Genomic DNA, 71077 nt, shown 5'->3' with positions numbered 1-71077 from the left:
GAACCTTTGTTGGCAAAGTAATGTCTCTGCTTTTGAACATGCTATCTAGGTTGGTCATAACTTTCCTTCCAAGGAGTAAGCATCTTTTAATTTCATGGCTGCAGTCACCATCCGCAGTGATTTTGGAGCCTAGAAAAATAAAGTCTGACACTGTTTTCCCATCTATTTGCCGTGAAGTGATGGGGCCAGATGCCATGATCTTTGTTTTCTGAATGTTGAACTTTAAGCCAACTTTTTCACTCTCGTCTTTCACTTTCATCAAGAGGCTTTTGAGTTCCTCTTCAGTTTCTGCCATAAGGGTGGTGTCATCTGCATATCTGAGGTGATTGATATTTCTCCCGGCAATCTTGATTCCAGTTTGTGTTTCTTCCAGTCTAGCGTTTCTCATGATGTACTCTGCATATAAGTTAAATAAACAGGGTGACAATATACAGCCTTGGCGTACTCCTTTTCCTATGTGGAACCAGTCTGTTGTTCCATGTCCAGTTCTAACTGTTGCTTCCTGACCTGCATACAGATTTCTCAAGAGGCAGATCAGGTGGTTTGGTATTCCCATCTCTTTCAGAATTTTCCACAGTTTATTGTGATCCACACAGTCAAATCAACTATACACCAATATAAAATAAAATTTTAATTAAATTTCAAAAGTATGAAGACATAATTTGCCTTTTTCCTGACCTAATTTGGCTGGTACAAAAACAATGATGGGTAAAACTGCTGCTCTTAGCATGAGTCAAAGTGGGGGCATTATATTCTACTGAAAGTGAAAGTTGCTCAGTTGTGTCCAACTGTTTGCGACCCCATGGACTACACAGTCCATGGAATTCTCCAGGCCAGGATACTGGAGTGGGTAGCTGTTCCCTTCTCCAGGGGATCTTCCCAACCCAGGGATCGAACCCAGGTCTCTCACATGGCAGGCGGATTCTTTACCAAATGAATCACCGGGGAAGCCCTATACTCAACTAGTAGCCATTGAACGCTTCACTTCCATGCACCCAGAGTAAAAAATACTCAAAAATTGCTAGCTTTACTTAAGAATGTTCTTAAGGAAGCTCCGGGAGTTGGTGATGGACAGGGAAGCCTGGCGTGCTGCAATCCATGGGGTTGCAAAGAGCTGGACACGACTGAGCGACTAAACTGAACTGAAGGAAGCAATAAGCATCACTAATATTATTTATTTGGCTGCATCAGGTCTTATTTGTAGCACACAGGCTCTTTCACTGCCGTGCATGGGCTTTCCTGTTGCAGTGCAAGGGGTCACGTTTCTCCTGGGCATGTGGAATCTTAGTTACCTGATTAGGGATTGAACCCATACTCCCTAAAATTATGAATATCATTAAATCAATTCTTAGGTACACAAATTTTTAATATTCTATGTGACAAGATGAGGAGTATGTACAGAACACTTCAGCTGAATATTGCAGCACAGTGGTTGCCTCCAGGAAGAGCAACTGTGCCATTGTTTGATTTGCCAGATGAACTTGTTGAGTCTTCTATTATTTTTTCCACAGAACACCATCTTTACTTGAAACTATGGTTATTCAGACTTAAGGATTTGGCAGACAATTTTTTGAAAATCAGTGATGTGAGTTTGTCACTTCAAAGAAAACAGCTGACAGTATTTGTTGCCAATGATAAGATTGGAGCTTTTAAGTGAAAAATTGGAATTTTAGAAAACTTGTATTTGCCACCGTCATCTTGACAGATTCCCTATACTTAGTTTCCTGATGGGATCAGAGACGACATTAATGAGTGTGATTTTTTTTTAACATCGTATGATGAAATATATGAAATTGGAAGATCTACCATAACTCTGTGAACCAACATGTTCCAGAATGACTGATACATGTTATTTCAAAATCACATGCAGATTAAAGATCCATTAGAAGTGCGAGATAAACCAATGGATTTTAACAGTGCAATAAAGTTCATTGATCTGATTCCAGATTCCAAATTGCAACTAACCTTTAGAAATTATCACTTGTTAAGTTTTGTAGTAGTATCAGAGAAGACTATCTAAAATTACCTAAAAAGGTGATTAAAATATTCCTTCTTTTTCCAACTGCATATCACAAGGCCAGATTTTTCCCATATTCAACTAAAATAACATATCTCAGCAGGTTGAATGAAGAAGCAGATATGAGAATCCAAGTGTCTTCTACAAAGCCAGACATTAGAAAGACTGGTAAACATTCAATATAATGCTACTCTCCCCAATAACTTTTTTTGGTTTGGGATATATATTAATTTTTCATAAAAAGTGTTACTTATGTTAGTGTGTAACAAGTTTATTTTTGCTATGTATTTATTTCTTGAGGTATAGTTAATTTACAGTATTGTGTTAATTGCAAGTGTACAGCTAAGTGATTTAATTATACATATATATTCTTTTTCAGTATTGTTATTTTTTAATAAATTACATATTTTAAATTTCTCAGTTTAATTTCTCATATGGTATGTATGAATAGGTATAATCTACATAAACAAAGTTCTCTGAAGTCCTTGATAGTGTTTAAGACTATCAGGAGCTTTTGAGACCAGAGAAGTTGAGAGTTGATATTTGTGCTGAACGGTAGGAGATAACCACATGAAGATTTAGGTGGCTGCCAAACTAAGGAAGATTCAGGGGATCCAGAGGTCTGGGGCATGCTGGGGCATTACCTCTAAGGTGAAGAGCAATCTTTTGCACCTTATATCTACTCCCTGTAAGAATGGGGCAGTACATGGTAAGCCTCTTTGGATTTTGGTACATATATCACATTTGAGGATTCTGTTCTGACTACTTATCATGTGACTTGGGGGGCTGCTTATTCTGAGTGGGGCTCAGAGAAGAGAAGTTTTGTTTTTTGTTCTTCATTATGGATATTTTTTGTATTAACTTTTTTTTTTTACTTTGCCTAGAGATTCTCTTTCTTTGTATCAACTTTTATTTTTATTTATTTTTTTGCCACACCTTGAGGCCTGCAGGATCTTAGTTCCCTTACCAGGGGTTGAAACCATGCCTCCTACAGTGAAAGCACAGAGTCTCAACCACAGGACCACCAGGGAAGTCCCCCAAGAGAAGATTCTTGCAGCAGGTCCAGGCAGTGGTACCAGCCACCATGCCATCCTGGCCATAAGACCCAGTGGATAAGGATGCTGTGTGAAGTCTCTGGAGACTTCTAGTGGAGGAGAATTCGCAGCCTGAAACTTTAGGGTCCTGGGATAAAACCATGATTCCTGCCACAGAGAATCACTTGTCATTTGAAAATCATCTAATATGTTTCTGGGCCCTTGTAGTGACTGTACTTTGATGATGAGTTGCCAATGACTCATTGGAAAAGATCCTGATGCTGGGGAAGATTGAGGGCAGGAGGAGAAGCAGGGATGGAGGATGAGATGGTTGGATGGCATCACCAACTTGATGGATGTGAATTTGAGTAAACTCCAGAAGATGGTGAAGGACAAGTAAGCCTGGCGTGCTGCAGTCCGTGGGGCTGCAAAGAACTGAACATGACCTAGTGACTAAATAACACCACGTCAATGACTAAGCAACCTGAGCACCCAGCGTGGTCTGGGTATTATCATACACACTGGGTTGTGAGACCTGGAGGAAGGGTAGCAGTGATTCACTGGACAACAGCTTTGGGCCCAAACAGGCCCAGAAGATGTAAGTAAGTTAGATGAACAGAAGGTCTTCACCTCTGTGGTCTCCACGTTTCTCTTTTAACTCAAACTTCTGGCCTCAAGGGGGCTGCCCTTCTTAAAGGTGGCAAACCTTACGACTGTTTCACAAATGGGAGAGCACAATGATTGTAATGAACTAGAAATGGACAGAAACAGCCTCACTTAGAGGTAATTCTAAAGGAAATACTCTTGGTGGAGGAGATGTGAGAGTACCATTGGTCATCCACTTCCCGTGGAAGGAAAAGTGGCTGGGGCTGTGGATATACATGGACTCCTGGGCAGCAACCTGGAAGGAGCCAGCCTGGAAAATCAAAGACAAGGATGCTTGGGGTAGAAGCATAGGGATGAGTCTGTGGGAGTGGGCACAAGCATGCAGTTCTTTTCTTTTTTTTAAAAAAAAGTATTTATTTGGCTGTGCTTGGTCTTGGTTGTGGCACATGATATCTTTAGCTGTGGCATATGGGATCTAGTTCCCTCACCAGGCACTGAACCCTGACCCCTGCATGGGGAGCTTAGTGTCTTAACCACTGGACCACCAGGGAAGTCCCAAGCAAGCAAATCTTTTTTTCTTATGTTAATGGCCAGCAGAGAAAGGCTACACAGAGAGAGATCTAACAAGCAAGGGGGCATGCTGGCTTTTCCTGAGGGTCTTTCCTGCATCTCCTTCGGCCACACTGGTGCTGGTGCAGTGGGTGGCAGGAATGGAGCCTACACATGGGTTAAATATTTCCGAGAACCACCTCGTAAGTCTGAGATGGAGCACCAGTGGCACACAGTGGGACCAACTCAACAGCGCGTCCTTTTACTGACTTTCCTTCTTTTCCTGTTTCACTGCTTTTTGTCCCTTTCTCTGCTCCCTGAGATCCCACTTCCAAATAACCTACCTGCAGGCAAAGCTCTATTTGGGGGAGGGGTAGGCTAAGATACTACCTAATTAAAATTGTAACCCCCTCTGGCAACTTCTGCCTCCCCACTCCGACCCCCAGCGAGGCTGAGTTGCATGTGGTTAAGAGCTCAGGGTTTGGGGTCAGACAGACCTGAGTTCAGAGCCTAACCCTACTACTTCTTAACTGTGGGAACTTGAGCAAACCACTTCTTTAACTTCAGTTTCCCTGTCTTCAAGGATGTGTTAAGGATGGTACCTATTTAGTTGAGTTGTTGTGAGAATTGAGGAGGGAATCCCATGTCAAGTGTTTAGTACAATAGGAAGTGCTCACTAAGAATGAGCAGGCATTGAACTTTCCCCTATGCCACTTAGCAGGGGGTGCAGCCCCAAGGCCTCCCTTCCTTCCAGTCAGAGTCAGATTTCCCTCAATAACGTGGCTTGTTCCTCTCTGCTGGGCCAAGGTCAAGAGAGAGATGCAGTCTGGGTGAAAAATGTCTGGACTGTCCACAGGATGCAGAAACGTGAGGTGTTCTTGCAAATTGGTGTTCTGGCTTGAAGAAAGACGTGGAAGCAACCCAAATGTCCCCCAGAGGAATGGGTAGAGAAGGTATGATACGTATATACAGTGAAATATTACTCAGCCATAAAAAGGAATGAAATTGGGTCATTTGTGGAGACGTGGATGGACCTAAAGACTGTCCTATTGAGTGAAGTAAGTTAGAAAAGCAAATATCATATAATAATGCATATATATGGAATCTACAAAAACGGTATAGATGATCTTATTTGCAAAGCAGAAATAGAGACACAGACATAGGTATCAAACATATGGATATCAAGAGGGAAACGGGGGAAGTGGGGTGAATGGGAGATTGGGATTGACATATATAATACACTATTGATATTATGTATAAAATAGATAATGTTAGTTGCTCAGTTGTGTCTGACTCTTTGTGACACCAAAGAGTGTGACTGTAGCCCGTCAGGCTCTTCTGTCCATGAATTTCTCCAGGCAAGAATACTGGAGTGGGTAGCCGTTCCTTTCTCCAGGGGATCTTCCTGACCCAGGGGTTGAACCCGGGTCTTCTGCATTGTAGGTGAATTCTTTACCATTTAAGCCACCAAGGAAGCCCACTGAGAACCTATTGTATAGCACAGGGAACTCTGCTCAGTGCTCAGTGGTGACCTAAATGAGAAGGAAATTCAAAAAAGGGGGGGATGTATACTTCCCTGGAGGCTCAGACGGTAAAGCGTCTGTATACAATGCGGGAGACCCAGGTTCGATCCGTGGGTTGGGCAGATCCCCTAGAGAAGGAAATGGCAATCCACTCCAGGACTATTGCCTGGAAAATCCCATGGACAGAGGAGCCTGGTAGGCTACAGTCCATGGGGTTGCAAAGAGTCGGACACAACTGAACGACTTCACTATATATGTAAACATAGAGCTGTATTCGTTCTGCCATACAGGAGAAACTAACACAACATTGTAAGGCAACTGCACTTCAATCAAACCAATATTATAAAGCAATTATCCTTCAATTAAAAATAATTTTTTTTAGAAAGGAAAAGATTAATTTAAAAAAGTCCTGGCTCCCAGAGTTATAAAAATGAGCACTTGGCTTTGGGCCCCGAGCTTGTGTACCTTCCAGCTTCCTGGAATTTTGTGTCCACAGAACACAGGCGTATCTGGTGTATCATATCAGTTCCCAGTGATGCTCCCGCCATCTGGTCCTGCCTCTTCTTACACTGTGCCTTCTGCCAGGAGCGCCCTACACCTGTTTCTGTCTGCTAAAACCTACCCATCCTGTGTGTCCTGCCTTTCTTATTTGACTTCTTTTTCTTTCCTTTCTTGGTTTTATATAAGGCTTTCCCCACTAATCGTTCCACTAATTTAGCATGCACATTTACTTTAACAAAGATAAAAGCCAGTCAAAATTTTTGTGCTCTTGCAAATGACAGGCCTTTTTAAACTCTGATGGCTCCTTACTGATTCCTTTGTTATTATTTCCTGCTTCTTTTTTATCTTGTTTTTTTTTGCTAATCCAACAAATTAGACATTCTTATAATTATTTTATATCATTGATGCTTATTTAATTTATGTCCATGTTCACGTATTCCTTTGATCACAATTCCTACTTGAATCTTATTCTTTCCTTCCAAGATTATTTTCCTTGTCCATAATTCTAAAAGAACATCTTTTAGAATTTCCTTATGTGAGCATCAGTTACAAATGCTCTCAATTTTTAATCTGAAAATGTATCTGAAACGTATTCAATCTGGACAGTTATTTTCTCTCAGCCTTTTGAGATGTTATTCCACTGTCCTCTGGCTTCAATTATTGATATTAAGAGGTTAGCTGACTGCTTTATAGATCGTCTTCTCTCCAGTGATTAGCTGTTTTGCTACCATAGGTGTTTGTTGTAGATTTCTTTTTATTTATCATTCATGGGTTAGGGAGCTTCCAGGATCTGAGGACTGTGTCTTTCATGAATTCTGAAAATTTTCCGCTTAGACCTATTCAAGCCCTTGTTCCATCTTCTATATCTCTTAACCTCTGTTTCATATTTTCCATTGTTTGTCTCTCTGTGCTGTGTTTTTAATAAGTTCTTCAGATATATATCCAGCTCATGAGTACTCTCTGGAGCTATCTTATTCTGATGTTTAATCTGTCCTTTGTTTACTAGTTCTGAAGATCATATTTATCCAATATAGAGGTATTATCTTAGTTGTTTTGTAAATCTCCCTAGTCATTTGAAATAGTCTCATTATGCTTTTCAGGATAAAGTGTGAGGTTGAAATGTTCCTTCTCACAGGTTCCATGTGGCACTGTCTGGGGAGGAACTGGGCACTGAGTGGCCCAGACCTACACACCAGCCTAGCCCTGGGTCCAGCCTCAGCCTGAGCTCCATCTTGGTCTGAAGCATTCTGCAAGTTTCTGCCCCTTCTCCCCTAGTTCTGTTGGGAAAGTCCAAACCTCCAGATCTATTTCTCCCTACAAGACCATCAGTGACATGGCCAGAGACCCTGACTGTATCAGTCCAGAGGCCTGGTGGTAAGGTGGGGTCCCTGTCTATCTAAAGTGCTTAGCAATAAAGCAGAGGTGGAAAGTTAAAAAAACAACAACAACAACAACAAAAATAAAATAGTCTCATTCCTCATCTATACCATTGATTACTAACTTTTATTTCTTTAAGCATATGAAATATCTTTATTTTATATTATGTATACCATAATTCCAATATCCAAAGCTTTTGAAAGTTTAAGTCTATTATTTATTGCTATGTGTAATTCTCACTTAAAATGCCTTGTGGTGGTTAGTTTTATGTGTCTGCTGGACTGGGCCATATGTCCAGATATTTGGTTAAAAATTATTCTGGGTGTGTCTGTGAGGGTGTTTCTGGATGAGATTCACATTTGCATCAGTGGAGTGAGTGAAGCATGTTGCTGTCCCCCGTGAGTGGGAGCCTCATCCAAGCCACTGAAAGTCTGAATGGAAGAGAAGGGCCGAGTAAGAGAGTGTGTCTCTCTCTGCCTTTCTTTGAGCTGGGACACTGATCTCATCCTGCCTTTGGACTTGGACTCAGACTGGACCTTACACCAACAGCTCTGTTGGTTCTCAGGTCTGCAGACTTAGACTAGATGTTCATCACCAGCTCTCCTGAATCTCCAGTTGCCAACTGAGATCTTGGGACTTCTTAGCTTCCAAAATCATATGAGGCAATCCTTATAATAAATCATATTCTACTCGTTCTGTTTCTCTAAAGAATCCTGATCAATACCCTTGTGTTTTGAATTTTATGTGTTTTTTTTTTTGCCTATGTACTCCTGTTCCTGTGAACGTTTTCTATGGGGATTCTTTGAGGCCTGAGTTTAAGCTGAGTTACTCCAGAGAGTATTTTCCCATTTGTTTCTCCCAAGTACCTAGGGAGCAACTATCTACTTTCTTTAAATTCTCCTGTTGTTTTTAAATTCAGGGTTGATGTTCCTTTTTCTCTCACTCAGAGTCAAGGCTGAGCTGAGCGAATTCTGACCAGCTCCCTTTCAAGGTTTTTCTCTCCAGGGTCATCCACTGTGGGTGTTGTTCACTGTTCTGCTTTGAATGGGAGGTTCCTGATTCTCTTTTACTCTTTGCTCAAGCTCTAGGTTTTGTCCCTTCAAACTGAAGTTCTTGGCCTCTTGGGATCAGCAGGTACCTCAGGTAACCTCTGCTTCTGCTCTCAGCGATCTCTTTGGATTTGTGCTTTTTGTCACTTCTGAACTCCAACAATTAACCTTAATTTCGTGCCACCTCTGCTAGACTTTTCTAAAGATGCTTTATACAGCGATCCCCCAAACTCTTTTCTTCCCAGTGGCTCAGCAGTAAAGCGTCCACCTGCAATGCAGGGGATGAGAGTTTGATCCCTGGGTCTGGAAGATCCCTGGAGGAGGATATGGCAACCTACTCTAGTATTCTTGCTTGGGAAACCCCATGAACAGAGGAGCCTGGCGGGCTACAGTCCATGGGATCCCAGAGTCGGATACGACTGAGCATGCATGCATGCACGCATCACTAAACCTTTTTGGCACCAGGGACTGTTTTCGTAGAAGACAATTTTTTCATTGACCAGGCAGAGGGAATGGTTTCAGGATACTTTGAGCATATTGCATTTTTTTAATGCACTTTATTTCTAATCCAAGGCTGCCACTGATCTGACAGGAGGTTGCCCAGAGGCTGGGGACTCCTGCTTTATAATATTTTAATCCAGCTTTTGTGTGTGTTTGGTTTCAGGAGAACTTTCCAGCACATACCATCTCCTATATTGCCAGAGAGGGAAGCATAACCATCTTTCCTGCCCAACCAAACGTGTCCCTTAGGATGCTGCTTCTCAGCAGGAGACCTCCCACTGTGCTCATCCTACCCTGGTCCACCGTTGGTCACCTGAATTTGTGAACTACCTGCTCTTTGAGGGCAGGGTTGTGGTTTCATCTCTTCCTCCAAAAGGGGTCTCACTAAGTATTCCTTATTGGAGTTGAAAATGGAAGTGGGAGGCAGTTATCTGCTGTATGCGCTTCCATAACCGTCCACAGGAGGGCAGTCTCAGCTGGTGCCAGAACTTTTCCACCCGGTGGGGCTGGACAGTTTACTGGTTCCTTGTGGTTCAACAACCTGCAACTTCAGATGTCCCCTCCCCATTCCACAGGTAGGGAAATGAAAACAAGTGAGGATGAGGGAAGTGTCAGGCCAGGCTTAGTGAATTTGAGATGGAGTCATATCAGGGAAGGGTCAGGAGAGAACCAGACTCCCCTGGACTTGGACTCAACTTCTTCATGGATTCTGTTTGGACGACCAGATTAAGTGAGCAGTTCCTTCGTTGACTCAACTTCATTTATTTGGCATTAGCTGTAGGTCCCCTGGGCTTCCCGGGTGACACTAGTGGTAAAGAACCTGCCTGAAAATGCAGGAGACATAAGAGAAGCAGGTTCAGTCTCTGGGTGGAGAAGACCCCCTAGAGGAGGTCATGGCAACCCACTCCAGTACTCTTGTTTGAAGAATCCCATGGACAGAGGAGCCTGGTGGGCTAAAGTCCATAGATCGCATAGAGTCGAACCCGACTGAAGTGACTTAAAGTGCATGTAGACCCCCCATGGAGCACAATGGTGAATTAATTATGCTTGGGCTTCGTCCCTGCCTCCTTTGGAACTTTCTTTGCAGCCCAACCAGACAACTCAGCACTTCCCAAAGAGCCCTGGGGGGCCGCCTCAGCTCCTGCAAAGCCCCCTGCCCTTCCGCTCCTCAAGGCCCAGCAGCTTTCACGCATTACTGCCTGTTGAAAACCTGCTCATCCTTCTGGGCCCAGCTCCCGCGCCTGCCTCCCACAGAGCAATAAACGGGACCCAGTGGTATAGGGGGAACTGGAGCCTTCTGTGCCATCTCTGGGGGTGGCTCCAGCCTGCAGAAGGAGGTGGGGGAAAACCATCTCTTAGGACTGTTCTGATTTACGATGCTCACGCGGAGGCGGAGTCTCTCCCTCTTGAAAGTGCAAAGCTACACTCTCCTCCTTCCCATTCATCATGGCACCTGAGAACAAGGGAAAGTATGGGATTCAATCCCATGAGAGCCAGAGCTCACGGACTAGAATGGAACTGGGTCGCTCCTTCACTGTTCCAACATGTATTGATGGAGCATCTACTTACTATGTACCAGATCTCCAGAAGTGAGGCTTTCCCCGCTCTGCTCCTCTCTTCCTCAGGAGACCCTTGGGCCCCTGTGTGTATGTGTGTCTTACTCTGAGACTCTTAGGGTTTAGCCAGGCTTGCTGGCCTCGCAGTAGAGGCAGCTGGGCTCTCCTCACCTATATTACCAGCCTGGCTTCCTGGAGACCGAAACCACAAGTAGAGCACAGAGGCGTGAGAGACATTCGCAGGCTGGGCTTGGCCGCATGCGTGCAAAGGGTGCCGTCTCCTGCAGAGAGTTACAGACAGGAGCAGCCAGGGGCAGAGCAGCTGAGAGGGGCCCTCAGCGGCCTGTCCACCTCCTGGCCCTGGGATGGTGCTTCCCACCGCCGGGCACGCATAGCAGTCAGAGATGGCGGCAGACATGGCGCTCTTCTTCGTGGTTGCTGGATTGCTGACGGCAGCTCTCTCAGGTAGCCCCCTCCTCACCTCCTGCCATTCCTGTGGGAGGGCCTGGGACCTGCCCTCCAGGCCTCCTTTCTGGCTGTTTTCTCATGCTCATGTTTCTGGAGCCTTCTAGCTAAGACTACAGTCTGGTACCAGGTCCCCAGCTGTGCCAACAGCATTTGGGGCCCAGGGAGGGTACAGGCACCCCCGTGAAGGGCTGGGGCTGTGCCTGGACAGTCCTAAGAGGACCCCTGAGGGTCAAATAATGTGGGCAGCATGCAAGCTTCTTATCAATGGGCTCCCAGTGTCTGAGGAAGGAGACACCTCCTATCCATAGGCTAAGGATTTCTTGCCAACTTTCAGGAAGGAACCGTTTTCCTTCCAGAGAAGCAGGCTCACTGATGATTGCGTTTTCAACCCCAAAGCAGAGGCTCTGGGTTCACCAGGCTTGTACCACGGATGGTAGAGTCATCCTGTAACAGAATTTGGGGAAGCCAAGCAGACTAGGGGACAGGTGGCCACTGGTGACTCCATTGGGGGTAGTTTAGGGCAGTGTTCCCCAACCTGTTGGGTACGAGGGACCAGTTTTGTGGAAGACATTTTTTTTCCACCAACCAAGGTGGGGGTGGGATGGTTTCAGAATGATTCAAACGCATTCTATTTACTGTGCACTTTATTTCTATTGTTATTACATCAATTCCACCTCGGATCATCAGGCATTAGATCCCAGAGGTTGGGGACCCCTGGTTTAGGGCACATATGAGCAGAGAGTCTCTTGAGAGCCAGCTCCTTTCTGATCTTGAGGCCCTCATGGGGACCAAGGTACCGCCTGGAGTGACCTGGGCCAGGCATGAGATGGCGGAAAGGTTTTGCTCATCGGATGCTTGTTGGTCCCCCGCGGAGGGTGGGGTTCAAGGTGACAGAGGTCCTGCTGCTCTGGGCCCTCATGTCTGGAGGGTAAGGAGATGGGGATGGAAACAGAATTCTGGGCCCAGAAGTCTGGGTCCACTTGGCAGTAGAGATGCTAAGTGCTTTCAGTTTGATGTGAGGGAGACCCTGGAAGGCGCCATCGGGAAACCTGGAGCATTTGGGGAGCTGTGGAGGGCTCTTCTCTCTGCCTCCATCTGTCTAGAGGCATGTGCTTCCAGCCTCCTGACTTCACACTGCTTCAGGAAAAACTGATTAGCTCTAGGAGTGGGTATGGGTAGGACTTTGGCACCGTATGAGTGTCCGGAAGAGAGGCCTTGCCTGTTCTCACTCTACCAGGAGCTTCCGGAGCTCGGCCACTTTCTGCCCCCAAGCTGGACAGACAGATGGTCTGAGAGTGGGCCCCTCACTCTGCATCTCTATCCTCTGTTATTCATGAGCGGCTGGCTTCAGCTCTGGGTCTGAAAGGCCTGCAGGCTTTGGGATCTGGCCTCGCACGGTGTCTGAATGGAGGTGGGAACCCGGGCTGGGCAGAGCCGAGGAAGGTGGAGCAGAGGGCACCTGGGGCCCGTTCTCTACACTTCATCATGGCTCTGCCCGGCCCACTCCACTCTCAGGATAGTTACTTCGTGTTTTCAAAACTGCATTTATACTCAATTGACTCACTTGTTACTAATACAAGTTCAGTTTTGAAAGGAAACTTTATGTCACAATTTACACATGGAAAACTGACATCATTTGCCACAAATAAAAGGAAAAGATAAGCATAAAAATATATGGCAGTGAAAACCAGTTCTTACGACTTGTTAGCAGACAGTTAAAAGAATGTAACGGCCCTTGAGCCCAAAGCCAGCTCTCTTTGTTAAAGGGGAGATGAGGAGGTGATAAAGACATCCTGCCTCCAAACTGTGATTTTTGTCTTGACTGTTCAGGGGGACTGAGAGTCCTTTTGTTTGTACTGCTCAGTCTTTGTGACCCCTTGGACTGTAGCCCACCAGGTTTCCCTGTCCAGGGGATTTCCCAGGCAAGAATACTGGAGTGGGTTGCCATTTCCTACTCCAGGAGAAAGCCCTTTAGGCAGGAATAGTTTCCTTGCTCTGTGATTAAATGGCATTAAATGCTGCTCCCTTCAACCCTCCTAAGGGTGCCCAGAGGTATAGATTCTAGTTCTTGGAAATGTGGCCTGACATAGGGGCAGTCGGGCAGAAGGGAACTGGAGAAAAGCAAAGAAAGAAAAGCAGCGGAGAAGAGGGAGGGAGGAAGGGGAGCTGGGAGGATGAGGTCCATGAGGAAGTTCCAGGGCTTTGCCCCCATGGCTGCATGTGGCCTGGGGGGCTTACTAGGCATGTGGCACGTGGAGTCTGGCTCTCTGGTGTCGTGGTGGACCTGGTCATTGCTCTCTGGAGTTGGGTTGGCCTCCCCTGTCCTTCTTCCCTTTGCAGTCCCAGCTCCAGGTTCCATCCTGGGCCTTGCAGAGCAGTTTCTCTGGCCAGGCTGGCCTGGATTCTGGGCAGGCTTCTCAGCAGGTCTTGGCCTGTCCTGATGAGTGACCAGGGCAGGGGCCAGGGTCTAGAGACCCATGCTTCCCAATTCCCCCTTGGTGCTCCCTAGAGGCCTGGGCCAGAGACCTGTTGGTCCACCTACCCTCCAGTTCTGCCTCACTTTCCAGATCAGCCAGGGTGGGTGGAGAGGTGGGGAGAAGGAGCCAGAAACCCCTGACTGGGGAGTTTTGGAGGGCTGAGTGGGGGAGTCAGGAGACCCTCGACGGATCCCTGACACCCTGCCTCTCAGTTACCTTGTAGTAGGGCTTCTCAGCTTTAGACCTCAGTTTGTGTGGAACGGGGAGCTTTGGACAGACAGGCCTTAAGGGCTCCGTCATATCTGACACTACGAGAGACGCAGGAACAAAGAACCTAGCCAGTCCTGCTGGGGCCGAGCCGAAGCCAGTGACTCGAATTCCATCTGGACTGTGGTCGGCGAGGTCCTCAAGGGCTGCTGCTGTGCACTTGAAAAGGCTATATGTGGTCACTTAAAAAAATAGCTTCTTAAATTAACAATTAAAAAAAATTCTATTATTTCCTTGCCTTGTAAATACATAGACCTCATTTTCTTTATAAGTCCAGTGGCTTTTAAACAACGGCTCTCAAGGACTCTTTGATTAATATTTCAACAAGTCAGGTTGAACAGAGTAAGCCTCCTTAAAGAATAAATACCACTTACAAATGTAGCTGATTTAATTCCCTTAGATCTGTGACGTCTAATTTAGCTGCCACTACAGTGTGCCGTCCGAATGTGGTCGTCTGAAGGGAGATGTGTTAGGAATGCAAGATACACTGCAGAGTTCAGAGATGTGTTTAGAGAAAGAATGTGAAAATAACTCATTAATAATTTTTATATTAATTACACATTGAAATGAAAATAGTTTAGATATGTTAGGTAAAAGTACTACTGTTACAATTAAGCTTGCTGCTAAGTCACTTCAGTTGTGTCCGACTCTGTGTGACCCCATAGATGGCAACCCACCAGGCTCCCCCATCCCTGGGATTCTCCAGGCAAGAACACTGGAGTGGGTTGCCATTTCCTTCTCCAATGCATGAAAGTGAAAAGTGAAAGGGAAGTCGCTCAGTCATGTCTGACTCTTAGCGACCCCATGGACTGCAGCCTACCAGGCTCCTCCATCCATGGGATTTTCCAGGCAAGAGTACTAGAGTGGGGTGCCATTGCCTTCTCCATCAATTAAGCTTACCCATTCCTTTTTAAAAATGTAGCTGACAGAAAATGTAAAATGATGTATGGAGCATATATTACACTTACATTGGAGATCACTGCCTTAGATATTCTACACTGCATTTATGCGTGGGTGCTTGTAAGTCACTTCAGTTATGTCCAGCTTTTGCAACCCCATGGACTGTAGCCTGCTAGGTTCCTCCATCCTTGGGATACTCCAGGCAAGAAAATTGGAATGGGTTGCCATGCCTTCTTTCAGACACTGCATTTATAAATTTAATGTATTTGATTGTCTTATAAATGCCTCAAATACCTCTAAGAAACACAGCATTATCAAGGATTTAAAATAATTCTTATAAATCCAAAAAACTAAGTTATAAACAAAGTGAATATTAAATTCTCTTAAGTAGTTTGATCATGTTTACAGACGCTGTCAAATTCTCTTAATTTTTTAGGTTAAAATTTCAACTGGAGTCAATTACTCAGTCACAAACATGATACACTCTGCTGCTGCTGCTGCTGCTTCGAAGTCGCTTCAGTCGTGTCCGACTCTGTGCGACCCCACAGACAGCAGCCCACCAGGCTTTCCCGTCCCTGGGATTCTCCAGGCAAGAACACTGGAGTGGGTTGCCATTTCCTTCTCCAATGCATGAAAGTGAAAAGTGAAAGGGAAGTCGCTCAGTCGTGTCCGACTCTTAGCGACCCCATGGACTGCAGCCCACCAGGCTCCTCTGTCCATGGGATTTTCCAGGCAAGAGTACCGGAGTGGGGTGCCATTGCCTTCTCCGAGAAACTCTAGTGGCCAAAAATTCTTAAACACGAAAATATAGGATTTTATACACCAACATGCAGAATTTGGCCCAACTTAAACTTGACAAAAAGGTACAAATACTATGGGTTTTTATGTTTTTCATCACCTGTGTATTTTAAATTCTAATCTTCCTGGGCTTAAAAGCCACTTACCAAGGAGAAAATAGTGGTACCACTGCAGGTAACTTGACTTATCCCAAGCAGGCTAGAGTTTCTGTATCAGTGGACTGAGATGAGGACAGTTTTTTTTGTTGTTTTGCCAAAATATGAGACAGCATTCTCTTGTGCTGCTAATGGATAGCTCATGCCCTCTTATTGGACTGGTCTCTCCACACACAATCCAAATTTAACAAGCCTAATCCTCTCTATCTCCCCCTAACTCAGGGGCTTTTACCACTTGATTGGATTAAATTAAACAAATGGTTACTATTCTTTTTTTTTTTAATCTCCCACATTCTTCCTGTCTGGCAAGTCTTATCCATCTATGAATAATGTATGACAGCCACCTCCATATTTCTCCCAGCTTAGTCTGGTTCTCTGGTCATATGCCTGGTGGGGACAGTTAACGTGGCTGTCACCAGGGTGGTAACGCAAGACAAGGCAGCTCCTAGGGCGTTGGGGCTGGCATAGTCAGCCTAACACAGATGATTCCAGAGGGATCCGGAATGAGTGAGAAACACTACCCACAGCATCCCTCATTCAGTTCACATATATTGAAGCCTGCTCTGAGTCAGCCTCATTTCTTACAGAAACCTTTGAGAATTAAATCGAGACCCCAGCTGTCGGATTCTGAGGCTGAAGCATCAGCCGTCCCCCTGGGACAAGGAAGCAGGTGGTCCATTTGAGGCTTTGGGATAGGGGCCTGGAGGAGAAGGACCTCCCCCCTCCTGCCGCCACCACACACACACCCTGGCATGCACCTTCGCCATCCCCCTGCATGGACCACAACTAAATTCCCTGCTGGGTCCTCAGCCCTGCACTGAGATCCCTTGCTTTCCCCAGTCTCAGGGTCTTCCAACTCCTCTATCGCACCCTCATCACTGCCCTCCTCCCCACATCTGGTCAGGGCGAGGTGTGTCAGAAGAGCAGCATTTTCTGGGGGGTCCACATTCTTGCCCCTTCTAGGTGTTTACTAAAGCTGCCATTCTACCTGACCATTTGCTTAATATTCTTAATAGATGCTTTAAAGTATAAAGACATTTACTTAAAAAAAAAAGAAAACCCCTACATATTGCTGCCTTAAAGCCATTGTCAATCACCTGAATGGTAATAACGGTGAAAATAAACATCATGGAAAAATGTTATTCATTTCTGGTCAGACCTGTGGTATTTAATACCATGCCAGTGACCACTTAAATGTGAACTTATAAATGTTACACAGCCAGGACAAAGATCTCATATATGTAAGTACAGGATTTAGTGGTTAACATAATGTCGTTTGTACCATAAGCTCGTTTACCCACATAAAGACCCCATTGTGTAGGTGAGGAAACTGAGGTTTAGCGAGGCTCAGCCCTGTCCGAAGTCTGTGGCTAAGACCTGCCAGGGCTTGAGCTGAGGTCTCCTGACCGGCAGCTCTGAGCTCTCTCCGCCGCGAAAGGCTGCCTGGTCTGTCTCCCGTCTGGCTGCTTTCCAAGGATGAGGCATCTTTCCCAGATATTGTACCCTCCCAGGCTTGCAGCCTTAATACTGGGTCCAGGGATGGCCCCAAGGGGCCTCAGGGATGGATCCTGGGGCCCCCAAAAGACTTTTAAGGGATGGATGGGAGCAAATGGGCTGCCTCCCTCCACAAGGCTCGGCCTTCACGGACTTGCTGTGCATGTACCTTGCCCACCAGGCCAGGGATGATCTAAGTGAAGCTAAAGAGATACCATGTCAAAGAGATACCATAAGCCAAAGGAGAGCTTGCATAGCAGAGGGCTCCATTTATCCACATTTATTTAGCAACTGTCGGGAAGATCCCCTGGAGAAGGAAATGGCAACCCATTCCAGTACTCTTGCTTGAAAAATTTCATGGACAGAGGAACCTGGTGGGCTACAGTTCATGGGGTCACAAAGAGTTGGACACAACTGAGTGACTTCACACTCACTCACTGTGTGCCAGGCCCTGAGCTGGTACTGAGCTATGAAGGCTTGACATTGAACGTGTTAAATGTTGAAGTGAAAGTGGCTCAGTCGTGTCTGACTCTTTGCGACCCCATGGCCTACAAAGTCCATGGAATTCTCTAGGCCAGAATACTGGAATGGGTAGCCTTTCCCTTCTCCAGGGGATCGTCCCAACCCAGTGATCAAACCCAGGTCTCCCGCATCACAAGCAGATTCTTTACCAGCTGAGCCACAGGGGATGGTGATAAAACATACAAGGGTCAGCCCAGGGTAGATGCGACAACAGGTGCAATCCGATGATAGTCATAACCACCATCCATTGCAGGGGACTTACATTCTCCAAGCACCAGCCATGATTATTCTTTCCTCTCTTGACATTGGGGTGCTTGCCCCTATTTTATATTAATAGGTGGGGAAACGGAGGGTCAGAAAGCTCTGTACTTTGTCCCAGTCTGTGGCTGATGCTGAGCTTAACCCCATGGGTTTAAATCCATGATGCTGAGTTTAAAACACAGGTTTTAGATCTCCAAAACCCACATTCTCCATCACTGGGTTGCTCAGTTTCTGGGAGCTGGAAATCAGGATAAGGAGAGCTTGAACTTGCCACAGAGGGGCTGGACACGGGGACAAGAAGGCTTTGCATACCAAAATACGATGGCAAAAGACATCCTAGGCCCAAAGACACTTTTTAAAAAATTTATTTACTTCCTTTGACATTAAAAAAAAATGAATGCCTGCGAAAGCTGGTGAGATCCTTGTGTTGTGTGGGTATCGACTTCCTGGTTTTGGTGAGTTACTCTAGTTATAGAGCGGGTCACCATCCGGGGAAGCTGGATTTTTCTGTGCTATTCTGTGCCTGGGATTTCTCTGTGCTATTCTGGCAACTTCTTGTGAGTCTATAATTTCAGAATAAAAAGTTAAAGGGAAAAAAAGGCATTTCAGGCAAAAGAACCATTTGAGCAGAATCTGAAGAGCAAGGCCTAAGGCCTATTGGGTGGGTAGGTCCCCAGAGCCCAGAAGAGCTGGGTGCCAGGCTCTCTATCTGCTGACTCACCCAGACTGCTGTGTCATGAGGATGCAGTGAGCATGCCAGGCACAGAGACTGGCACAGAGATGGCCCACACAGACCGTACATTTGCCTGCACCAGGCCAACTGGGCAGTGCTTTGTAAATTCATACACCTGTCTTGCCCTCCTTACATCCCTGTGAAGTCTGATTATGAGCGCCACATGTCAGGGGCTCAGAGAGGTGAAGTGACTTTTCCCAGATGGCACAGTGAATAGTCAGTTGAAAGATAAACTGAGGCATATTAAAATCTTTTAATGCAGTAAAAATTCTAAAGAGCAAAAAGCAGTTATAATCGGCAGCATGCGCTCTGACAGAAAGGACAGGTATATAAGGGGATTTTTATTTTATTTTCGAACTTTAAACTTCAAATTTTGTATTGGGGTATGGCTGATGTGATAGTTTCAGGTGGATAGTGAAGGGACTCGGCCATGCAAATTAATGTATCCTTTCTCCCAAAACCCTTCTCCCACCTAGGCTATCACGTAACATTGAGCAGAGTTTACAATGTTGTGTTAGTTTTACGTGTACAGCAAAGTGATTCAGTTATGCATACATATATGTCTATGTTTTTCAGATTATTTATGCTTATAGGTTATTACAAAATATTGAGTATAGTTCCCTGTGCTATGCAGTAGGTCTTTGTTGGTTATCACAAAATTGCTTTATTTTAGGAATGGCAGGGTCTAACAGGCAGATGACTTAACTAGCCCTGGTCAGGTGAAACCATAAAGTCTCGACTTGGTGATGTGGGGCTTAGCATAAGCAAGCCCATCTGGGGCCCCTTGTTTTCAACAAGGCTCGCAGCTAACTATTAGGTGCCAGATCTTTTTTAAAAATTCTATTTATTCATTTATTTTTGGCTGCATTGGTGTCTTTCTTGCTTTATGTGGGGTTTCTCTTGCAGTTGCGGTGAGTGGAGGCAACTCTTGGATGCAGGCTTCTCATTGTGGCAGCTTCTCTTATTGCAGAGCACAAGCTCTAGGCTCTCAGGCTTCAGTAGTTGCAGCACAAGGGCTCTGTAGTTGGGGTGCATGGGCTTAGTTGCTCTGAGACATGTGGAATCTTCTTGGACCAGGGATTGAGCCCGTGTGCCCTGCACTGGCAGGCGGATTCTTATCCACTGTGCTGCCTGGGACTCCAAATCCATAATGTTTCCCTGCCCTGGAAGATGGCAGGGTTTGGGAACCCATCCACATCAATTTTTCTAGGAAAGGTCTCCCATTCTCTGCAGAGTTTTCACCTCAGCTGGGCTGTCATGGAACGAGTGTGAAGAAACTCTAGAAGGGACTCATGTGTCAGAAGCCACTTCCTGGCCAGCCGAGCTTCTGCCCAGCCTCGGTTTCCCCAGTTGTAAAGTGGGATCAGTGGTAACCTCTAGAGCCCAGGGTTGGGATGAGGCTGCATAAGATGTTAGCTGTGAAGTACCTGGGGAAACTCAGGGCTCCTTGGGGCCCCAAAGAGCCCCACAGCCAGGGCGTGGAGCTGGGCCTCAGGGCGGGAGCTCACAGGGACAGCGGAGGGAAGCCCGGGTTTCCGCCCACCATTTTGTAAACTCCTGCGGCCAAACTGCCTCTGCCTAAAAATGGCAGCTGAGGCAGCCCCCAGGAAGCCAGCCCGGGCAGGGAGGCAGGGCAGATGGGCTGGGGAGGAGCCTGAGGGGGCCTTGGGGTATGCTGGATTAGGGTAGTGTAATGGAAAAAAGACCCCCCTTTTTTCCCCTGCAAGGAGGATGCCTTGGATCTCCACTGTGTATCAGAGGTGGCAGAACGCATTAGGAGTTCCAGCCTCTAAGTTTCCAGGTCATCCTGACCACGCCACTGTGACCCTGAACTGGGCTGGGCTCTCCAGGTAGGGCCAGACCAGCCCAGGGAGTCTGTGCCGAGGGTTGGGGGCCTGGGCTGTGGGGTCCTGAATGAGAGGCTCATCAGAGATGACAGCTTCTCAAGGTGTCCTGAGGGTCTTATGGGAGTGCCCTGCTTTCAATTTGAAAATCGCCTACTGAGCCCTGAGCCGAGGAGAACACAGAGGTGAAGTCGCTGTGTGCAAAGCTATGCATGGCTCTGTCATCTTGCAGGAGCACAAAGTGATGCTCGGAAAACTGGAGCCATGCAGTTGCCGACTGAACTGGGACCAGAGTGGCTTTCTGGTCTCTGACCAACCCATCCCTACCAGCTGCCTCTTCCGAAATAGGGCTTCAGGAAAGATTTTCTCTATACTTTGGTATAAGTTTTTGGTAGTTGTGTTCATCTCTTCCAGGAGGGGTGCCTGGGAGCAGAGCTGGGGTGGGGGAGTTGGGGCAGAGGTGGAGAAGCGTGTCCAAGACAGGGAGAACGTTCATTCCTCATTCTGCTTAGCGAGACCACCTTTCTGTCTTTCCTTCGGCTAAAGTAAACATACTTGCCAAATGAATCAAATTTCTTGGAGAGATATGCTGCATTCTCCAGATGGGATTCTAGAAATATCAGAATGAGATGGTTGGATGGCATCACCGAATCAATGAACATGAGTTTGAGCAAACTCTGGGAAATGGTGAAGGACAGGAAGCCTGACATGCTGCAGTCCATGGGGTCGCAAAGAGTCAGACACGACTTAGTGACTGAACAACAATAACAAGCTGAGTTGGAAGACTTCATCGCCAGAGGGCTGCCAGTCATTGACATCTACCCATTTGTCAGAGGAGGGAACTGAGGCGCAAAGTGGGGAGTGAGGCACCCAGGGTCATGGTCAGGGGTGAGAAGTTTGCTCTGCAGGCTGTGCCCTGGGTCCCTTCCACACATCACCCAGAGGACCCACATGTGTCCTCAGTTCCCCCACCTCGATGTGGATATGTCAGGGGAGCACTGTGGGCTGACGTGGTCTGAGGTGAACACAACTGACCGTGGCCTCTAAGATGTCAGCCTTGTGAGGCGAGGAGCTGGCTTCCTGCAGCCACTTTGCCTCCACCATCTCAATGGCTCCTCAATTCCTAGCCTTTTTTCTAGCTTAGTATTTTAGGTTTTGTGTTTTTTTTTTTTAATTTATTTCAGCACAATTTTAGACTTCCTGCGAAGCTGCAAAAATAATACAAAGATTTTCCTTGTGCTCTTTACTCAGACTCCCTGACTGGTTAATACTTTTTATAATTTTCTCTATTTTTCTACCACATTTTTTTCTTAAACCACTTGAGAGCAAGTTGTAGACATAATGGCCCTTTCTCTTAAATATGTCAACATGTCCTAAAAAAAAAAAAAAAAAAAAAAAGGCGTTCTTTTATGTAACCACCGTACGTGTATCAAAATCAGGTGATTAACATCACTACAAAAATAATCTACAGAACTTTGTCAGATTTTTCCAAAACAATTTGTCTTAGAGGCAAAAGAAAATTCTATGGAACGTATTGTGTTTCACTCTGCTGATTTTCTGGAGCATTTGCTCAGATTTTCTTTCTCTTTCATGATATTGATCATTTTGAGGAGTGCAGGCTAGTTTTTCTATAAAATGTTCCTCGTCAGGGCTTGTCTGAAGGTCCCTCATGATTAGTTGTTCTTATTTTGTCAGGAGTGTCACAAAAGTGAAGCTGAGTCCTTCTCGGACATAGTATCAGCTCATCCCATTACCAGTGGTCTCACTCGGGTTGCTTGGATTAAGGTGTTGTCTGCTAGGTAAAGTCACTTATTTCCTTTGTAATGAATATGTCTCTTATGGGCAGAGTCTCGGAGAATATATAAATATTTTGGTCCTCTTCAAATCTTTATCCACTCATAGTAATATTATGGCTGATTCCAGTCTGAATCAGTTATTATCATGATAGTGTCTTGATGGTGATGTTGTAAAGCCTTCATTCTTTTACAGGTGTAATTGCTGACATGGCTTTCTCTGCTGGCTCAGTGGGCGGGAACCAGTTGGCTCAGTGTCTGGAAGGCTGGTGCTGATGGGGCCATGTGTGAGAGCCCTCAGGCTGAGCCTCCGACGGCCACCATCTTGCCTGCCTCCTTGTGGCGCCCGGTGGGCTCCTCTTTGCTCCCTGGCCACCCTCCCTTCACCTTTACAGCTTCCTGCCATTCATCTGTGGAGCTCCTATTATGAGTGGGCACTGTTTTCAGCCACAGAGGAAGTGGGACAAAGCTCCAGACTTAAGGAGCTTATATTCTAGTGGAGAAAATAGACAAACAAATAAACACATTAAAAAATTAGTATTGGGACTTTCCTGGAAGTCCAGTGGTTAAGACTTCGCTTTCCAATGCAGGGAGTGCAGGTTCGATTCCTGATCAGGGAACTAAGATCCCATATGCCTTGAGGTGAACTCCCCCAAAACATTTAAAAAACAGTATCATTTCAGAGAGGAATATGTGCTATAAAAGAAGTAGAACCAAGGAAGGCAGATAGAGAGACTGGAATGGGGATTTAGGACAGGCCTCTGAGAGCCTGTGAGCAGAAATCTGACTGATGAAATGAGCCGTCCTTGCTGAGATCAGGGAGTAGGACATTCCAGGCAGAGGGCATGGCAGGTGCAAAGGCCCTGAGGCAGAAGTTAGTTTGACACGCTGGAGGAGATTACAGAGGGAGGGGGAGCCGGAGATGGAAAGGTTGGCAGTGTCAAGGAAAACATCAGTATGGACTCGGAATTAATCCAGAGGAAATGGGAAATCAAGAGTTTTAAGTGTACAAGGATGTGATATGATTCACCCTTGTGCTTACTCAGTCCTGTTTGACCCTTCTTGACCCTTTAGGCTGTAGGCAGCCAGGCTCCTCTGTCCATGGGGTTTTTCAGGCAAGAATACTGGAGTGGGTTGCCATTTGCTTCTTTATGAGACCTTTTTGACCCAGGGACTGAACAAATATCTCTTGTGTCTCTTGCATTATAGGTGGATTCTTTACCTGCTGAGCCATCGGGAAAATCCTTATGTATATATAGTTATTTAACAAATATTTTTTATAATCAACTTTGTATGTAGATCTAAAAAAGTTTATTTAAACCTTGAAACTCTCCAAGTTTCCTATATCTCAAACCAATGTTACTTCAATAAGTTGATTATATCCATATAAACAGATGAGTCCCTCAGAACGACTGTGTCATTCACTAGCCTGCTATCCAAACCTAAGTCAGCTCTCCCTGTGTTAAAAAATCTTAGACATTAAAAGTAGAGAAGCATGACAATAAGACTTGCAATCCCCAGGACTGAAGAACTGGAAAAGGAATCATTTGCTTACTATGGGATTCAATACAATTTAATCTTGAATCTGAAGGTCATCTGGTTAGGAAATACTGCCCAGCTGGGTGGAGGTGGTGGGGACAGCGGGAGCTGTGTTCTGAAGCACTGTCTGCTCGGCAGCCTCAAATCAGGGGCCATTGGAGGCAACAGAACTTAATCCCCTCTGGCTGACCCCAGCTTGCCCAACTCACCCATTTTCACCTTGGAGACCCTGAGGCCCAAAATGGGACAGGGACTCACCCAAGGTCATAATAATGGCTAGTCTCTATTCTACCATCTCTCCTTGTCACTCCCGCCCAGTTCCAGCTGAGAATTCAGACACGATGTAAGCATTAGTCATCCTTATTGTAAAAATGTTATAACAGCCACATTAAAAGAGATCTCACCCAGCACCCTCACACAACACGGCCTTTCGTTCTCGAAGAGGGACTGTGTGAGGCTCCGGGGCGTGGTGGGTGTTTAGTCTCATCAGTATGGAGGTGGGTGCGCTGAGGGGCACTGTGTTGGTTCCAAGGAATGTTTATCAGAATGGCTGTGAGAATGTGAATCCTGGGGTCTCAGAGACCAGCATTTGCTCTCAAGCTCCACCACCTCCTCTGTGACCTTGGGCAAGTTTCTGAACCTCTCTGAGGGAAAATGAGTATGACCGGAATGTCAGCTCTCTTGCTCTCTGAAGTGAAGTATTAGCATATGTTATATAATGTCTCAGCAGGGGCCTGAGCAGCCCCTGTAACCAAGTACATTAACATTTCTGCAGCAAAATATATGATTTTTCATACCGCACAGAATAAGAACCATGAAACAACCCTGCATCATTTCAGGTCGGGAAGGCCACTCACAGAGTTATGAAAACCCCAGTGGTACCTGAGGGCTTCAGAACTGCAGTAAAGGATTGTGTAAGTGCAGTGCCAAGTAGTTAAGGAGAGGCAGGTCCTATGACAATCATTTTCTCTTTCAATCTCCCAGCATCGCCAGGAGGTGGCTGTTAATGTCACCACTTTCGTGGACAAAGGTCGCGGAGGATACTAGAGGTTAAGGGAGAGTGGCTATGTGTACACGTAAAACTGATTCACTTTGCTGTATGCCTGAAACTAACACCACATTTTAAGTCAATACTGTAGGCCAATAAAATTTCTTTTTAAGAAAAAGACAAGAAATCCAGATCCTAGTATTAAGAGGAAGAGATGAGATTCGACTTCAAAGCCTGGGAGAGTGTGCTAAGTCGCTTCAGTTGTGTCCGACTCTTTGTGACCCCATGGACTGCAGCCCGCCAGGCTCCTCTGTCCATGGAATTCTCCAGGCAAGCATACTGGAGTGGACTGCTGTGTCCTCCTCCAGGGGATCTTCCCAACCCAGGGATCGAGCCCGTGTCTCTTACGTCTACCTGCATTGGCAGGTGGGTTCTTTACCACCAGCGCCACCTGGGAAGCCCACCTGCTTCCAACTCTGCCATGTTGACCCCGGCCGTGCAGAGATGGCTTCTTGACTTCTCTGCTCCCTGGGACTCTGGAGTTTAGAAACAGAGTCGCCAGCCAGCAGAGTGGATTGGGAGGGTGGGATGCAGCTGGGAATAGGTTGGGAGGTCAGTTGGCTGAGCCAGACACTTATACCAAAGCAGTAGGTGTTGGTTGCTAGAGCCTGGGATGCCCACCTTAAACCTCTGCAAAACTTCCCAAGGGTCCAGCATACTTTGGCACTGACTAGACATTCAGCTGGCTCCCTGCTTGCCCCAGTGTAAAGGCTTCTTTATTTATCTTTTAATTTGTTTATTTCTGGCATCACTGCATCTTCATTGCTGAGCACAGGCTTTCTCTAGTTGTGGTGAGCAGGGGATACTCTCTAGTTGTGGTGCGTGGGCTTCTCATTGCGGTGGTTTGTCTTGTTGCAGAGCACGAGCTCTAGGGTGTGTGAGCTTCAGTAGTTGCTGCTCGAGGGCTTTAGAGCGCCAGCTCAGTAGCTGTGGCTCACGGGTTATTTGCCCAGTGGTATGTGGAATCTTCCTGCACCAGGGGTTGTACCCTTGTCCCCTGCATTGGCAGGAGGATTCTTAACCAGTGGACCACTCAGGGAAGTCCTGAAGGCCTCTTTTGACACCATGGGGAGAGACACTGGCCAGAGATCTTACCCATCATTGGAGTTCAGGGGCTGAGAAAGCAACAATGTCTTCTCAGCATTTAAGTCAGGGCTCAAGCACTTTTGTGAGGAAGAATGGGGGAAGCCTTGTGGTGCCAGGCTACTGGTGAGGAGAACGGGTGACATGGAGAGTGAAAGTTCACTGCCCCACGTGCTCTTGCCTCCAAGCCCGCTCACCCTCTGGAAAGATACATATTAGATCCCCCAGGTTGTTTGGCAAAGACTTGGATATCTCCTGCTCTCCATCACATTCTCATCCTTGAGAACTCCTACTCATCCTCTAAGACCCCTCTCAACTGACCCTGTCAAAGTTATGGCCTCTCATCTCTATTCTTTGCAAAGCACTTTATTCTGATGCCCGGATTAGCACTTCTACTTGATCATAATCAACTATGAGTATACCTCTGTCCCCCACCATGGTGAGGGGCTGGTACAGAGCCTGGCTGAAAGGGAGGGAGGAAGGGAGGGAGAAGAGAAGGAGTCATGAAAAGAGGAAAGGAAGGAAGGGAGGAAGGGCACCTTCCTGACTAAGGTTTGGGATAAGCAAGAATGTGAAAGGAGTTTGAGCCACCTTGGAAGCTTCCTAGACAACAAGACTTATGAAGGGGAGTGTAGGGTGATGCTACAACCCCACAGCCCAGACGTGGGCTTGAATTTAGAGAAACCAGAAGCTGAATTCCGGCTTCACCTCTTAGTGACTGTGACCTTGAGCAAGTCAGTTTGAGTTCTCATCTGGAAAACTGAGACTTCAGTGGGTCCAACGGAAAGTAATTAGAGAGCATGTGATGTATGTAAAAGCAGGTAAACACACATGCTACCACCACCCAGGGAACCCAAATTTATTTCCTGGACTTGAACTCATGGGTCTGGTTGGCCACGTGGCCATTGACCGCTCTGGCCTTCGGCTGCTAAATGGCACAAGATGGCCTTGGAGATTCAGGCTGAACATTCCCCCGTGTCTTCTCAGCTTCCCCTCTGAACCTGGATTTGGGTCTGGATTTGTTTAGAGAGTGGAGGTGGATGATGGTGGGAGGGGTGGGGCCCCTTGGGGCTGATGGGCACATGCTGAGCCAGGGTTGGTCCCCATTCTGTTCCAAGCCCGAGATACCTCCTGCTGAGAAGGACTGTGTTGCCTTCCTAGGAAGGGTGCCAGTGACTTCCAACAGCTTCTAGATATTGACATTAAGGGCGCCCTTCTCTTAAGGGGGCCCTTCTCTTAAGGGGGCTTTAGACCATCTCAGGAAGGTGTCAGCATCACTCCCTGAGAGTTGGGGGGATTTTCGCCTCTTGCCCACACACAAGCTTCATTCACCCAGAAACTGCTGCTCCAGCAGCTCTCGGCAACTTTGACCCAGAGTCCCTCCTGTGAGCCGGTGGGTGGGGACGGGCCCCCTGGAAAATCCTGCATGACCCAGCAGAGTTTCAGCTTCTACTGAAACCCAACCCTGCCCTTTGCACAGAAGGCTGGGCTCTGGGGGATTTTATTCTTGCATTTCACATACCTGAGTTTCTAGCTAAACATGGCAGGCCCTATCCTGCCTCTGGGCCTTTGCATGTGCTGTGCCCCCCTACCCAGAATGCCCCTCTCCTCCTCTCACTTGCGGACACTGCCTGGCACAGTGGGAAGGGTGACTGGAGAACAAACTTGGATTTCTATTCTGGCTCTGTCACCACCAAGCTCTGCGACCTTGGGTTAGTAATAGTTCCTCTGAGCCACTTTGTCAGTAAATGGGTCTCATAATAGCACCTCCTCACAGGGTTTTCATGTGGGTTCTGTGTGACAACATATATAAAGCTCTTGTTTCAGTAAATATGCCCCAATGAAATGTCCCTTGACCATCAAGGCCTGGCTCAAAAGTCACCTCTCCTGCAGTAACTTCCTGAGCAGGCAGTCTAGGAAACCCTCTGTCTGGGTTCCAATCCTGCTTTGCCTCTTATGAGCCCTGGTTCTGGGAAGTTCCTCCACCTCTCTTGGACCCTAAATTTCCCCATTTGTAAAGTGGGAATAATAGTACTTATCTGTGAGCATCGTGATGAAAACAAAAGAATTTAAAAAACATCCGAGTAAGCACACAAGACTCATTGGCAGGGGCAGTGATATGATTCAAGCAATTCACAAAACTTTTTTCACATGTGTTGTCATTTTTTTAAAGTGTTGCTTTCATTTTCATCATTACATTACATACAATGTAAAATTACAGAATTTAGCAATGTCGGAAATACAAAGGAAAAAACCTACCTGTAATAAAAACTGTTGTTATTACCCTGTTATAGAGCCTTCTAGAAATGGCAACCTACTCCAGTATTCTTGCTTAGAGAATCCCATGGACAGAGGAGCCTGGTGGGCTACAGTCCATAGGGTCACAAGAGTCGGACATGACTTGGCGACTAAACCACCACCACCAGACATTTAGTCAGAAATATTGCAAACACGCGGAAGTGCACTGAGAGTGTTTGCACAACCCCTAGACATTCCTACCACCCAGACTGAAGAAATGCTGACATTCTTGCCATGTTTTCTCAGATCTATTTTAATAATGAAGAAAACCACACGGATGCAGTTGAAATATTTTCTTATCCCTCCCTCCCCAGAACACTCATGCTCCAAAATGTGGTGTGTCCCTTCTCTTCCATGTTTTATATTTTTATTACACAAAAATGTATCAATACCCAATAGATAGTAAGTCCACCATATTTTCTATACACGGTATCATATTGAACATATTGTTCTACAACTTACTTCTCTTGCTCAGAATACATTTCGAAGATCTAGCCAGGTAGGTAGATATAGATCTAGTTCACTTTTTTAATGAAATAATTCGTTCTATAAATAGAGCACAGTTTCTTTAATGATTTCTTGCTCGTGAGCTGTTAGATTACTTCTAATTTTCTCTGATTACAAGCAGTGCTGTGGTAAAAATCCCTGTGCATGTCTGCGTGTGAACATGTCAGCGAATATTTTTCTAAGCTATAAATAGAAAGGTATCATTTTGGAGTCAAGACATCAGCATCTTCAATTCTATGAGGTCTCATTGGCCATTTTTTCTACACATTATAGTTATAAGAATGTGATCATTCTGTGTATTTTTTGCTTAATTTTTAAAAATATTTTTTTTATTTAATTAACGTATTTTTTGACTGTGGTGGGTTTTTGTTGCTGCACTCAGGCTTTCTTTAGTTGCGGTGAGCGGGGGCTACTCTTCATTGTGGTACACAGGCTTCTCACTGCGATGGTTTCTCTTGTTTTGAAGCAAAGTCTCTTGGTGCATGGGCCTGAGTAGTTGTGGCTCACAGGCTTAGTTGCTCTGCGGCATGTGGGATCTTCCCTAACCAGGGATCGAACCAGTGTCCCTTGCACTGCAAGGCAGATTCTTAACCATTGGACTGCCAGGGAAGCCCTCACCCTTTGTATTTTATTTATATTCAGCTTTTACCACTTATTGCACACATGCACACACACATCTATCACACACATACATTGTGCTTATTGATTCTGCAGGGTCTTCTTGGTTACTTACTGGGGCCAAGGTACTGGAGTTTTATGTGATCTTGTTTTAGTCCTGTGAGGTTTTTATTACCTGTGAGGTGAGGGAGGCAAGCTGGGCATATGAAGAGATTCACCCAAGGTTTTCACAGTAAGGAAGAAGCTGGTTTTCAAACCCGAGTTTCTTCAGTTCCAATCCAGTGCTATTTCTGCTGCCGAAAACCTGGTAGATGGTTCTACCCAAACCAGATTCTAGGACCCCATCCAAGACCAACTGAATTGGGATGTCCGCCTCTTGCCATGGTCTGAATTCTTACGGGGGATCAAGAAGATGCAGTTAGTAAAAGGCCAGTGTCTCTGGCCTGCTGGGCTTACTTGGAGTCATATCCTTCCTGTTATGCCTTGGGAATTTTTTTTTTTTTTTTTCACAATCCTCTATGCTCTCTGATGTCCCATCTTACCATCTGGTAGATGCAGGGAAGGTATCATCTGGCATGGGAGCCTGAGCAAGCCTTGTGGCCAAGACCAGAGAGCCTTTGCTTTTAAAGGAACTCGTTACCATGGAAACTGCAGTCCCCATCTCATCTCTAGGAATGCTGGATGACATGTTTGTAGAGGTGGGGAAGGGAATAGTGAGTTGTGAGTGTGAGGCAGCTCTGCTAAGCTTCCTAAGAAAGGTGGGGAGGCAGGAAGAAAGAAGGATGTTTGGGGGGAACTGGAATTGTCCCTTTGCAGAGAAAACTGAGGCACCCTCAGATCCATCTTTATGCCTGGGATGAACATAAAGATAGTCAATGGTCAGCTGCCCTTCCATGTCCATTCAGGACTGAATAGGAGAAAGTGGATCAAAGCTTCAGAGTGAGGGATGTAATGGCAGCTGTACCAGTCCTAAACATGTTACATATGCCATCCATGCACTCCTCAAAGCAATCCAATGTGGTCCATGTATTATGCCCAGCGCCAGGTTAAAACCCATCTAACAGAGCCCAGAGACTTTCCCAAGGTTGCACAGCTGGTGATCGACAGGGATGGGTTCAGATCGCTATTCTGTCTGTTCCCAAGGTCCCCACTCTAAATCATGAAAAAAGAACTTCCTGTTTGTTTCTTGTTTGGTTATTACAGATAAGCTTACTATGAACATATACATAAAACTCTTTATATGAACATGTGGTTTCATAAAATGAATGACTGTATCTATTTGCATTCCCAGTGACACTATAGGAGCATTCCAGTTCCCCTGTATTCCTCACCAGTACTTGGTTGGCACTATCAGTATTTTGAATATTGCCTGTTTTAAAAGTGTGGAGACGTGGCTCACCAGCACCTGATTGTGTTTCCTTAATGATTCATGGGGCTTTCTGGGTAGCTCAGCTGGTAAAGAATCTGCCTGCAATGCAGGAGACCCTGGTTCAATTCCTGGGTTGGGAAGTTCCCCTGGAGAAGGGATAGACTATGCACTGCAGTATTCTTGAGCTTCCTTGGTGGCTCAGACAGTAAAAAATCAGCCTGCAGTGTGGGAGACCTGCCTTCAATCCCTGGGTTGGGAAGATCCCCTGGAGGAGGGCATGACAACCCACTCCAGTATTCTGGCCTGTAGAATCCCTGTGAACAGAGGAACCTGGAGGGCTACAGTCCATGGGGTCCCAAAGAGTTGGACACGACTGAGCGACTGAGCACAGTACAGCACAATGATTCATGATGTTGAACGTTTTTGTGTTCATTTTTGTGTTCACATCGAATATGTGTATGTCTGATAAAATGTCTGTTCTTATATTAGTAACTGTTCCACTAGTAACTTGCTACTAGTAACTGTGTTGCTACAAGACAATAAATGTGTTGGAACCTGAAAAAAGAATTTCCCGAGAGTGCTGACTGTGAAGCAGATGCATCGGTGCTAGGGAGGCTGTGGATTCTGCCATTCCCGGGATCATCCCATTCACTCTCTCCTCCCTAATACCTGCCCCAGGCCCTGCACATGGTCTGAGTTCGGCACATGTTAATGGAATTGAATGTGGACCAGCAATAGACTCATTTCTCAGCTTTCAGGATAACGTCGCTCACACGCCCTCACTTTCTTGAGCGTGAAAAGAGGAGTTCCAGGAACTGAACATACCCCAAAGCCGGTGGTGTTGCTTGATCTAATCTTTGAGCTTCCTCTCAATGCAGATTGTGAGTTGTTGTCCTTCACCTCCCCTGGGTTTGGTGATGGAAAGTGGGGGAATTCAGTCTGGCATGAAGGGAGGATGTCAGGCAGGGGAGCATCCTGGGTTGTACAATATGGTGACAAAAGACAGTCAAAAAGGTTGATTTCTTTGACCCGGGTGACTGAGGACCTTCGGGTTTGGGACCCTTGAAACCTTTGCCATCACCTTGCTCTGTCAATCATGTGCTGTCTTAGCTTGGGCTGCTACAGCAAAATACCACAGACTGGGCGGTTTAAATGTTTGTGGCTTAAACAACAAACATTTGTTTCGCACAGTTCTGAGGCTAAGAAGTCCAAGATCAAGGTGCCAGCAGCTTCAGTGTCTGGTAAGGGTCCTCTTCCTGGTTTGCAGACGGCCGCCTTCTTGCTATACTCTCACAGGATAAAGAGATCTTAGGTCTCTCGCTTTTTTTTCCCCATCATGAGGGCCCCACACTCATAACCTCATCTCACCCAAGTTATCTCTCAAAGCCCCACTTCCTCATACCATCACAGTGGAGATCAGGGCTTCAACATATTAATTTTTGCTACTGCTAAGTCACTTCAGTCGTGTCCGACTCTGTGAAACCCCATAGATGGCAGCCCACCAGGCTCCCCAGTCCCTGGGATTCTCCAGGCAAGAACACTGGAGTGGGTTGCCATTTCCTTCTCCAATTATTGAAAGTGAAAAGTGAAAGTGAAGTTGCTCAGTCATGTCCAACCCTCAGCGACCCCATGGACTGGAGCCTTCCAGGCTCCTCTATCCATGGGATTTTCCAGGCAGGAGTACTGGAGTGGGGTGCCATTGCCAATTTTTAGGAAGACACAAATATTCAATCCATAGCCTGTGCCTTGAGTTTTCCTTGTGTCCCTAAGCCCTTCCTAAGTATAGTGAGAGAGAATGAGATGGAACAAACAAAAATCTTGTAAAATAAGTTAAATACATTTAAGACACCAAGTTGCTGACTTTGTCTTTTTCCAGGGGGTTGGGGGGAGGGGATTTCAGCCCAATCTTGCTGGGTTTAGAAAGGCCCCAGTGGGTGCCGCCTGGTCTGTTCACTGTAGTCATGGATGTCGGTCACCTCTGGAAGCCATGAGCCATACTGTCCAACTGAGCCCCCAGGACAGCCTCGGTCTCTGTGATAAACTCAGCCTAACCTCTCTAAGTCCCTTCAAAGATGGGGCACAGCTCTTCCCTCTGAATCAAGTCATACATTACTTGTGTGAACCAACCATGCTTCTTTCTAATTTTAATGGAATTATAGCCTCTCTGGGTTTTCTTTCCAGTTGTTTTAACAATTGCCTTCCATCGAGTTTAGGGTTGACACGTACACACCGCTAATGGGGAAGGAGAGGGTAGGACAAATTGAAAAAGTAGCGTTGATATATATACACTATCATGTGTAAAATCAAGAAGTAGCAGGAAGCTGCTGTATAACACAGGGAGCCCAGCCCAGCACTCTGTGATGGCCTAGAGGTGTGGAATGGAGGGGGAGGGAGGCTCAAGAACAAAGGGATATATATATATACAACTATGAGTAATTCTTGTTGATTACTGTAGTCATGCAGAGACCATCACAACATTGTAAAGAAATTCTCCTCCAGTAAAAAAAAAAGAAACGAAAAAGAAAAAAAGAAGAAGCCCAAATGCTTAGATGCAAGAGGAGGCAGTTGGCCAGAGAACAGGGGAAAGAGTGTTCCAACCCGAGGAAGTTGCAAATGCAGAGACTGGAAAGCAGGAGGAGGGGGAGAGACAGAGACGGAGAGAGAAATGAAGGACTTCTAAAAGCAGAAACGTGTTCAGTATGTTCGGGGCATAGAAGGGGATGATGAGATGATTAAAGAAACCCCAAAGGGACATGAAGACGCTCATGGGCCATGAGGGCACTTAGGTCTCATTCTGTGGGCCATGGAATTTAAGAAGGAATGTTAGGAGAATCAGTCTGAGGGGAGTATGGAGAATTGATACGGGTGGGGAGCATGATGGCTGGGGACCACTAAGAGACTGCTGTAAGCCATCCAGATGGGAGCTGAGGGTGACCTGCTTCAGGTAATGGTGTTTGAGAAACGATAATATCTGATGTTGGAGCAGGTACAGGAAACAGGCATTCTCAAATCTTGCTGCTGAGATAGCTGATGCAACTTTCTGGAAAGCAATTAAGGAATATGTAACAAAGCTTAAAAAACGGGTATTACCTTTGATTTAATAATTCCCTTTCTAGGACTTATTCTACATAAATAATTAAGAATGTGCAATTCATCTCAATATTAATTATAAAAGGAAAATGTTGAAAACAAATGTCCAACACTAGATATCAAAACATATGTACACAAATAACATTTTAGACATTAAAACCATATTTTAAGAGAAAAATTAAAACAGATAACCAACAAGGGCCTACTGTGTAGCACTGGGAACTCTACTCAATATTCTAATAACCTAAATGGGAAAAGGATTTGAAAAAGAATAGATACATATATGTGTGTGCATGCGTGCTGCAGTTGTGCCAACACTTTGCGACCCCCTGGACTGTAGCCCCCAAGGCTCCTCTGCCCATGGGATTCTCCAGGCAAGAATACTGGAGTGCATTGCCGTGCTCTCCTCCAGGGGATCTTCCCCACCCCGGGACTGAACCCGCATCTCTTATGTCTCCTGCATTGATAGGCGGGTTGTTTACCACTTGCTACTTGGGAAGCCCTACCAGGAAAGTCCCTAAAATAAAGATTATAAAAGAAAACAAAGAATTTTAGAGGTTTACTGTTCCACTAAGGATCATTGTTGTTGTCAGTCACAATGGCACCCCACTCCAGTACTCTTGCTTGGCAAATCCCATGGACGGAGGAGCCTGGTAGGCTGCAGTTCACGGGGTTGCAAAGAGTCGGACACGACTGAGCGACTTCCCTTTCACTTTTCACTTTCATGCATTGGAGAAGGAAATGGCAACCCACTCCAGTGTTCTTGCCTGGAGAATCCCAGGGACGGGAAAGCCTGGTGGGCTGCCGTCTACAGGGTCACACGGAGTCGGACACGATGAAGTGACTTAACAAAAAAAAAGTCATGTCCAACTCTGTGACACCATGGACTGCAGCATGTCAGGCTTCCTTGTACTTCACTATCTCCTTGAGTTTGCTCAAACTCATGTCCATTGAGTCAGTGATGCCATCCAACCATCTCATCCTCTGTTGCCCCCTTCCCCTCTTGCCCTCAGTCTTTCCCAGCATCAGGGTCTTTTCCAACGAGTTGGCTCTTTGCATCAGGTGGCCAAAGTATTGGCCCTTCACTTCAGCGTTAGTCTTTCCAGTGAATAGTCAGGGCTGATTTCCTTTAGGATTGACCAGTTTGATCTTCTTGCAGCCCAAGGGACTCTCAAGAGTCTTGCCAGCACTACAATTTGAAAGCGTCAATTCTTAGGCGCTCAGCCTTCTTTATGGTCCAACTCTCACATCTGGACAGGACTACTGGAAAAACCACAGCTTTGACTATACAGATCTTTGTTGGCAAAGTGATGTGTCTGCTTTTTAATACGCTGTCTAGATTTGTCATGGCTTTTCTTGCTGCTGCTAAGTCGCTTCAGTCATGTCCGACTCTGTGCAACCCCATAGACGGCAGCCCACCCGTCCGTTGGATTCTCCAGGCAAGAACACTGGAGTGAGTTGCCATTTCCTTCTCCAATGCATGAAAGTGAAAAGTGAAAGTGAAGTCGCTCAGTCATGTCCGACTCTCAGCGACCCCATGGACTGCAGCCTACCAGGCTCCTCTGTCCATGTGATTTTCCAGGCAGGAGTACTGGAGTGGGGTACCATTGCCTTCTCCAATGGCTTTTCTTAGCTATTAGTAAATAAAACTAGTATTAAACTTAGAAAACAAAGAACAAAAATAATTGCTCTCCATCAACAACCTCAAAGGACTTTTCTAAAAACAACAACAAAAAAACCATTCACTGGAATTCCATACTCTTCGGCTCAGGCTCCTCCCCCTAAATTCCCTGGGGGTATTAGTCATTGATTGGCTCTTCCTTTCCAACCAGTTCTCCTGCGGCCTCAGAAGTGAGGCAAGGGAGTTCAGGTGGCTCTGAAGCCAGGCTGTGTGGAGAACAAGTGGAGAAGAGGTGGGGACGCTTTTGGCTGGGCTGCCAGACCTCATCTTGTCATTGTTGTGGGGCCAGGGGACACAAGCCATCCCAGAGGCTCCGGCCCTGGGAAAGGACAGTTTCCTCCCTTCTGCGCATCTTTACAGTCAGGGCCCTTTTAGGACTTGGTCCCTGAGGCTTGACTGGGTGCTGAGTCGTATCACCTTTGTTTATTGTTTAGTTGCTCAGTCGTCTCTAACTCTTCTGTGATGCCATGGACGGCTCCTCTGTTCACGGGATTTTCAAGGCAAGAATACTGGAGTGGGTTGCCGTTTCCTTCTCCAAAAGGGTGGTACTCCACCACGGGGAGTCGAAACCGGACCGCCTAGGTCAAAACCAGGAATCCTAACCGCTAGACATGTGGGAGACAACGGGATATATCACCTTTGGGGGTGGGCTATCTGAGTTCAGGGCTGGCTGAGCATGGTAGAGTTGGGAGGAGTTTGGAAGCCCACCTGAGTGGTCAGAGATCTCTGCGCCTTACCCTCGGCATGGTTACTGAACCAGAAAGCAGGATGCTGGATTCAAGTCCAGTGGAGTAGACTGGTTAAGAGTGTGGGTTCTTGAAACAGTCAGCCTGGTTTCGAATCCTTGTTCAGTCACTCAGTTGCTGTCGTGTCCGATTCTATAGGTTAGACTTCTAGCTTTGCTATTTTCTAGCTGTGTCAACTCAGGCAAATCACTACTAAATTTTTTGCTCCTTGGTTTCCCTACTTTGTGGACTCTCTATGAGAATTCAATCAGTTAATTCATCTAAAGTATTTTTAAAAGGACTGGTGTATGAAAGTAGTGAATAAATGTCAACTGTATCACTGAGCTGTGCCTGGAGATTGTAGGGGGTACTCGGCATGTCTTGGGGCCTCCACTTTCCCCATCAGAGCAATGGGAAGAACCACAATGTCCTTCCCTTATTCCCTATCCTTTGAACTTGAGATCCTTGAGATGGGCAATGACTCTCAGTGTAGGTTGCAAGTAGAACACTAGGTGCCCATCTGGTTGTCTCCCAAATGTCCGTCTGCAAACTGGGAATGGCAGTCCAGGGCCCACCCAGTGACTCTCAGGGCCAGAGGTCAGTTGGACATTTCTGGACCGCTCTCTGAACCAGTGCTGCCCTCTGTGAATATCTGGGCCCCCAGCTCCAGCCTGGGAGGCAAGCCATCCTGGAGTCAACTAGTCTTCATCACCTTTCTCAGGTAACAAAAGTGGGTCTGCATGAACATGATTCATGGTGATGTCCAGGCCATCAGGCCCACGCTGCTCCCAAAGCTTGTGGGCTCTGCAGCCCCAGGGGCCTGGTCCTAGTCCTGGAGAGGAGCGCACTCTGCCCTTTCCGCAGCAGTTCCCCGGAGCAACAGCTGGGGAGAACGCTGCACTGGGGTCTGTGGGCCTTGGGGTACACATGGGATGCTTAGAATCTCATAGGACTTATGGCAATGAAACTGCTCACAAAGTACAGACTTGCCTGTTGGCTGGGGTCACAGAGGAAAAGTCCAGGGTGTGAGGAGAGGCTAGAACAGAGAGTTGAATTTGGGTTCTGGAAGACCTTCAGAAGCTTAAAGCCAAGGGCAGGGCGGGCACTGGGCGGGAGAGAGAACTGTGTTCCTGCTCGTTGTTGTTCAGTCACTCAGTCGTGTTTGACTCTCTGTGACCTCATAGACTACAGCATGCCAGGCTTCCTTGTCTTTCAGCATCTCCTGGAGCTTGCTCAAATTCATGTTCATTGAGTTGGTGATGCCATCTAACCATCTCGTCTTCTGTCATCCCCTTCTCCTCCGGCCTTTGATCTTTCCCTGCTTAAGTTGATCACTTAACCTAGCAACATGTCCTTAAAAACTCTTGGTTACTTTTTCTTGCAAATATGTTTTACATGTTGTGATTTCCTAACCAATCTCTCCTTTCTTTCTAGACAAATGAGTGGTCTCCGGTTGGGTTTTGTTGTTGTTGTTGTTGTTGTTATATTTACTATTAGAAACTACATAGCCTCAGACTTTTTACTTAATAGGGCAGCAGCTCAAGGTGCTCCAAGGCACTGAGCTCCCTGGCTGCATCATCTCCCTTAATCCTCACGGCAAGCCTGCTGTGTGAGTGCTTGTTGCTCCTGTTTTACAGAAGGGCCATTGAGGCTCAGTGAGGTCAATGATTTGCCCGAGTCACATAGTTACAAATGGGCTCAGCCGGAAAAAAATAATTGAGAACTTTCCAATTTCCGATTCGGGGATGCTTACTACTATGTAGTACTGTATTCCTGATCGTTTCTTTAGGAAAGGTTCCCAGAAGTGGAATTACTGGATCAGAAGGGCCTGGTTTGTTTTTTATTTTTAAGGCTGTTGACACATGTGCTCACAAACACTTTACACTGATATTAAAGAAAGAAAGATATGCTTTCAGCAAATATCACCTTCCATGTTCCCCACACTGGTTCTTCTTCTTCATTAAAAAAAAAAAAAAATTTATTTATTTGGCTGCACCAGGTTGTAGCATGTGAGATCTAGCTCCCTGACCAGGGATCAAACCTGGCCTCCCTGCACCTGGAATCTTAGTCACTGAATCACCAAGAAAGTCCTTCTCCACCATTCTTTCGCTTCTGCACAGCATCTCTCCATCCATCATCCACTCAGTGAGCATCTACCATGCACCCACCTGTTCCTTGAGACATCGATGGCGCCGGGGCTGCAGGTTCCCTCAGCTACGGTAGATGGTGTTTATCTCACTCCCCTATGTGGGTGTGCCGGGTGTGGCCAGGCCTGAGTTCCCACAGCCCCTACAGGGACCTGAAACTCTCCCCGCAGGCCTTGTTCTGACACTGGGCTGGCCAGCTGGGGCATCGACTGGGAAAACACCCCCCTTTCCCTCAGTGTCTGTACCTCCTCCCTCCCTGTGTCTCTCATTTCCAGAAGCCAAGGGGAAATCCCACGGGCCTGGGTGACCCAGGAAGGGGAGGAGTGGCCCATTTTCTTGGGCTTTGGGAAAGGTGGCTCTGCAGTGCATTCATTTTCCCCGTCCTCTGTCTCCTTCACTTCCTCCTTCCCTGGCATCTTCCTCTTGCCACCCCAGGTAACGTCCTGCCCCACTCTGCTTGGGACTAGCCTAAAAAAGCTGCCACCTTCCTGGGCCAGAGGTAGCTCTCTCAGCTTCTTTCCTCTTGCTGGGAAATCCTCCCCTCCTTTCCTTATCCCTCTTGATCCATAAGTTTCCAGAATGTGGGCTCAACTCAAGACTGTTTCCTGGGTATACAAGAGAATTTGAGGCTTCCCTGGTGGCTCAGAGAGTAAAGAATCTGCCTGCAATGCAGGAGACCTGGGTTTGATCCCTGGGTTGCGAAGATCCCCTGGAGAAGGGAATGGCAACCCACTCCAATATTCTTGCCTGGAGAATCCCCATGGACAGAGAGCCTGATGAGCTATAGTCCATGGAGTCACAAAGAGCTGGACATGACTGAGCAATTAACACACACACAGGAGAGTTTCAGGTGGTAAATGAACTGAGCATTAAATAACACTGAGCTACTTAGCAAGAAAAGTTTTCAATTATTTTATTTTCAGGGCTCTGTCATTCTTGCTGATCTCCTCAAAGAGTCTCTAATTGATGATGGTGTGTCTTTCAACATTTATAATGTGGCTTTATTTTTATTTATGTGGGAGAATATAGGACTTTATTCATTTTTATTTTTTGGCCACACTGTGCAGCATGTGGGATCTTAGTTCCCTGCCCAGCGATCAAACCCACACACTCTGCATTGGAAGCATGGAGCATTAACCACTGGACCACCAGGGAAGTCCCTAATGTGGCTTTATTTTTAGTGTATTTATTTTTACAATTCCTTTCTGTTTTAGGCAAGCAATACAAAATACCCATTTATATTGCTATATTTTCTAATTTTTCTGCATACCTACCTCTGTACCTAATCTCATATAGATGGAGTCTATATAAATCGTGTACAACCATCTATATACATGATTTTTTGAAGTGTAGCCTTTTTTCTCTTCTTTCATCACTTGTTTCTTTTTTCTCTCCCTCCTCTCTTCTCCCACTGGCAGGACCAGCAGCGTAACTTGCAGGGCTAAGCGCAATATGAAAATGCAGTATCTTATGCTTCAAAATTGTTAAGAATGTTGAGATGGAGACAACTGAGCATTAGACCAAGTCCAAGACTCTTCTAAGTGCAGGGCACAGGCCGCCTGGCTCGTGGGATCTTAGTTCCACCAGCAGGGATTGAACTCATGCCCTTGGCAGCGGAAGCACTGAGTCCTAACCGCCCGTTTTCATAACCTGGTCTGTGTTCTTCCATACGTTCCTCCATGTTCACATAATCATACCAATTTCCATGGAAATCCCTCCAAATGGTATAAGTCTATTTCATTCTTTACAAAGGCTGCATAAGATGTCATGATGTAAATGGACCATCTTTATTTTGCAATTTTCCCAACACATGGGCATTCACTTTTTCCAATTGTTTGCTGTTCAAAAAACTGTAATGAATATTTTTACATTCAGGCATCTTTGCATTGTAAAGTGAAATCTTAAGACAGGGTAAAGTTTCCTTTTCAAATGAATTTATTGCAGAAAAAATGTGAATCAAATTTATGGGAAAATGTGAAACATAGGCAGAAATGAGTTCTGGGAAGTGCGGATCCTGCACTGGGCCCTCTGTGAACTGAGGCCTGGATGGAAGGAGGCTGAGAGGTAATGTCTGCTTTTGTTTCTGCAGCACAGAAGTCCAAACACAAAAGTCAACTTCACTTGTTGAGATAAGGGACAGGAAAATGCCTGTGACACAGAAAACAAATAGAGTATCGCTGGTATTAATAAACTGCCCTGGCAACAGTTGTCCTTGGAGTTGACACCCCCTGCTCACTGTTTCACTCAGTCAGTTAATCAACAAACACTGTGTTGGGCACCCTAGGGGATGTGGGGCTGACCCAGACTTTGGCCCTGCCCTCCAGGGTTTTCTGATCTAGTTGAAAACATGTGTGCCTTTATGTATGAGAAATATTTTCTCAGACCCACAGAGAGGTGTAGAGAAGTGAGCTAGAGCCCCCCTAATACACACATACAGTTACAGCCTCATACACACTCATATATACGTGCAAAGACATACACATCAGGGTACACATACTGCCACAACCACATACACACATACACACACACCCCACAATCACACACTCAAGCACTGCAGCCAGCATTCCAATTCCCCCATCCGCTCCCCCTTTCCCCAGCACACACAGAAATAACAATTACACTGGAGTTCTGGGACCATTGCTGTGGGAACTGAGATTCTGCAATTCTAACTTGAGGGTATCTGAATTCTTGCTCCAACTCTGATATTAGCAGCAGAGTCTGTGCTCTGAATTCTGAGTCATTTCACCTTCAGGAGGTCAGGCTGGGCAGCCAACCAGGGAGTTGGTGAGAACAGGCAATTAAAGGTCTGATTGTTTTCTGTCTGAGTGATGGAGTAGCCTAGTTGGATGCTTGTAGGGGAGCTATGTCTGCAGGTTACGCGCATGCGTGTGTGTGTGTGTGTGTGCACATGCACAGGCGTGTATGCTCATCCAGGAGTGAGTCCATGGAATATTCTCAGATGAGGCTGAGATTGTGTAGTAGTCATGCCTGAATCTTCAGCTCTTGTATTATTCAGGCCAGGCCGGGCTAGGCTGTGATAATAAATACATCTCAAAACTCTTCACTTAGTGGTTGCTGAGTCGCTAAGTGGCTTAACACTAAAAAGCCTCACTTCTTACACAAAATTCAAGATGGGTCAACATCCCCCTCCATCCTGTGGTTGAATCTGGAATCCAGGATCTCTAATTCGGCCACAACAGAGCAGAAAGAGATGGAGGAGGCTCACTGACTCTTACCTACCTTGGCCTGGCAGTGGGCACACGTCTTTCTGCCTAGACATCAAGGGCTCCAAACTAAGGACAGGAGAATCTGGAACCTCAGAGGAGTTCCTTAGTAAGCTCACAGTCCCAACCATATCTCCCCTTTACGCTTCTGCAAACCAGAATATCCATGCCCAGCATGGAGCCCATTCCTTAGAGACAGTTCAAATCCTGGCTCTGTCACTTGCTAGCTGGCTGGCTTCAGGCCATGTATCAGCCAGCATCCCAACGGGAAACAGGTGGCACCTTCAAAATAGGAGTTTGAAGGGGTCTTACTTGGAAAGAATAATGTGATAACCAGGTGCTTGGAGCAGCTGAGCTCTCACCACCCTTAGCCAGAGGAGACAAGACCACAGAGCAGTCAATGAGATCCAGAAGGAGAAAGTCAAGCAGAGGTGAGCCCCTGGAGATAAGCAATGACCTTCAGATGAAGGATCAGGCTACCCAAGGGATCGCACGAGAAGGAAGTCAGGAGCATAACTCCACGACTCCACTCCTCCCCTCCCTCGTCTCTCTGTGGGGGCTCACCACTGGCTGAGCCCAACAGAAGCCCAAGGGCCCTACAAGTTGCTGATGTAGTCCAAACAGGTCAGCCTCTCAGGGCAAAGTGGACAGAGGCTCTGGAAGAATAAACAGACACAGTCTGGCACAGACAACTGATTTCTATTTTCTGGGCTTCCCTTCTCTAATTTCTAAAAAGTGGATGCTAATACCTACCTCACTGTGTTATTGAAGGAAAGTGAAATACTGTATGTAAAGACCTGGCATATAATCGGCCCTCGGCAAATGTTAGTTTCTCAGTGTCTGAAGGTACTTCGTAGTCCAACGGCTCCCAGTCCAGGATGTGCCAACTACGCTAAAGTCTGGTGTGAATTTCTCAAACAAATTTTCCAAACCAAAAGTGTTTTTCCTAATAATAACTCCCATTTTCGAGCTACTTATATATGTGAAGTATTTTACTGGTATTGTCTCCTTTTAGCTTTATAATACTTTCTTAAGTGTTATTGTAAACAAGTTGGGACTCTGGCCGAGAGCAGTGAGTAACCCCTCTGTGCTCACTCAGTCAGTGAGTGGGTCTGGCCCCAAAGCCACAGTTGTTCTTTCTGCTCTCCTCTGATTTCTGAGCATGTGTGCACAATAATAGATGAAGTGGGGGATGCTGAGAATTTCTGTGCCCTGAAGGAGGTAAATGCACCCAAGGTTGAGGGCCCTGTCTTAGCAGAGGCCCCATGTAGACACTGCAGGCTCCAATGAGTGCCCCCTACCCTTCACCTGTGTGCCCTCCTCAGGCTGGAGTTCACTCACCCACCACAGCTGTTGCTGGTTAATTTCAGGTCACCCATCTCCGACTCCATCTGACCAGCCCAGCACCACCAGTGCAGAGAGCCAGACCTTGGAGCCAGGTGAGGAAAGATATTACTGGGCTCATAGGCAGCTTTTTGAGACAAAGCAGGTGGTCTGCTGGTGTGATGGAAAAGGGAAATGGGTTTTTATGGTACCAGGGAGGTTCCCTAACTTCAGATAACACTTCTCCTTCCTGACCCAATGTCTAAAGTTCCACTACTAGTTTCAGTTTGAGATCTTAGTGCTACCATCTTTGAGAGGCTATTGATCAAAAATCATGCACATGTGGGCAAAGTATTCAGTGAGCATTTAAAGAGGATTTGTTGAGAACAAGCTAAAGGACTCTTGGTAGGGGTACTGGGGTTCCATCAGATGGGGCCTTATTTAACTCAACAGATGTTTAAGGATCCACTCTGTGCAAAGTCTTGTACAACTCTGGGCAGAAGCAGGAGGCAGGCTCAGGGGAAGAGGACCTGCCATCCACTGAAATGGCCCATCTTTAACCCCATCATCAGCCCCAAGTCCATCTTTCAAGGTTCTGGGGTCATGATCCCATCCTCCTTGGTAGTACCCTCAAAATAGTGGAGGAGTCTGGGAGGCGAAATATGGCCCCATAGTACTGGGAGGAGGTGGGGGTGGGAGAGGGGAGGAGGGATGGGGGTGTCTCTGAGCCCACAACCACCTTTCACACAAGGTAACTCTGGAGGCGGAGGCAAGAGAGAAGAGTTTGTGGGGACTGGACACCCCAGGGTTAACTCATCTTAACCTCTAATCACCTTCGGCCCTACCCTCTCCTGATTGTAAGGAGGATCAAAGGGTCAGGGGAGGAGCCAGCCCAGCCCCCATTTTGCAGACAGGAAGGCTGAGGCCCAGAGCGAGTAGGGGACCGTCCAAGGTTAAGCAGCAGATCCCTGGTGAAGCCCTTGGCCTCTGTCCGCGCCCCTCCACCCCCTTCCATCCCTGGGGTCAGCAGCATCAGCATCTGCCAAGGCTCAGCTGATGTCTGGCGCTTCCAGGGGAGCGACTCCAGGTCCGTCTGGTGAATGGGAGCACCCGCTGCGAAGGGACAGTGGAGGTCTGGTTCCAGCAGTCGTGGCAGCCCGTGTGCGGGGCGCTCTGGGAGCTCGATGCCTCCCACGCCCTGTGCAGCTCGCTGGACTGTGGCCGGGCTCACCCGCTGGAACTGCCGGTCCTGCAGACCCCGGAGCCGCCGGCCTGGGCAGCCGCGGGGAACGCCAGCTGGGCCCCGAACACCACAAGTGTCCTGGCCCCTGCCGTCCAGTGCAGCGGCCCCGAATGGCTGAGCTGCAAGGTGGTGGAGCGCGACTGCCGCAGCGACGAGTGGCCTGCCCAGGTCAACTGTACAGGTACGAGCGGACCAACCCGCACCGGCCGCCAGGCCCCCTGCCCGTCCCACCTCCCAAGCCTTCGGCCCCTGCCCCTCCCTCCTGTCCTCAGTTCTGGCCCCTGGGCCCAAGCATCGCCCTCTGAACTGAAACCCCACCCACCAGCGACGCAAATACAACTATACAACTGGTTCCAACACCTGAGGCGCCAGCAGCGCCCCTAGCCCCTAATACATAAATACGCCAGGTTCCCAGCATCTCTTAGCTCTTCGACTCCCCTAGGCTTTTCAGGCCCCGCCCACCGGGTCTCTAGCCCCACCCACTAGTCTGCCCCTCAGCCAGCCCACGCGGCCCAGAGAGATTCCTCAGTACCGCCCACCAGGCTACTAGCCCCTCCCACTGGCTCCCCAACCCTAGGTCTCCAGCCTTGACAGCCAGTCTTCTCAAGCCCCTCTCCCTGGGTCTACAACCCTGGGGAAACACTCCCCTGCCCAGTCCCGACAATCTTCTCACCCCTTCCCTTCCTCTACTTCTTCCCTCCAATCCCCAAACCCATTCTCCTCCCATCCCCAGATAAACGCGATTTGAAATTGGTGGGTGGTGGCAGCCCATGTGAGGGCCGCGTGGAGATGCTGGAGCACGGCCAGTGGGGTTCGGTGTGTGACGACACATGGGACCTGGAGGATGCTCACGTGGTGTGCCGGCAGCTGGGCTGCGGCTGGGCCGTCCAGGCCCTGCCCGGCTTGCACTTTGCCCCTGGCCAAGGACGCATCCACTGGGACCAAGTGAACTGCACCGGGTTGGAGACCTACCTGTGGCACTGCCCGGGGCTGCCCGGAAATGGGTACTGTGGCCACAAGGAGGATGCCGGAGTGGTGTGTTCAGGTGAGTGGGTGATGCTGAACCAGGGTCATCCAGCACTCACTATAGGCCTGCTGGGCCTCCATGAGTGCTGGAGAGACCCACCCTGCCCGTGGGAGGTCCCAGTCCAAAGGGAAGGTGAGACCCAAACAAACATAATCCAGGAGAGAGAGTGGCACATGACCTACGAAAGGCAGCCAGGTGGGGTTAAGAGGCAGCAGACAGCGCAGAGGCGGAGGGTGAAGCCTGCCCGCCTCCTGGAATGGGTGACATTAGAGACAAGACTCTTCCTGAGTGAGAGTTGGTCACCTGGCTCAGTGCAGCAAGGGGAGCTGGAGGCAGGGAGGCCCTGAGGAGGCCGTCAGCGGCTCCCCTGATGAGGAATGAGGTTCTGGTCCAGCCAGGGCTTCTCGAGCCCGAGAATGGAGAGGGAGGAGCAATCTTGTCCAAGGTACATTCTGCGTCAGTAGATCTGAGGCAGGGCTTGAGAGTCTGCATTTCTAACAGGGTCCCAGGTAATGCCGAAGCTGCCAGTCCTTGAACCACGCTTTGAGCAGCAGAGATGTAGACAGCACAGGGTCAGCCAGAGCAGACGGGGTGGACGAGAGGGGCGTGCAGAGGCAGAAGGGAGAGCATCTGGAGACCCCTTGGCTCTGGGGAGTCTGCATCCGTAGGTCAGGGCTGGTGGGGGTTTCCACTCAAAGGATCCTGACCTGACTCTGACCCCCCGCACCCCCTGCAGAGCACCAGTCCTGGCGCCTGACCGGGGGCACTGACCCCTGTGAGGGGCAGGTGGAGGTGTACTTCCGAGGGGTCTGGAACACAGTGTGTGACAGTGAGTGGTACGACTCAGAGGCCAACGTGCTCTGCCAGGACTTGGGCTGTGGGACCGTGGCCCGGGTGCCCAAGGGGCTGCCCCACTCCTTGTCGGGCAAGATGTTCTACTCATGCAAGGGAAAGGAGTCCACCCTCTCCAAATGCTTCTGGCGGTTCAACAACTCCAACCTCTGCAGACAGTCCCAGGCAGCCAGGGTCCTCTGCTCAGGTACCCCTCCTCCTCCTCCCCACTCCACTGTCCCATCCCCAGGAATTCCATCTGAATCCACAACCTAAGAACTTGTAGCCCAAGGACCAGAGGTTGGGCTAGATTAGGAATGACAAATACTGGCATAAGAGGGACCATGGCCCTTACCGTGCCCAGGGTACACGGTATTGATCAGGTATTCTTTTCCCCAGATCCTTGTCACAGCCCCAGAATCATGAATCCAATCTTTATTAAGGCATTATTATATATGAAGCAGTGTTCCCTAGTGACTGGAGTTGGCTCAGGAAACAAAATCAATTTGCTATCCTTGGGCTGGTGATCACTGTAAAAAGAAAAATTAGAAGACACTAATAATAGGGCTACAGTGTCTGGAGCCCTAATCAGGTGCCAGGCATTCCTTGGGACTTGGTATGATTTCAGCAAAGCCTCCTACCTGCTCTATGAATTGGGTTTCACCGAGTCTAAGATGGCATTGATCATAAGTCACACTGTTATTGGGCTTCCCTGGTAGCTCAGCTGGTAAAGAATCCTGCAATGCAGGAGACCCCGGTTCAATTCCTGAGTCAGGAAGATCCACTGGATAAGGGATAGGCTACCCATCCAGTATTCTTGGGCTTCCCTGGTGGCTCAGCTGATAAAGAATCTGCCTGCAATGCGGGAGACCTAGGTTTGATTCCTGGGTTGGGAAGCCATCCCCTGGAGAAGGGAATGGCTACCCACTCCAGTATTCTGGCCTGGAAAATTCCATGGACTAGTCCATGGGGTCCCAAAGAGTTGGATGTGACTGAAAAACTTTCACTTTCACAGTTATTCCTTTATGCACCATCGGGGACAAAAACGCTGCCAAAATAAACTCTTGATATGCCATCAATTGAATTGATTGATATTACCACCCCTAATTTCCGAGGTGTTAAAATGTGAAGAAGTAAAAGCATTAGACTTGAACAAACACAGTGTCAGCATCTCTGTGGAGTTCAGACACCAGGCTATGAATTCCGGCTCTGCTGATTACCAGCTGGGAGGCTTCCTTCATGAATATGCAGATGTTGATACCAGGCATTTCACAGAGTAGCTAGGAAATCAGGCAGTATCCACTATGGAATGTGGTAAGCCCCCTCCCTTACCAGTCAAATGATTATGATAATGATGAGACTGTCAGCTTCCCACTTCTTGAGGCAGGTGTGAAGAACAAACTCAATACAAGATGGAAAGGGGAAATATTTGGGTTCTCTAGCAGATTGTACAGAAGGAAGGGCTAATTCTTTCATTAGCTCTTTATTTTAACCAAAGAATCATCCTTGCATTTAATCCATCAGATCCTCTTTATTGTGGGGTGTGGGACTCAGCATGTGCCCCGGTGGGAACACGCCCCCAGTTTCAGGCCACTTGTCTGTCCTGTCCACTTTCTAGCACAAAGCCCAGCCACCCAGGTGTTTGGGTGCATGTGCTGAGTGAATGAGCGGTGCTTTCTAACAGGTGCCCGGAGTCTGCTCAATCTGTCCATTACTGAAGTCCCTGCAAGTGGTCAGCCGGTCACTGTGGGTGAGTATCCCTGGGGGTAGTTTTTCAGAAGCTTGTTTGCATGCATGCATGGTGTGTGTATGTGTGTGTGTGTCTGAGAGAGGGGTCTGATGGTCTGTCCCCCAACCCCCCACTTCCAGACAATGAACTTGACTCCCCAACTGTCCCTGGGCTCTCTGGGTGTTCTGTGCTCTGCTCATTTCATCTGCCTCTGCATGTCAGCTCCACAGTTCCGTGAATCCTGACATTCCATGGGCAGGAGTCCTCTTCCCACTCTCCATGAGCGCGAGTAGGGCAGGAGGACAGAGCTAGAGAGAGTCAGAGCTGATCTGACACCAGCCAGAGAGTGGGGACGCCGAGGGTAGCAGCCAGTGTGTTTATAATGTGCTGGGCACTGGCCAGGGCTTTACCATCATTATTTCCCAACCCTTTAATCCTCCCAGCAGCCCCCTGGGGAGGTCTTCCCGCAACCCTTACACAGAAGTAGCAGCTCAGGCTCAGAGGGTGGGTTGCCAGCCTGCCACCATTGCCTGGAACCTGCATCTGAGGCTCTTAACTCCGAATCCACACTTGGTCTGTCCTCCAGCTGTGTGTAGCTTAGCCATCACGGGAGTCGACTTCTGGGGCCCAACCCTCAGCTGTACCTCTTGCTAGCTGTGTGATGCTGGGCAATTCTTAACCTCTCTGAGCCTCAGATCCTAGACTACAAAATGAAGATGAGAATCACAGTACTTCTCACCTAGTATTGTTGCTGTGAGTTTCTGGTGAAGAGCACACTTCACAACAGGGCTCAGTACACAGTAAGCACTACCTGGACATCAGTTATTCTTGTTTATTGATTTAGTCCAGGTGTGGAGCCCCTTGGCAGCTCCAGGATAAGCACAGGGGTCAGCCCTCATTCATAGGCTTACTCCTCACTCTGCTCCTGGCTCCCTCTTTCAGATCCTCTCCAGAGGCAATGGGTAGCTTGGGGAGGGGACAGAAGGCCATCAAGTCCTGCCAGAGAACCTGGCTATGGATAAGGCATAGAGAGGGAATGAAAAGCTTTAGGGTGAGCTCCTATCAGGACCCCTACACGTACCCTCTCACACTTTTAATTACTGAGGTTGGGGTAGGGGACCACGCTACCCTCAGAGGAGCAAAGCACTTATGGAGACCTATTCTCCAAGGACCACACTCCAGCCCATGATCCAGCAGCCCCTCCTTCAGCCCCTGACCCTCTTGGCTCATGTTCACAGGTCTCCCCCAGACCCCTAGCCCAGTCTTTGCCTTGTACCTTCTTCCTGCTGCTACATCCAGTTCCCACCCTGGCCCAAACTGCTCCATTTTCAAGAGGAGGGGAGAAAGTGAGGACAGGGAGAGGGGTGATCCTCCTAGTGGGAGCAGACACTGCTGCCAGTCAGGGGGCCTGGGTGAGCTCATCCCCCCAGCCTCCCATGTTACTGTCACTCCCCTTCCTCCAGCCCTGCAGTCTGCACACCCCAGGCCTTCTGCACTGAGCAGGAGATGCTTCATGTCTCTGGGGTGATGAGGATTAGGGTTTCATTGTGGCCTCCATCCATTCTCTGCTCTGCGTTATTTTCAGCAGGGGTGGGGCCAGGAGGGAGGGGAAGGCAAACAGTCACACCAGGGCTTCAGGGCCGGAAGTTCTGGAGTTCTGGCCCTCACTCCTGCCCTCAGGGAATGCACCTCCAGTAGAGGGGATGCATCTGGGCCAAGGGAAGGAGATCTCTCTCTCCTGATGATCTGTTCCCTGCCTGCAGAGGCTCAGAGCCACCTTCTCTGGGAATCCAGCCATGGTCTAACCCACAGAGAATCAGTGTCGCTTGGAGGGATGCACACCTGTCCATACTTTCATCACACCAGGCATCTCACTGAATTGGACTGAGTCAGCTTGTCCATCCATCTTCCCATTAGACAGAGACAGAGACCCTCAAGGCCTGTGACACTACTGTCCTATTTGTCTCCTCAGGTCTAGTGCCTGGCACATTGTAGGTGCTCAGTTATTATTGAGCAGAGACAGATCCATGTGGGCTGGTGGCCAGGAGAAAGTTTCATTCAATGACTCATTCAGTATGCATTTCTCAGGCACCTACTATATACCAGATGGGCTTCCCAGGTGGTACAGTGATAAAGAATCTGCCTGCCAGTGTTAGAGACGCAGGAGATGTGGGTTTGATCCCTGGGTTGGGAAGATCCCCTGGAGAAGGAAATGGTAACCCACTCCAGGATTCTTGCCTGGAGAAACCCATGGACGGAGGAGTCTGTCGGGCTACAGTCCATGGGGTCACAATGAATCAGACACAACTGAGCGACTTCACTTGGGAAGATCCCCTGGAGGAGGAGATAGCAACCCACTCCAGTATTCTTACCTGAAAAATCCCATGGACAGAGGAGCCTGGTGGGCTATAGTCCAGGGGGTCACAAAGAGTCAGACATGACTGAACACACACTATATACAGGGCACCTAAAAGCAGATCGGAAAATTGGGAAAAAAGAAGGGAGGAAGAGGAGAGGTCCAAAAGGGAAGTGGGTCAGGTGCAGAGAGGAAGGAGAGGTAAAACAGACAAGGAAAAGTCCATGTCCATTCTTCTTTCTCCCTGATTTGGGGTTCTTTCTTCCAGACTCTTCTGTGATTGTGAAAACGAAGGACTGGGAATCTCGAGAGCTAATGCTCCTCATCCCCTGCATCGTTCTGGGAATTCTCCTTCTCATCTCACTTGTTTTCATAGCCATCATCCTCTTGAGAATGAAAGGAAAATACGGTAGGTGCAGAGTCCTGGGAGCCACAGGAAATGCCCAGGGATGAAAACAAGCAGACCTGAGGTGCAGTCTTCCCAGGGGGACGTGAGCCATGGGGGTCACCAGCAGGAGTGAAGGTGATCCAGCAATGGCCATCCAGCCCTGGTCCCAAGAAGCACCTCCTGATGGGAAGGATTTTCCCAGCATGCCCTTCAGAAGTGGTCCACGGGAGGACCACATTGTGTGTGTGTTTAGGGGCATATGGGGGCGGGGAAGGTGGGAGGGAAGCGTCTCTATCAGAAAAGAACCAGGAAGACTGGAAAGGCACACAAAGTGACTTGTAGAATCTCTGCCTCCCCTCCCTCAGCCCTCCCCGCTGTGGTAAACCACCAGCACTCACCCACCACCACCCCGGCAGGGATGGAAAACTATCAAGAGGTCCCCATCACCATTGCCAAAGAAGGTAGGATGTCGCCTGTCCTGGGGTTGGGGAGGGCAGGGGAGGTCAAAAAGGGAATACTTTTTGGAGGGTCAGTACTGCTTAGGTCAAAGCAGTGCCCCAGCTGGAGAAGAGACCTGGGCCAGCCCACGCATGCTCACGGGACCTTGAACAAGTCTAGCCTCAGTCTGGGCCTCAGTGGGCAGATGACTTTCCAGTGCACTCATTCTAGAGCTCTAGGCTTTTGAATTCTGGACCAAAACAGGCCCAAGGCATTTTGGACCTTAGTTCTCAAGGAGAGCTCTGTTCTGCTAATTGGCCAGTAGGTTTGTGACATCATCACCTCTTCTAACAGTCTGCCCAGAATCAGCCTGTCTGCAGAGCCCCATCAAAGTTTTCCTGGAACATAAATGTATTTCATATTTTCCAAATAAAAAAAGGAATCAGTCATCCATCTTTAATGATATACTGATGTATATCTCTTCAAAGTCTTGTGAAGGCATTCGAGTTTAATCCCACGGTGTTATGAAAGTATTAAATCACCTTTATTTGAAAGAGTTCGATGACACAAAACCAATACAAAACTCAGAGAAATATTATAAAGATTCTTTGCACACAGGATCCATATATTTGAGAAGAGAACATGAACACAGAACCTAGCACAAGGGTAAGCTCAGAGCAGCCACTCACTGAATATCATGGTGTAGAGATTAAGAGCCCACACTGCCTCTTCTCTGGGCTATGTGAGACTCTCTCTGTGCCTCAGTTTCCCCAGCTGTAAAATGGGGACCCTAACGTAGCTGCCTCACAGAGTTATTATGAGCACTAAATGAGATAATATTGGGTTGACCAAAAAGTTCATTAGGGTTTTTTCCCATAAGATCTCCTGCATTGGCAGGCAAATTCTTTACCACTGAGCCACCTGGGAAGCCCTCTGTAAGATCTTATGGAAGAACCTGGATGAACTTTTTGGACATCCCAATATTTGTAAATGTTGGAATAGTGCCTGGCCTGTAGTGACTACTATGTGTTTGTTAAATTAAAAAAAAATTGTTATTTAGTTTCCTGTGTTTGAAATGGATGGGGGGAGCTTAGACAACCCAGGCCTGACAGTCTTGCACAAGGTGGGCTGCCTGGCATGCTCCCCGCCCCTCCGTCTCTGGTCCTCACCATCCATGCTGCCTGCCGCCTCTCTCTGCTCCTTTCTGTGCTCTGCCTTGCTATGCCTCAACTCTGTTCTCTCCCCAGTTCCCAAGCTGCCCATCCAGGTCCAGGCCCCGCCCCCCGAAGACTCGAATTCCAGCTCGGACTCAGACTATGAGCACTATGACTTCAGAACCCAGCCTCCTGTGGCCCTGACCACCTTCTACAGTGAGTGCCTGGGCCCGACTTCCGAGGGCCCACCTTCCGGCTCCAGGGAGAGGGCCCAGCTGGCTGGGGAACTGCAGTAGGTTTCCCCTCAGTGACTCCTGCTTGTCGAGGGTGGCACCTCCATTGTTGTGACCACTGGACTGACTCTCAGTGGTCCTGCACTGATGTTTTCCAAGTGTGTTGTGACCCTGGAGACATCTCAAGGCATTTCCCCTTGGATTACCTTTTCTCTGGTGTTTGTGACCATGCAGGGTCTCAAAATCAGTCCGTCGACATTCACCTAAATGTGGCTGCATCTCTGTACAAGATGAGGGACTCCGGTTCAGATGGCTTCTCGCACGCTCACACCCCTTCTGTGTCCCATTCTGCTCCTTCAGTCTCACCTCCTCTCCCACCTCCACCATGAGCCCAGCTCGCACCCCTTAGCTGGCTTCTCCAGCTCTGCTCTCTGCCTGCTGGGGATGTAGGAGGAGGAAAAACAGTGCTCAGGCAGAGCCCACGTGATGCAAGGAGGTCGGAGGAAAGCAGAGACTCTCACAGCTATTGTGAATCCCTTGGGAGCTCATCAAAATTTCCTGAGCCCCACCTGCGACCTACTTTATAAGCTAGGATGAGAGTTTGTTTGTGTGGGACACAGCCTCCAAATGACATCATCCGGATAAGCTGGAGGGGCCCAGGCTCCTTTCTTGCTGCTCTGCAGTCCCTAAGACGTTGCCCTGTCCTCATGGTCCAGAATGGCTCACTGCCATGTCTGCATTCTAGACCGAGGCAATGGGGAGGCAAGGCATGCCCCACCTGTAAAGCAGCATGCCAGGGACACCCACACGGCTCCCACTCACTTTCTACCTGCCAGAACTTAAACCCAGCAGCTACAAGAGAGGCAGGGAGACAAAGCTCTTGCCCTGGGCAGCTGAGTGTCCAGATGAAGGCCAGAGATCTCTTACTGCGTGGTGGGCAGGATGGACACCGGGGACAGCAGCCATCTTTGCCTCCCCCCGGACTCCCAGCTGAACCAGGGCCTCTGGAGGGGCAATGTGGATGATTCCAGTCTGAGGGGCCATGGACCAACCTTGGGGAGCCACAGAGGAGTGTCCTTAGAATCTGAGATTCTGAGCCCAGTCGTGTAAGATCAAAGATTGCAAGTCCAAAATGCTATTAATATGACACCGAGACTAAAAGTCAGTAGTAACACGTTTGAAAGAGCTGACTCCCAGATTCATGACACTGAAGTCCTTAAGATGCTGTGAATCTGCATCTCTCTGATTCTGAAATGGAGGTACCATAGCCCAGGATGCAGATTCCAGACCCTCGGCTTCCGCTCTGGGAAAGCTCCACTTTCTGGCCAGAAGCAGCCTGTCCCCGGGCTGGTTTAAGATTGAGGTTCAAGGTCTGCCTGGATTAGGATGTGAGCCTGGGATCAGATGAAAGAGACTAAGCCCCTCCATACGTCAGGGTGGTCCTCCTGCCCTGTTCAGCCTCCCGAATCCCACAGAACACTAGCCTCTGCTCTGGGCTCCTCTGGTCAAGGAGGTGGAGGCTTCCCCACCTCCTTCCTCACCGCCACCTCTGCTTGTAGATTCCCAGCGGCACCGCTTCACAGAGGAGGAGGCCCAGCAGAACAGGTTCCAGATGCCCCCACTGGAGGAAGGTGAGTCAGCCTGGGGAGGCATGTGGAGGGAGGGAGGTGACTAGGATTCCAGCACTGCCTCCAGACCTAGCAGCTCACTCACTTCGAGAAGCATCGGTGCAATCTCCCTCAACAGGTCCTTCCTGACTTTAACCAATTCCCATTGGCAGTAAGTTCTTTCTCAGGTCTAACTTAAAGCCCTCTTACTGCACTGCATCTTCTTGATCACCATTCTCTTTTTCAGGCCCAGGACTGGAAGAGGTGCATGCCTCCGAGGTCCCACCTGCCAACCTTGAACACTGCATTGCAAACCCTCCCTCCCTGGACCCTCCTCCTCCACATCCTCCAAGGAGCAAAAGCAGCTCCAGCACATCTTCGGGGGAGATGTACTGTAATAGCCCCAGCAGCAAGCGACCTCTGTGGAGCTCTCAAGTGTTTTCATCAGAGAGGAACCCCCTCCTGGAGCAGCCCCCCAACTTGGAGCTGGCTGGCTCCCAGGCAACTATTCCAGGTAAGGTAGGCCCAGGACTGTGTACCTCCTCCAGCCTCCTATTCTATGTGCGACCCGACTGGAGGACGTGTAAAGCTGGAAGCCCCGAGCCAGGCTGAGTTCAGGATTCTAGTCCCTGCTCAGCAGCCACTTGCTTTGTGACCGTGGACAAGTTTCTCGCCCTCTCTGGGCCTTTGTTTCCTCAGTTGTCAAGCTGAGGACTTGACCGAGTCTTGAGGGCCTTCTAGCTCTGGCACTTTGTGAACTAGCCTGGCAGAGGGTGACTGGCTCTGGGGTTTTCCAGCAGGGCCCTCAGCTGATGACAGCTCCAGCACCTCCTCTGGCGAGTGGTACCAGAACTACCAGCGGCCGCCCCAGCCCCTTTCTGCTGAGCAGTTTGGATGTCCAGGTGCCAGTGGTGGGGGTGAGGAAGGATCCTGGGAGGGGACACGGAGAGGGACTGGAGGGTGGATTAATGCAGGAGCTCTGGATACATCAGCTCAAGGGGAAAAGAAGAAAAGTAGTGAGGTTTTTTTTTTTTGTTTATTGTTTTTTTTTTTTTTTAACAAAAAAGAATTTGAGGAGGTAGAGAAAATGAATGAAGGTGGGATGGAGAGAGATTCAAAGACACTACCTTAATAGGAAGTGAGCTCCCCATTAGTGGAAGCATTCAAGCAGAAGCAGCCAGATGGCCCCATGGGGGAGATGGTGGTCACAGAGCAGCTCCCAGCGCTTAGGGACCACAACCCTGCTCTACAAGACTCTGCTTTCAGGACTGACATTCTGTCGAGGGCAGTAATCATGAACAAGATGATAAGATGGTCTCATATAGCATCATGGGGGAGAACGAGGTGGGTCCAGATCCGCTCAGCTCTGTCCCTGCTCAGCAGGGGCAATGACTGGGCCTCTCGCTGACCTGAGCCTCCCTTTCACACAGGGTCCCATGCTCCCCAGCCTGACTCCTCCTCTGATGAAGAATATGATGATATCGGAGCAGCCTAGCCCGGGTTCAGCTCTGTGTGTTCCCTCTCTCCAGACTCCTGCTCTGCATACTCCCTCTGCTCCATGCCCCACCCCCCATCCTCCCCGATCATCCCCAAGGGGCTGATAGTCCTCCCCTGGAGACAGGAAAGGAAAGTCCACACCTCTTACAGCTTAGCCTCCATCCATCAACAGAACCTACTAGCACAGCCCTCCTCCAGCCCAAACAGCAGCCCCAGGGCACCACAGGCACTACCCCTGAGAGGTAGTGAGCTCTCTGCCTTGGGGGTGAGCAACAGCAGAGTCTGGGCCAGTTCTTGGCAGAGCATGTGGAGGGGCTAGGCTGGATGATTCCTGGGGCCCCTTCCAGTTCTCGTGTGTCTGGGGCTTTGGTTGCCTGAGTGTCTGACAACTCAGGGTTCAAAGGTACTGCTGGAGGCAGGGGAGCCTCACATGCAGGAGCTGTTGGGCTGGTGTTGCTCTGACAGGTGGGTGCTGGGGCTTGGGGAGGGGGGCATCAGCTGACCCAGGCTAAGCTCAGGTTGGTGCCTGCATCTAGCAAGGAGTCCAGCCGTCCTGGGCACAGCCAACTGACAGCAATCAGGACGACTGCCCCTCCCCAACCACCGGGGCTGGGGCTAGAGGCCAGCCCTGCCTCTAGAGATGCTTGGAGCCCACCAGGGACACAGCTCTGTTCTGCAGTGACCATCCCTGGACAGCAGATTCTTATTCTGAGCCTCCTACAGTTTACAAAGATGGTCCTGTCCAGGCCTCACCTCTATCCCCAGAGGCCCAGAGTGGGGCCCAGCCCCCGTGGGGGCAGAAGCATAGAGACGTCTTCCAGGAGGGGCCCGGAGGCTGCACTAGGCCCTGGGTCCCCACCTGTCTGCTTGGATTGATGGGAGCGTCCCCGATGAACGTTGTCATCAATGTCACTCCTGGAGCTGTAAATGCATCCAGGCAGCCTCCAGGGAGAGGCTTGAGGGCTCAGAGCCAGCTTCTGGTGTCCTGTTCTGAGTATCCCAAGATTAAACTCATTGCTGAATGAGACTGGGGCGTGCAGTGACAAGTCCTTGAACTCACAGAACTCAGGCTGTGTGTGTATGTGTGTACGTGTATGTGTGTGTGTGTGTGTGTGTGTTGGGTGGGGACAGCTCTGTCCATTGAGGTGGAAATGTCAGGGCAAATTGGAAATGTACTGTGGCCCGGCACCGTGAAAAGTGCTAGGGGTACAGCAGACACAGGGCCTGCTCTCCTGGAGGAGATGGACAGACGCCTGCGAGTTCATATCACCTGCCTCCCTGATCTGCCAACCAGCCCTGGATCAGTGGGGCCAGGGGGACACTGTTCCCCAGTGGGACAAATTTTGATCTGGCTTCCAAAAGCTTCTGAGGCAGGGGAGGACGAGTAGATTTTACCTCAGACCTGCCTGGAAAAGGCATGGATCCCAGGCTGCTCAGAGGCTGAGGTGTTAGCCCAGCTGCACCAGTGAATGCCCAGCTCTGCCTTCGGGGAGATGGCTGGGGTCAGATTTTCTCTGAGTGCTCCCAGAGCCGGGGGACGGAGCAGAAGGCCACTCAGTGGCTCCTGCACTGAGGGGCTGGGCAGGCCTGTTTTCTGTTCACCTGTCCCAGAGGTGCAGAGAAAGCTGGCACTCTCCAGGGCAACCGTCACAGGATGTGGTTGCTGCTGTGAAGGGGCCCCCTCTTCAGGCCCTCTGAACCCTTCTGGGGTGGTGGGGGATTCCTAGGGGAGGAGCCAGTGCTGGGGTGGGCAGGGTCAGACTCCCAGGTCGGTTTGTAGAAAGTTTTTTTGGCAGACAGCTAAGGTTCAAATCCTAGCTCCACACTGCCCTGGCTGTGTGGCCTCTGGCAAGTCACTCAACATCTCTGAGCCTTTGCTATAAAGTTCGTCCGCATCCACGGCAGCAGAAGGCACCACATAGGTGGTGGCAAGGTTAGAAGCTTGGCAATAGATGTTCCCTATTGGCAATAGATGAATCGAATGGGTAGATTCGCCAGTAGAGGCAAGAGATCTCTGTGAAAGAAGGAGGAGGGGATGAGAAGACCCCTCTCGTGGTCTTCATGGGGTCTTAGTGCATTGGTGCTGGAGGAGACTTGTCTCACTCTCATTTCACAGGTGGGGATGTTGAGCCCTCCCAGGGGAAGGGACTTGTCCAGGGTCACTCAGAGAGTTAGTGGCCGACTCACACTTTGGCCCTGACTCCTCCCAGGCATTGTCCCTTGGGGCTCAGACAGGAAGAGGGTGCTACCTCTGAGTTCTCCCTCTTTTCTCACCAGGGCCACCTCCCTATCCTCGGGCCCCTCCTTTCTACACACACACACACACACACACCAGTCTCAGAGAAATTGGGAAACTGTGAGACATGTCTCCCTTGCTCTCTCCCAGCCTTCAGGCAGCCTGGGACCACCAGGGTCACACGTGACAGGGACTTTTTGAGGGCTGGTGTCATGACCCACAAACCCTCCTGCTCCTGGGCTGGGTGAGGGGAGCTCCTCCCAGGGAAGACCCTTCCCCCATCTCTATGCCTCCAGGGCACTCAGACCATTCCTTACAGAGTCAGACCTTGAGCTGGAACTGAAGAGGCTGGGATGAATGACATCCCGCACTGACCAGAAGGAGTGGAAGCCTGGCAGGGGAGTCACCATCATAATCAAGTGTGCTACCCTCTATTCCATGGAATTCTCCAGGCAAGGATACTGGAGTGGGTTGCCATTCTCTTCTCCAGTGGATCTTCTTGACCCAGGGATCAAAGTCATGTCTTCTGCATTGGCAGACAGGTTCTTTACCACTGAGCCACCAGGGAAGCCCTACACACTCGTTAGAGACCAGGCTTCCCTGGTAGCTCAGATCATAAAGAATCCATCTGCAATGCAGAAGACTTAGGTTTGATGCCTGGGATGGGAAGATCCCCTGGAGAAGGGAATGGCAACCCACTCCAATATTCTTGCCTGGGAAATCCCATGGACAGAGGAGCCTGGAGGGTTACAGTCCATGGGGTGGCAAGAAGTCGGACACAACGAAGTGACTAACACACTCACACACTTTAGAGACCTTACCCTGTATATACCTCAAGGATCTGGGAGAAGAAATACAAAGATGTTAAGTGGATGGGGATCTGAATCCCAATTTCAGAAACACTGATTTGGAGGAGGGGCTATATCTGAAATGGAGGCGTTCCAGCAATTTTCCAGCTCTGCGAGCACAGGGAAAGAATGAGGCACAGGGAACGCATGGGGCCCAGGAGAGCCCCTGTCCCTGCTGGAGGGTGGCCATCCTGGAAGGCTTTCTGGGGAAGTGATGCTGAGCTGGGTCATAAAAGATGGGTAGGAGTTAGCCATGGGAGTGGAGACGGATGAGCATTCCAAGTTGAAGGCATCGCATAAGCAAAGACAGAGCAAGAAACTGGGTGTCTTTCAAGGTAGAGGCTGGCCCAGCCTGTGAAGAGAAGAGGCTGAAGACCATCAGTTTTCACATCAACTCTCTTTCATAGATGAGAAAACTGAGGCCCAGAGAGGTTAAGTAAAATGTCCAAGTCATACAGCCCAAAAGTGGCAGAGCTAGGATTTCAGTACATGCCATCTGACTTCAGAGTCTGAGCATTAACCATGGCACTTCCGACAGAAACCTGTCCCTGTACCCGCCTGGAGCCACACTGCTGGTTACAGAGCACCAGCTGAGCTCTGAGATCTGGAGACACCAGCCCGTCTGTCCACCAGCAGCAGAGGTACCTGCTGGGTGCTTGGATGCTAAACTCAGGGATGGGATAACTCACAGTCTGGGCACCATAGGCAACAGACTCTATGCTGGCTTTGGGGCACAGAGAGGAATGAAACCTAGGCCTTCCCTGAGGGAGACAGACAAAGGGATCATTAACTGCAGTATATCCCATGGGTGTGGTGGCGGTGACGATGATGGTGATAAAGATGACAGTGAGTGGCACTTACTATGTGCCAAGCATGTATTATTTCTTATAATCCTCATAAGAGTTCTCTGAGAAGTTAGTATCCTTTCTAATTTATAAATAAAGAAACTGGGGCCCAGACCAGAGAGGTTAAGTGATTAGCCAGAGGTCACATAGCTTGGCAGGTAGTACAACTTTTCTACCTGACTCCAAAGCCCCGAGGTGAAACCACCACCCTGCACAGTGGGGGCGCATCATGGGCACACTTAAAACCACAGGAACTTAAATGTCCCTACTCAGCAGCAAAAGAGAAAGAAAAAGAATAAGGAACCCAGAACATCCCTCAGTGAACAAGCACCCAGGAGGCAGGAGAGATGTGGCAGCCAGGACTCTGTTCTCTCAGACCCTGAAATCATTCCCTGAGTGTGGCATCTTGCCACACTGGATGGGATCTCGGTTGCTAATGATTCACATTTTTCACACGTGATGGGCCTGAAATGAAAGCCCGAAGCTTCTCTGTAGATCCAACCTGCCTCCATCTAGGCTGGAGGCAGCAATGGAAGACTGAAATGCAGGAACCTTCCTGTGGGAGCTTGTATTTTCTTTCCCCTTGTTTCTTTCTTCCCTTCTTCCTTCCTTCCTTTCCCTTTTCCTTCCTTCTTTTAAATAGTAAATATATTCACATGGTTAAAAATTCCAAACAACATAAAAATGCATATCATTAAAATCTTGTTACCCACCTTCTACCCTCTCGCCGACCCAGGCCCCAAGTAAAGGCTATTATTTCTCTGGTTCAAACACCAGCAAATAGGAATACCTCTTCATTCCCCCACTGCCCCACAACCTTATAAAAAAAGGGTATTCTATACACACTTCTAAGCACTTTGCTTCTTTAACTTTTCAAGGGATTTTTCAAAAGTAACATTGACCATAATCAAGTTGTGACCCACGTGCTACCCAGGCATACAACCTCTGCCTCATTCAGGATTCCAGCACTTTGCTACCAAGGGCCATGTGAACAGAGGGAAAGAAGCCACCAGAACAACCAAAGTTTGCTGGGGATAGCATGACAAAAAGGGAACAAATGAATAGGCTATTAAAGGATGTATAGGAGTTTGCTGGACAGAGAAGAGAATGACAATGTGTGGTGAATGCTGGCTGAAGCCCGGAGGGCAGGGAATGCGTAAGTGGGAAAGGCCACTGCAGAGCATCTCAGAGGGTCTGTGACACTTGCCCAGGAGTTTGGTCATTGTTCTAGAGGCACTGGGGGATCCTGAGTAGTTTCTAAGGCAGGAAACTGATCTAATGAGATGGATGCTCTAGAAAGATGACTGCTGCAATGTGCAGGTGGGTTTGAGAGGTAGCCATGGAGCTCTGGTGTCTGGGACTCAGGGATGGGGAAGGATTCTATGATTTGGACAAGGATTCTACGATTTGGAGAGTGGTCATAAACACACGTGAGGTGATTTCTCAGCACAGCAGCCTCCAGCCATGATGGACTAGGACAGTGACATTAATAAGAGCTTCCATCCCTGAGTACTTACTCTGAGTCAGGCACCATTCAGAGTGTATTACAGGTACTGAGTCATTCGTGCTCACAGCAGCTCTGTGGGGTATTAGTGTCATCCCCATCTTAGGCTGAGAAAACTGAGGCTCGGGATGCTTCTGAGTTTTCCCCACAGCTGCCAGCTCATCATGGTGTGGCCAGGCTCCACGTGGCCTCCTGAAGTGGTCAGGTCCACACTTTTGTGGCTCATTTCTGTGCTTACATATCAGAATGCCTAGGTGAGCATCTTATCATTCTTCCCCAAGGTTCATTTATGTCCTCCTGATCTGGGTCAGCCCAGGGATGAAGCCAGAAGGGCCCTTGGGCTGGTTTATCCAACAGGCTCTGCAGCTTTTGCCTGCTCTCTGGGCCACATCAACGTGGTTTCAAGGCTCTGAGACCACTCTCAGGACCGCAAGCTCAGGCTTCCCAGCCCTGGCCAGGGCATTACCTGCTGGTTCCTAACCTTTTCCACTGCAAACCTCACCTTGGACGCACATCTGCCAAGCCACCACCCAGCTCCCCATCCCTCCCTATCGACCCATCTGTGGTTTCCACTTCCGCCCCTCTCTGAGACCCTCTCGGAGGGTCTGGAGATGGGCAGAGGGGACTGGAGCTCCATTCGGCCAGTTGGCACGGACGACTCTTGGCTGTGGTCTCAAGCCCTTGTCTATCGCTTCATGAAGATGGGATGGAGTCTCCAAAGTGGGGAGGAGCCGGGGAGACCCATCAGGGAAGGGATGAGTTCAAAGCAGCCTCAGTGGAAAGTTCATCTCCCACCACATCCTTCAGCTGTTTACCAGTTTGGCGGGGTTCTGCATCCTGACATGAAAAGAGGCTCACCCCTCGCCGCCAGCATCATCGAGGAAGGACCGAAATAGCAACAGAGGAAGACAAAGAATAGAGAGAGACAAAGGCAGGAGAGAGAGAGAGTGCGTAATGAGACGGGCAGATAAGAGGATGCAGTGCCATCCAGAGCAGACAATGGAGCTGACTGCAAGGCCCCCCTAAAGCTGCTTTAATCCCCGATCTGTTTCCTCTGAGCCCGGTGCTGTCCCGAACCCCTCACACACATGGACCCACTTAATCCTCAGACCCTCCCAGGGTAGTGAGATATCCTAATTTTCATTATTTTTCCAGGTAAGAAAAATGAAGCCAGAGAAGTCACGGAACTAGTTCAAGGTCACCCAGTTGGGAGCTGGGAGCAGCCCCTCAGCAGGGCTCCGCACAGCAACCAGGACAGGGAATAGGAAAGATAATGGGAAGGTCAAGGTTGGAGAGCCAGGAGGGTAGGGTAGAGGTTGAGGCAGGATGGTGAGGTACCCTTTCTTGGGGAAGGACTGCCCTCCTCCCGCGGCCCATCCTGGCTAGAGGCACATGCCCCTTCCTGGCTCTCGTTCCCTCGCCCACCGCACCCAGCCTGGCCATCCCCCAAGTGCAGAGGAAGAGGAGCCACCCTCCAGGGCTGTGGCTCTGCTGAGATGCAGTTTCCTTCTGGGCAACTGGTTCCCAAGCATCCTCCCTGCCTTGGGGTCTCCTGCCCTCCAGGCTGAGTGGAGCCAGGCCCACAGCCTTCCCTTAATCCTCACACGGTGGGGAGAGAAATGTGAGCCACGTCCCCACAGTCATGGAGATGTTGTCCCCCAGGGCCCCTCAGGCCAAGCATTGCTCTCCCTCCAGAACACACGAGCGTTCAGCAAATCCCAGTCTCCCCTCTGGAATGTGGCCACCCTTCCCTGGGCCTCTCTCAGACTCCCCGGACTGGCATCCAGGCAAGTGGAGGTGGCTCTGGTGAGGGTGAGATGCTAAAATACCCAAGCATCAGTAACCGCCCCCAACTCTTCTGCATGACCTCGACACGGTGACACCCTCTGTCACGTGACCACGATGGTCACCCTCTTCTCCCCCAGCCTGGTGGCCCCTTCTGCGGCATTGCCCTCACTTCCTGCAGGTTGCTGCATCCTGCTTTCACCCTCGTGCATGAAAGGCACACAGTAGTCCCAAGTCTGGCCCCCACAAGACCACCACAAGCTCATGTTCACACTCATCCTCTTGCAAGAGCAACCCATCCCTAAAGAAGGCTCTGATGGCATCCAGGGTCACAAAAGGGTATCCAGGGTCACAAAAGACCATCCTGACCTTCTGTTGCCAGGCCACCTACCCTGGAGGTCAGGCCAGAGACAGCTGTGGGGAACCTCCTGGATGGTAGGACTGATGGCCACAGCATCGACACTGGAGGCCTGCCCTGATGCTGAGATCCCCACTTCTGGTTCCCGGAAGCTCACCTCCTCTCCTGTCCACACATGAGTCTTCCAGCTGCTTTGCCAGGCTTTCTTCTCCATTCCTAACCTTATGGACTGTTCTCTGGTGACCCACACAGCTGGGATTTGCAGGCATAATGGACCCACAGGACAGCACGCCTTCTTCCCAGTACCTGGGAGAAAGCCCAGCACCCTATCCCCCACCCCCTGCCCCGGTGAACTCTGGCCCAGAGTCTAAAACAGCCTTTGTCTCACATTTAATCTATCACCCTTTACCCAGCCAGTCCTGACCACGCAAGTTGTAAGCACCCTGGGGCAGAGCGAAGTTGATTTAAACCAATAGTTCTTAAACTTTGGTTTTCTGTGTGTTTACATGTTTTTTTTTTTTTTGCTTTACCTGTGAACAATTTGTTATCCTGCTTACTTAACAGTTTTTCTTTAAATGGAGTCACATTTTTTGAATTTTATAAAGAAACCTTAGTCATTTTAGAAAATATCTATTAATACCATGTGCTTTTCAAAAATGCTACTATCATAAAATACAAAGACAAAAACTATTTCAGGTTAAAGGAGCGAAAGAGACACAGCAATTGAATGCAAGGCAAGATCTGGGATTTTTTTGCTGTGAAGGACATTATTGAGACAGATGGTGAAATAGAAAAGAAGTCTGAAGATTAGATAATAATGTATCAGTATTATGTACTACAGTTATCTAAGAAAATATTCTTGCATTTAGGAAATACAAACTGAAGTATTAAAGTATTTAGCAGTAAAGGGACAACTGATTTTTAAAAGGTTAAAAAAAAAAAAACCTATGGTTGGGGTGGATAAAGGAGAGAGACACAGAGACAGAGATAGAGACAGAAAGAGGGAAAAGCAGTAAAAAATTAACTCCAAGGGAATCTGGATGAAAGGCATCCAATAATTCTTTGTATTATTCTTGCAACTTTTCTCTATGAAACTGTATTAAAATTTAAAAGGAAACTTTGTCATTGCTGTTTTAAATGGAAAACCAGTATCACTTGCTACAAATGGAAGGAATTCTAAAATAAAGCAATGCTCTCACTCGTGCCAGATGAATTGGTTTGCTGAATCTGAGCCTAAAACCTGCCTCTTCTTGGTTACATGCGGTGATGGGCAAAGGTGGGGGTGAGGCATTCTCCTTGATGTCAGAGACAAGCTGGTGCAGAGCTACAAAGAGCATTGCTTTCTCACTGTGTGAGCGGATGGGGTCTGGAGTCCTGTCCCACGGCTACAAGCTCAGGGATGTTCATTTCATGACATTTTCACAGGCACCCTTGGGGCCAGGCTCAGTAGGGAGCCCTAGCACCAAGGGAGGATGGGGTCACTGCCCTCAGGGGGATCACAAGCTGGGCAGAGACAGTTACAAGGGAGACTGCGATGGATATGCATCTGGGCAGGGCTCATGTCTTGAATTTCCAACATTCCTGGGCTCCCTGGAGTCTAGAGGTGGTGACCCAGGGCTAGCAGGTGCCCTGGGAGCAGGTACTCGGCAGGGGCGCCTCAGGCTGGTGAGAACAGAACATCATCAGAGGGTGGGAAAGGAGGTGGCAGGACCCACCCTGCATCTATCACGCCCAGGAAGACGGAGCCGACTCAACCTTAGTGTCTGTGCTGGTTCCTCCTGATCCTCATGGCCGTGCTGTCCCTGCTCAGATTGCAAGCGAGGCTTCTCCCCATTTTTCCTACTTCATTTTTTAAACTAACTTTTATTTTTACAATTGTTTAGATTTACAGGAAAATTGTAGTACAAAATTCTACACCCCACCCTCGGTTTCCCCTCTTATTAACCCCCTACATTAACATGGCAAACGCGTCACAATTAATGAGCTGATATTGATACATGATTATTAACTACAGAAAAGTAGCATTAGTCACTTGGTCGTGTCTGACTCTTTACAACCCCATGGACTGTAGCCTGCCAAGCTCCTCTGTCCATGGAATTCTCCAGGCAAGAATACTGGGGTGGGTAGCCATTTACTTCTCTAGGGGATCTTTCCAACCCAGGGATCAAATCCAGGTCTCTTGCACTCCAGGCAGATTCTTTAACATCTGAGCCACCAGAAGCTAAAGTTGTATGCTACTCAAGTCTCTTTAATTTTTACCTAAGGTCCTTATTCTGCTCTAGGACCCCATGAAGGATACCAGATTACATGGACTCATCATGTCTCCTTAGAATCCTCTTGACTCTCACAGTTTCCTAGTCCTTGTATTTGATAACGATGACAATTTTGAATACTGGCCTGGTGCTTTGCAAAATGACCCTCAATTGTGTTTTTTTTCCCCCCTCATACTTAGAGTGGGGTTATGGGTTTGGGGGAAGAAGACCACAGAGGTAAAGGGCCATTTGCATTCCAGGCCATCCAGGGTCCATCTCTCACCATGATCCTTATCGCTGCTGATATTGACCTTGATCACCTGGCTGCGGCAGTATTTGTCAGCTTTCTCCAAGTAAAGATCTTTCCCTCCTTTTCATGCTGTCCTCTTTGGAAGGAAGTCGCTATGCACAGCCCACACTTAAGGAAAAGAAGTAATTGTCCAAATCCTTGAGGATGAAGTACCTACATAAATCATGTGGAATTTTTCTATGTGGAAGGTTTGAGTGTTTTCCTCTATTTATTTATTGAATCATGTATTTATATTGGTGTGTGTTCCGGGGTTTTACTTTGAACTCTAACATGGCTTTATTTCGTTGGTCAAGTTGTCATCTTTGGCCATTGGGGGCTCTTTTCATTGGCTCTGGGACCACTTCACCAACCCCGTCACGGTGTGTTACTTTGTCTGTTGAACCCTTCCTCACTTTCTGGCACTAAAAGATGCTCCAGGTTCCAGCTGGTATAATCCCTGTGCCAGTCCTTGAATCAGCCATATCGCTAAGGAGCCCTGGTTCCTCCTGTTGGAAAGTAATATTAGAAACCAAGATAGGCACCGGGTGTTGGGTTTACTCCTTGCCCCTGGAGTAGAGATGTCTCTAGACCCACTCAGCTGACAGAGCCAGGAAATGCATTTGTGTGCACTAAACTCTGTGTATATATCAACCCACAAACACATCCACTTTCAGCCACCTGCATACATATTAAGGTAAACACAAGCTCATATACTGATGCCTCCAGCTCTAATCTAGTACCACATGAATCCTTCCAGCCTCCTTCTATTCACCCATAATCTGCCTCTCCAACAGGAAGAAACCTGGCCCTACCACCCACCATCCATTTACTTAATCGTTCCAGTCTATGTATTATTTCACCTTCTTCAATTTTTCATATTTTGTCCATCAAGATTATAAGTTCCTCAGGGGAAAAGCTTGAAAAATTTTTTTCCATCCTCACTGCCTCACCCCCTGACCAAATGCTAGCAGAATGTCCTTAAATTATAAATTATATACATATATATATATATAATTTTATGAGTGTCCACTATGGGTCATTTTCTGTGCTTGTTTCTAGGGATGTCAAGATGGATAACACATGGTACTGATTTTTCAGTTGTTCCTGGTGCCGATAACCATTTGTTGAACATTAAATGAAAGATCGTGGCACCTGCCTGGAATGATGAGACATTCATCACAAGGAGAGGATAGCAGAGAGAGAAGGGGGAGGCTGCAATGGCAGCTCCATGTGGGCAGGGATTTTTTTCCTACTTGGTTCGCTGTTGTATCCTTGGTACTCAGAACAGTCTGGCATGTAACAGCTGCTCAATAAATGTTTGAGGAAGGGAGGGGGGAGGGCCATCCTCCACTTTTGTCTGAGTGCCTCTCAGGCCCCCTGTATTTTGGTTCCTTGTCCACAGACACCTCTAAATATCCCCATCTGATGCTGAATCTGAGTTACCCACATCAATGGATGATTGAGTGCGAGAGCTACCACTGCCTGCCATCCACCTTCCTAGTGTCGTGGGCTTAATTGTTCTTTTGATACTTGATAAAGCGTTATTCTGTCAAGATGAATGGGAACACACTAGGGCCAGTCACAGTGAGAAGAGTAGGTCTCACTAACCTAGTACACTTAAGGCAAAGTGGAAACCACCTGGGTCCCTCACTCTACGAAGATCCCTGAAACGGGTCCTGAGCCTCCTGCCCCTCTGTGGCACAGTTTCTCCCACCTCAGGGAAGGGGGTCAAATAAAGAGGCCCAGCCTGGCTTCTGGGCCTTGGAAAAATTGACCTGGTAGCTTTTACACAGCATCAGCAGGTCTTTGGTTCATCTCTGTTTGAGAATTCTTGCTTGTTCCTCTCATGTGAGTTTCTATAAATAGATTATGCGGCAACCTGAGCATCTGTGTCCCAAATAGGTTTTTTTTTTTTTTTTTAAGTCGTAAAAGATTGTCACCATCATCCTTCATTTCTGCCCCAATTTAAAACAATGAGAAAACTCCCTCCTGCTCCACTTACCCCAGCACACACTCCCTCGCCGCCCCCCTCCCGCCCCCCTAGCCCCCCCCCACCGCCCATCAGACCTGCCTAGGTCTTCTGAGGGTCCCAGCCCCACCCCGGCTTGTCTCTGCTGGTCAGGAAGCTCAGGCCCCATCTGAGGGGCGAGGAGACTCCTCATTCGGGCACAGAACCCTGCATGGGGTGTGAGTGACACAACCGAACACCAAGGCCCTCAGTGTTTTACTTCTTCATTAAGCAAGATGAAAAGACGAAACAATTAGAAAGCAAGTCTGTGGCGGCACTTTACCTACATGATTGCATTTAATCCTAACAGCCCCACAGGGCAGCTACTGCTATGATCTCCTTTCTATGGATGGAAAATAGAAGCTTGGGGAACAACCAACAATGAGCAGCAGAATAAATTCAAACCTGATCATGGGGTCCAAGGCCTTGCTCTGCTCCCAAACCTCCCAGGTTCCCGTGATTGGGCCCTGAGACAGGGCTACAAGTCTTCCTTCCTGATGACCTCACACTGGGTACAACACCCTCAGCAGGGAAGCGGCGATTCAAAGGCATAGAATTTCCCTCTAAGGGGAAAACGCCCACGTGAAAACCAGAAAGCAGTCTGTGTGCCTGTGAGGAGGTTATCATGCCATCTCAGCAGCCGCCCCCTCCCCAGGGGCTCCGCCAGTGGGGTCTAGAGCGTCTCTGGTCTGAGAGGCTTCCTTGGGTGGGAGCGGGGGTGGGGTTGGTTGCCTTTGGCAGCCCCCGCCAGGGCAAAATGAGATGGCCAGTTGGCATCTTGCCCATGTCAGTCTAGCCCTTCCTTCCAGAAACAGAGTGGTGGGCGGAGCCTCAAACCTGCCAGACCCACACCAGCCCCAACTTCACTTCAGGAAATCCTGCCAAGTTTCCCAGTCGGGAAAGGAAGGGCAGAGGCCTTCCACACATCCGCGTGACCCTTCCACTGGAGGTGGTCATACTTCGGGAGATGCCTAGCAAAGTCCAGGACCATCATCCTGCTTTGGAGATGAGGAAAACGATGCCTGTGGGCCGCACTATCAGTGCCAGGGCAGAGATGGGAGTCCCAGTTCCTGAGTCTAAAACTTTGGATTTTCCTTCTTATATTCTCAAATCACTTCACTTTCACTTTCATTCTCAAATCAGGAGCCTGGAGCCCACATTCAACCCCAAAGATGTGTTTGTTTGCTTTCCCCAAGATTTATTTATTTTTGAACTTTTTATTTTGTACTGGGGTGTAGCCAATTAGGGCTGCCCTGGTGGCTTAGTGGTAAAGAATCTGCCTGCAATGCAGGATACTTGGGTTCAATCCCTGGGTCGGGAAGATGCCCTAGAGAAGGGAATGGCTATCTACTTCAGTACTTTTGCCTGGAGAATTCCATGGACAGAGGAGCCTGGCAGGCTACAGTCCAGGGGTCACAAAGAGTCAGACATGACTAAGTAACTAACATTTTCACTTTCATAGCAGATTAACAAACAATGTTGTAATCAGATCAGATCAGATCAGTTGCTCAGTCGTGTCCGACTCTTTGCGACCCCATGAATTGCAGCACGCCAGGCCTCCCTGTCCATCACCAACTCCCGGAGTTCACTCAGACTCACGTCCATCGAGTCAGCGATGCCATCCAGCCATCTCATCCTCTGTCGTCCCCTTCTCCTCTTGCCCCCAATCCCTCCCAGCATCAGAGTCTTTTCCAATGAGTCAACTCTTCACATGAGGTGGCCAAAGTACTGGAGTTTCAGCTTTAGCATCATTCTTTCCAAAGAAATCCCAGGGCTGATCTCCTTCAGAATGGACTGGTTGGATCTTCGAACTCAGCCATACATATCCCTGCACCCATTCTTCCCCAATCTCCCCTCCCATCCAGGCTGCCAGATAACATTGAGCAGAGTTCCATGTGCTATAAGTAGGCCCTTGTTGGTTACCCATTTTAAATACAGCAGTGTGTATATATGTCCATCCCCTATTCCCTAACTATTCCTTCCTCCATCCTTCCCCTTGGCAACTGTAAGTTCATTCTCTAAGTCTACAGATGTGCTTATTGAGCCCAGCCCGGTGTTTCTAATTTCCCATCCTACTCTGCCAAGGAATAGGAAAGCAGCCATAGACAAGATGTAAATGAATGAGTATGGTTGTGCTCTAATCAAACTCTGTTTTTAGATGCTAAGATTTGAATTTCATATAATTTTCACGTATTAAGTAATTTTTTTTTTTAACTTTTTTCCCACCACTTAAAGATGTAAAAACCATCCTTAGCATGCAGGCCTTACAAAAACAAGTGCTGGGCCAGATTTAGTCTGAGGGTGGGAGTTTGCTCACCACCCCAACTCCCGCCCACCCCCGACCCCCTGCAACTGTCCCCACCCTCCTTACTCCTTACCCCTGGCCTCATGGAATGCTTTTAAGAAAACTGCATCACAGACCCACACACATTTTTAAGTCATTTAAAATGCTGCACCCGAAGCCTGATGAAGCAGGATGTGATTCACATTTCAATGTCACATTTTAAACACTGACATTTTAAAAGAAAACTGTCCTTTTAAATGAATCGAATGAAAAAGAACTTTGCTATCCACCATCATCCTTTTTCCTTTTCAAATTTTTAATTGTGGTAAAATAGACGCAACATAAAATTTACCGTCTTATACATTTTTCAGTGCACAATTTCACGGTATTAAATACATTCATCACATTGCACAGCCATCACCACCTTCCCTCTTCATAATTCTTTTCATCTTGTAAAATTGAGACCCTTCAAACCCACTAAACAATGACTCTCCATCCCCCTCTTCCTCCAGCGCCTGGAAACCACCACTCTACTTTGCGTCTCTATGATTTTTAACTACCCTAAATGTCTCATATAAGCGGTACTATACAGCGTCGGTCTTTTTATGACCAGCTTATTTCACTCACTATAAGGTCCCCAGGGTTTATCTGTGTTGTAGCATGCGACAGAACCTCCTTCGATTTTAAGGCTGATAATAATCCATCACTTGGATGGACCACATTTTGCTTACCTGTTCACATCCATCAGTGGATTGCTTCTCCATTTTAGTCATCATGAACATGGAGGGTGAAGGGTGGCAGAATATGCCACCCCCAAATATACCATTTTGGCATAAGAATTACTTGTGGAGTTAAAGGCACTTGAAAACCAACAAATTAAAAAAAAAAAATCCAACTCTCCTTTTTCTTAAAATCGGGAGATGAAATCCCCATATGAAAGAGGTCCTCCTAGTCCAGAAGGAGAGCAACATTCTTATTAGGGACAAGGAGCTGAGACCAAGCGAATTCTATATGAACAGACCATGTTAAAATATTTCTTATCTTCCTTCATCTCCTGGGTATTTTAGCTCCTTTTCCATAATTACCTC

General features: G+C 48.3%; 1 protein-coding gene across 4 annotated transcripts; it reads left to right on the top strand.

Moving 5' to 3' along the window:
• The first annotated feature begins 10965 nt into the window (after positions 1-10965).
• CD6 (CD6 molecule) lies at positions 10966-56607 on the top strand. Of its 4 annotated transcripts, none has more exons than XM_027532338.1 (13): positions 10968-11178; positions 43125-43193; positions 44151-44501; positions 45054-45365; positions 46084-46386; positions 47863-47928; positions 50532-50672; positions 51017-51112; positions 52337-52459; positions 54036-54107; positions 54331-54597; positions 54884-54985; positions 55514-56607. In XM_027532338.1, exons 1-13 carry the CDS (start codon positions 11118-11120, stop codon positions 55576-55578), a joined length of 2028 nt encoding a protein of 675 aa, XP_027388139.1. In that variant the 5' UTR covers positions 10968-11117; the 3' UTR covers positions 55579-56607. The 4 variants fall into 4 exon arrangements, with proteins under 4 accessions (XP_027388140.1, XP_027388139.1, XP_027388138.1 ...); XM_027532337.1 differs by having other exon boundaries at positions 54881-54985; XM_027532339.1 differs by lacking the exon at positions 52337-52459 and having other exon boundaries at positions 10966-11178; positions 54881-54985.
• The last annotated feature ends 14470 nt before the right edge of the window (positions 56608-71077 follow it).

This window comes from Bos indicus x Bos taurus, chromosome 29, assembly GCF_003369695.1.
Source record: "Bos indicus x Bos taurus breed Angus x Brahman F1 hybrid chromosome 29, Bos_hybrid_MaternalHap_v2.0, whole genome shotgun sequence".
Lineage (NCBI taxonomy): Eukaryota > Metazoa > Chordata > Mammalia > Artiodactyla > Bovidae > Bos > Bos indicus x Bos taurus.
The sequence above is the reverse complement of the archived record's forward strand: the minus strand, read 5'-3'. Positions and strand labels throughout refer to the sequence as shown.

Bases quoted from the DNA above. Each gene is read 5' to 3' on its own strand.
- CD6 (XM_027532337.1), top strand. From the start codon at position 11,118: ATGGCGGCAGACATGGCGCTCTTCTTCGTGGTTGCTGGATTGCTGACG. The intron at 50,673-51,016 runs GTAGGTGCAGAG...CCCCTCCCTCAG, and splicing joins GAGAATGAAAGGAAAATACG to CCCTCCCCGCTGTGGTAAAC. The intron at 51,113-52,336 runs GTAGGATGTCGC...TTCTCTCCCCAG, and splicing joins CATCACCATTGCCAAAGAAG to TTCCCAAGCTGCCCATCCAG.